This window comes from Tauraco erythrolophus, chromosome 25, assembly GCF_009769465.1.
Source record: "Tauraco erythrolophus isolate bTauEry1 chromosome 25, bTauEry1.pri, whole genome shotgun sequence".
Taxonomy (NCBI): Eukaryota; Metazoa; Chordata; class Aves; order Musophagiformes; family Musophagidae; genus Tauraco; species Tauraco erythrolophus.
In genome coordinates this window covers 6,382,689-6,436,022 of record NC_141489.1, presented here as the reverse complement: position 1 = coordinate 6,436,022, position 53,334 = coordinate 6,382,689, and the positions used below count along the sequence as shown (strand labels likewise).

General features: G+C 52.1%; 1 protein-coding gene and 5 pseudogenes across 1 annotated transcript; all 6 read left to right on the top strand.

Moving 5' to 3' along the window:
- The first annotated feature begins 5,539 nt into the window (after positions 1 to 5,539).
- LOC147527006 (feather keratin Cos2-3 pseudogene) lies at positions 5,540 to 5,845 on the top strand (annotated as a pseudogene).
- Positions 5,846 to 13,023: 7,178 nt separating this feature from the next.
- On the top strand, positions 13,024 to 13,329 carry LOC147527005 (feather keratin Cos1-1/Cos1-3/Cos2-1 pseudogene; annotated as a pseudogene).
- Positions 13,330 to 21,466: 8,137 nt separating this feature from the next.
- Positions 21,467 to 21,772, top strand: LOC147527004 (feather keratin Cos2-3 pseudogene; annotated as a pseudogene).
- An 8,664-nt stretch (positions 21,773 to 30,436) lies between these two features.
- LOC147527003 (feather keratin Cos1-1/Cos1-3/Cos2-1 pseudogene) lies at positions 30,437 to 30,742 on the top strand (annotated as a pseudogene).
- A 7,638-nt stretch (positions 30,743 to 38,380) lies between these two features.
- LOC147527002 (feather keratin Cos2-3 pseudogene) lies at positions 38,381 to 39,140 on the top strand (annotated as a pseudogene).
- Positions 39,141 to 46,740: 7,600 nt separating this feature from the next.
- LOC104383536 (olfactory receptor 6F1-like) lies at positions 46,741 to 47,705 on the top strand. The gene is given in 4 exon segments (XM_086626703.1): positions 46,741 to 47,176; positions 47,179 to 47,244; positions 47,247 to 47,292; positions 47,294 to 47,705. Coding segments are annotated over 4 exon segments (960 nt in total).
- Positions 47,706 to 53,334: the final 5,629 nt, after the last annotated feature.

The window sequence follows — 53,334 nt, the reverse complement described above, 5'->3', positions numbered from 1 at the left end:
AAGCGTATTTAAAAGAGTATTTAAAAAACTCAACCTTTTGTTTCAATAGACACGTACAGACAGCAAAGTTTAAAGATTGCACCAGTAGAAATCCCCCATGGCAATGGGAGGATTGGACTAGATGACCTTAAAGGTCCTTTCCAACCTAAACCATCCTATGATTCCTTGATGCTATGAATAGTTGAGTTTCAACAGTAAACTTTACAAGGTGTGCCACTAAGTTTTAGGGATGTCTTCCTAAGTGGTGTGTCTGATGCTTCTTGGTCATCTCAGTCACTTCTTGCAGTTCCCACAGTCCAGACATCTCAGTCTCTTCCTTGCAGAGACCACAGTTGTCGTATGATCCATGACAGAAAGCTGAACATTTGTCGCAGCCACAGCCTCCCTAAAACATTGGAGCTTTCAGGTCTTCTCTGATGGGCTACAAGTGTGAAGGACACTTTGGACTAAATGAAGCAGGATGGACCCCTTAGTGCCATCTCCTTTGTATACAAAACTTCCCTGGTTTTCCCAAGAAGAATATGCTTGTGCTGCCCTAGTTGACCTAGGAGCACTTGCATGTTCTTCCAATACCGTAGATGTGCATTTTCCGATCACTTTCCTGAACAGCAGGGCTGGAGTCCTCCAGAAGTCTCCCAGGACTGTTCCATCTCTGTCTTGTTTTTTTTCCTGGAAAAGGAGGAACTTTTGGTCAGTCGGTGAGCAGTTGCAAGTGAGCTGGCTGTGCCGCACCAGAGCAGGTGAAAGGGAGATAGACAGGATGTTCTCTGGCAGCTTGAAGAGCCCCAGACCCCAGCTTGCAGTGGAGAAGCAGGCAGTGTCTTCCCCTAGTCCTAAAGTAAGTGAAACCTCTGGCAAGGGGGAAGGGAAGGATAGAAGGAAAAGAAAGGAAAGACTATTTGAGAATCCAGTAAAAAGAGAAGAGAAGAGAAAAGAGAAAAGAGAAGAGAAGAGAAGAGAAGAGAAGAGAAGAGAAGAGAAGAGAAGAGAAGAGAAGAGAAGAGAAGAGAAGAGAAGAGAAAGAGAATAGAGAAGAGAAGAGAAGAGAGAAGAGAAGAGAAGAAGAAGAGAAAGAGAAGAGAAGAGAAAAGAGAAAGAGAAAGAGACAGAGAAGAGGAAGAGAAGAGAAGAGAAGAGAAGAGAGAGAAGAGAAGAGAAGAGAAGAGAAGAGAAAAGAGAAGAGAAAAGAGATAGATTTTAACTTTGAAGGGACTTACATAATCATTAGTCCCACAGCCTGACAACTCCAAGGCTGTCCAAAAATTAAAGTGCGTTATCGAGGGCATTGTCCATCTATCTCTTAAACACTGACAGGCCACGGGGCATCGACCGCTTCTCCGGAAAGCTTGTTCCAGTCTTTGACTATTCTCTTGCTAAAGAAATGCTTCCTAATGTTAATTTGAATCTCCCCTGATGCAGCTTTGAACCCTTCCCAAGTGTCCTGTCACTGGATGCCAGGGAGAAGAGATCAGCATCTCCCTCTCCACTTCCCCTCCTCAGCAAACTGTAGAGAGCAATGAGGTCATCCCCCGGCCTCTTCTTCTCCAAACTAGGCAAACTCAAAATCCTTAGCTGTTCCTTGTAGAGCATAACTTCCAGCCATTTCACCAGCCCTCCTCCCAGTGCATTCAGGACCTTCCCAGCCTTCTTAAATTGTGAGGCCCAGCACTGCACACAGTGCCCAAGGTGAGGCCGCGCTAGCACTAAATGCAGCGAAACAATCACCTCTTTTGACTGGCTGGTTGTATCGAGCCTGCTGCCATCCAGCACCCCCAGACCCCTTTCTGCAGGGCTGCCCTTCAGCCACTCCTCTCCTAGTTCATACTTGTGCTCAGCGTTCCCTCCACCCTGCGTGCGGAACCCACCATTTTGACTTGTTATATTCATTGTGTTAATCTTAGCCCAGTGCTCCAGTCTCTCTAGGTCCCCTTGCAGGACCTCTTGTCCCTCGAGACAGTCAACAGCACCTCCCAGTTTGATCCCATCAGCCAAATTGCTCCTGGTGCATTATAGTCCTGCATGCAGACCATTGAGAAAAGTAGTGAACGGAAGTGGCCCCAGAATTGAGCCCTGAGGAACACCACTGGCGACCAGTCGCCGCCCAGATGCAGCCCCATTCACTACAACATCTGTCAGCTTCTTCAGTGCGCTGGTATGAATGCCATCTAGCCCCACGGACTTGTGAACATTCAGATGGTACAACTGGCCCCTTCCGCTTCAGTGGCCACAAATGGGAAGTCACTCTTCCTGCACTCATGGTACACCGACTCAGAGGACTGAATAGCCCAAGGTCTTTCAGCATTCTTAAAGACTGAAGCAAAAAAGAGCCTTGAATGCCTGTCCTACTTCTTCATCCCGCTTAGCCATGTGACCATCTTTAACAAGTATCCGTCTAAAGTGTTCCTTGGATCTCCGCGTGCCATTAACATACTTTAAAAAGCCTTTCTTGTTGTCTGACACAACACTGGCCATGTGCAATTCTGACAGCGCTTTGGACGTTTGCATCTTCTCCCTGCACATGTGAACCACAGGTCTGTAGTCTCCCTGTGAAGCCTGACCTTCCTTCCAGAGATCACACAATTTCTTTTTCCTGCTGAGATCCATGAGGTCTTCTGCCACACATGCACATGCTACCTCATGACCAAATGGCATTGCCTGCTCCCGTGCTTTTAAAAGGTGGTACTTAAAAACTGACCGCCACTTGAAGGCTTCTAAAAGCAGAGACACAAGGGATAATCCCAGGGTGAAAGCTGGTGAAGTCTAATACGAAGCAGAAGGCTCCTGCACCACTTTGGGCTTGCAACTACCAAAGAGGTTCAGCACCCTCAAATTTAAAGAGGAGCCACATGTGCCTTCAAGCCTTGTTTTTTGAACAAGATAGAAAAAAAAGGGCTTAAACAGGCTCACTTTCTAGCAAGTCACCATGCTGGGCTGCCTCACTCAAGTGCCTGTACACTAATGCACTCAGTATGGGGAGTAAACACAAGGAGTTAGCGATCTGTGTGCACTTGCAGGGCTACGAGCACGTTGAGCTCACAGAGACAGAGTAGGATGACTTCTGTGACTGATATGTTGCAAGGGAGGGATAGAGGCTGTTTGAGGAGGATGGACTGGAAAGACGAGTAGGGGGACTTTCCCTTCCTGTGAGAGAGCAGCTGGAGTGCATGGAGCTCTGCCTAGAGATGGCCGATGTGCCCACTGAGATCTTGTGGGTAAGCATTAAAGAGATCCCAGGTAAGGGTGACGTTGTAGTGAGTGTCTGCGATAGGCTGCCTGGCCAGGAAGGACCAGCAGAGGAGAACTTCTACAGGCAGATAGGAGCAGCCTCACATTCACAGGTCCCAGTTCTCATGAGGAAATTCAAAAACGGTGGTATCTGGTAGAGGAACAAGACAGGAGAACATAAGCCAGCCAGGAGTTATCTGGGATGCACAGATGACAACATCACCACCTAAGTGACAGAGGATCAAAGAAAGGCAAGTGTTCTGCTGGCCCTCATACCAAGGACATACATATCAAGAAGAATGGGCTTGTTGGGGATGGGAAGATCAAAGGCAGCCTGAGCTGCAGTGACCATGAAAAGGTGGAGGTGAGGAACGCGAGGGGAGTGAGAAGGGTAAGGAGCAAGCTAACAGCCTGGGCCTTTAGGACAGCAGACTTTGGTGTCTTTAAAGATCTGCTCAGACAAGTCCTGTGGGATAAAGCCCTGAAGGCAACAGGGGCCTAAGAAATCTGGTGAATAGTCAGGGATCACCTCCTCCAAAATCAAGAGCAGTCCAAGCCAATGAGCAGAAAGTCAGGCAAGCATGCCAGGAGGCCTGCAGAGATGAACAAGGAGCTCCTGGCAAAACCAAACCACAAGAAGGAAGCGTAGAGAAGATGGAAGCAAGGACGAGTAACCTGGGAGGAACACACAGGCACTGTCCAAGCATGCAGGGGTGAAGTTCGGAAAGCCAAAGCCCAACTGGAACTGAATCTGGTCAGGCATGTCAAAGGCAAGAAGAAGGGCTTCTGTAAGGACACAGAGGACAAAAGGAATGCTAGGGGAAATGTGGTGCCACTGCTGAATGAGTGGGCCTTCTCTGATGCTGCACAGCCTGGTTACACAGGACGTGGAGAGGCTGAGGTGCTGAATGCCTTCTTTACCTCAGCCTTTACAAGCAAGATCAATCTTTAGGAATCTTACGTCCTTGAGACCAGCAGCAAGGGAGATGTATCCTTGGTGGAAGAGGGTAAGTTCAGGGAATACTTAAGCAAACTGGAGGCTTCCCTCAAAGTTTTTGCATTTCTTAGGCAATGGTAAATTAGGTTTTTTGAAGAAAAAAAATCTTCTCCTCATCAGCCGTGCGTCGTTCGGAGAAGTGATTTTTTCCCTTCAAGCATTGTGCTGTCCACCCCATAATACCCCAATAGTAGAAGAGGGCCCACATAACTTTGATTTTCAGCAGCAATGCAAAAATGGGGGAAATAACCTTTGCAGCCCTCCATACCCATAGCTTGGGGAAGGCTGCTCTGTTTCACGGGTGAAAGACTTAAAGAGTCAATGAAACCCCACAGTGCAGCCCACCTGCGCCCTGCAAGTTGCCACTGGAATGAGGTGGGACGGAGGGAAAGAGAAAGAAGACATGGCACGTCTTCACGCAAGGAAGCCAAGGATTGCAGGGCTGGGAGCAGCTGGGCCCCTTCCTGTCAGTGCAGCCACTGGCAACCCCACCAGTGTGCCCCAGGACAGCATCCCTCACCTGCGCTGCAGCCATGCGGCACTTGAGCTGAGTCTCCTGCCAGCACTGTCACATTCCTGCCCCAGAAATCCTGGAGCCTCTCAATCCCAACACTCAGAAGAAGCTTCCATGGGGAAGGGTATGGCATAAACCAGGAAATGAAAAGGCGGCATTAGGAAAACAAGCACTCAGCCCATGTCATTAGCTGGGATGTTTTCCGTTCATCATGAGCAATTTAGGCAATCGTCCCTTTTCTAGAAGCTACCTCTGGGCCTGGGGCAGGTCAGGGCCACCATAAAAGCCAGCCCAACCCCTCGTTCTCTCATCCACTTCTCTCGCTTCCACTTCGGGAACCAGGTGAGTCTGAAGCCCTTTCCCCATGTGGTTTTCTGCTCATGCAGATGTGCACTCCTCCGTCTTATGCTGGGTCATGGTTCTGCTTGCCATGAGAGAGGAAAGAGGGGTGAAGGTCTTCTTCAGAGAGTGTCCTGGACTTGGTTGAGGGAGCTTTTAAGAGACAGGCAGCAGTCTCCTTGGGCCTGCTATACTCTGCGTTTCCTTGCAAAGAGGATGTGGAACTTGGCTGAGGTTGTCCTTCTCTGAAAAGTTTGGCAGCAGCCTCTTGGGCCTGGGTGATCCTTGCAGTACTGTGTCTGGTAACTTCTTTGAATCACTGCAAAGTTTCTAACTCGTGGCTTCGTAGATGCCTCTGACATGCTTGTGGTGGCGTGACAGACTCCTGGTAGACTGCTGCTCACATGTTCCTGTGCTCTGCTTCCTCCCTGCTTCTCTCCCAGGTGCCTCTGCAGCCCAGAGACATGTCCTGCTACGACCAGTGCCTGCCATGCCGACCCTGCGGCCCAACCCCGCTGGCCAACAGCTGCAACGAGCCCTGTGTCAGGCAGTGCCAGAACTCCACCGTAGTCATTGAGCCTCCTGCTGTAGTGGTGGCCCTGCCCGGCCCCATCCTCAGCTCCTTCCCGCAGAACACTGTTGTGGGCTCCTCCACCTCTGCTGCTGTTGGCAGCATCCTCAGCTATGATGGAGTGCCCATCACCTCTGGGTCGCTTGACCTCTCTGGCATTTCCAGCCGCTACTGTAGCAGCAGGTGCCCCCCCTGCTAAAGCCACCGGTGACAGCCTGGACAAGGACCCCCCCAGGAACCTAGAAGCTGATGCTGGACTGAGGACAGAGTTCCTGGCCATCAGTTTCAGAGAAGCTTAGAATCCTCTGCTGCCCTTCCAAAGGAGGGCATCTGGGGCCCTCTGAAATCATGGCCAAAGATTAACTCCTCAGCCTTGCACTCTCTCCAATCTCTTTCTTGTGTTCTGTTCTTCTAAGGTCTAAGACCCTCAAAGCCCAAGTGGGGCATCTGCTGGCCCCTTTACCTCTGTAAGACAGGCCTGTGGAATCTCCATTGTGACCAATGGGAGCAGATCTTCAGCAGCTGCTGCTGTCCCTGCTCTGGCCTCTTTCTCTACAAGGGAACGTGTTTCCTGCCTCAGAGTCATTAAAATTTTCTGCATCACAGCCTCTGCCTCTGCAGAATCCTTTTCTTGGTGGACATTGTCTCATAGTGCCAAGGAAGACAGACATTGCCTTGGGTGGCTCTGCATAAGGTGGGGGTACAAGCGGAAGAGGAAGGAGAGGGTTAGAGGGTAGAGAAGGGGTCCCTTTCAGTTACTGTCTCACGGGGCTGAGGAAGACCTACTCAGCACCTCCCCAGACAGTGAATATCAGGCCCTGTATTCCAGCATTTCTGCTCTGATACCATCCCTTGGCTTCAGAGGATGTCCTGCAGATGGGGCGGTCATCCACTGCCTTCCCTTAGAGAGGAGACCAGTAGTGCTGGAGGTTCTAGGAGGTCAGCATCTCAGAAGCCTGTGAAGAAGAGACTTGCTCCTGCTTTGGAGAGCTGTGTGCTGGGAAAAGCAGCTCATTCGGAAGATGGCCCCAGACGATGCAGAAGTGACAATGGTGTGAGAAAAAACCTTCAAAACAGCCTGAGATCTTCTCCGCCTCATCCTCCCCCAGAATGAGGGGGCGTCACCTGTACCCGAGGGCAAGGGTAGGTCATCTGTAAGTCCCCTGCTCCCAAACAGTTCCCTGCACAGCCCAGCAGTTACACAGATGTGCAGGGCTAAGGTGACCCACAGCTTGATGTTGAAACCAGCCTGGCCAGGCCACACACCAGGGCACTCATGTCTCTCACACACCGCCACGTCCCACCAGACAGGACACTTCAAGTACAGCAGCAAGTGTCGAAGCCCCCACAGATGCTCTATGGTGCATGGCCTTTCCCAAGGCATGTAGCAGCTTTCCCCAAGGCCACCTCTTCTCCTGGTAGGGCCTGTGGCCCACCTCTACCTGGTAGTCTGCTCCCCCTTTAAGATCTCGGATAGAGCTGTACAGCCTGGTCCCAATGCTGAAGAAATGGGGCAGGGTCTGGGAAAGCCCATGAGGTATTGCATGAGAAGGGCTTCAAGGATGGGCAGAGCATGGGGAGAGCAGGTCCTCCAGATCTCAGCACACAGTCACAGAGACATTGGAGGCTCCACAAGGTGATTCTGTGTATTTTGAAAGTTGTTGTAATCGTGTTATTCCTGGAAGGAACATGTTATTTCTGTTTTCCATCTTACTTCGAACTTTGGGCTCTGTGGGGCACATCCCGGAGCAGACACTCTAAGAGACAGGCCTTCAGGAAACCCCGAAGAAGCTTTGTGCAGCAGGGAAATCCAGAAAGCAAAGAGCAGCAGCAAAGAAGAGTTGCCCAAACAGCAACAACCTCCTACATTGCCCATCAGCTCACCAGGGCCACTGGGCACAATATCCACATAACCCACGGTGAAAACAAGGGACCTCGAGTCCGCAGCTCAGCATGGATCCCACAGCACAATAATGCCAACTACCTCCCACAGGGATACCCGCAAAGGCGAGCTGTGCTCTCACCCAGGTCTCTGGTCCCCACTCTCCTGCTGCCCAAAGTCTCCAGGGAACAACCTGGAGCGTCTGGCCCTCCTGTGGTGGCTCTGGGTCACCTCCAGGGTGAGGGACAATGGCAAATCTAAGATGTTTCAACCTCCTCCCCATTCCCTGTCCATTCAGAAAGCTCCAAGGTCAGAGAAGGGAAGGGAAAATGCTTGTTCTTAGCACATCTGAAACGTCTGTGCTTGGTCTGCCCTCCTCTAGCAGTGACACATGACACTCCAGCATTGGCTCAAGCTTCAGCTAAATCCTAGGTGCAAGGCAAGAAAGGGATTTTCCCTCCTTGGGCTAATTTGGCCATCAGTGGATGCTGAAGGAAGCAGAAGATTAAGACAAACAGGTAGGATATTTCCGCTGAGTGTCCAGTCCTGTGTCCCAAGTCCCTGGGCCTGGACTTGGCTGAAAAAGTCACACGCATCGATGTCTCAACAGCTTTCCTGCCTGGCACACAGGCTGGGAAGGCAGAGACCCAGCCTAACCACAACCCTCAGCATGACGTTGCCTTCTCCTTTACAGACAGGCTTCGTCCCTCCCTTCACATGCCCACATGGAGAACTCCTGCCTGCCTGTGCTGCCCTGGAATCCAGAACACCACCACTGAGGCAAGCATGCTGCTTGGCCAGTTTGAAGCCCACCCAAAGAATGTCTGGAGGAGAGATCCTTTGCCAGTTCCAAGACAGAGACCTCTGCCATTGCAGAAATCACGTTTCCCTCTCTGCTTCTGCAGCCCCAGAACATGGACTTTGAAGAGCTGAGTGAGCTGCTAGAGCCACGCAGGCTTCCCTGGGGACCAGCTGGACAGAGAACTCTCCCATCAGTGGGCAGCTTTCAGCTTCAGCAAAGCTCTGATCTCTGACCGATCTAGGCAACATGGCAATTCTCTTTCTGACCGCCTCTGAGACATGACTTTGGCAACTCTTGAACCCCAAATGTGTCTGTGTGTGGCATGTCTCCCTGAGAAGATACGCCAGCATCTTCTGAACTTGCAGGGCTGTGAGAAGCCCAGCTGTGGTCTGAGGGCCTGTCCTGGCTTTAGCTGGGACAGAGTTAGCTCTTCTTTTTAGCAGCTAGAAGAGCTCCGTGTTTTGGTTTTACTCAGAGGCTCGCTCTGAGAAGGATGCTGATAGCAAGCTGATGTTTGTGGTTGGACGTGAGACTCCAAGGACTTTTCAGTGTGCCGGAGTGCAGAAGCACGGCGGGATAAGGGGGGAGCATAGCTGGGACAAGGGGGACACGATTCCCCTTGTGATTTGTGGTGGAACTTAAGATTGAGGCCAAACTGGCCAATCAGTATTCCATATCATGCAGCGTCATGCCCAGTATAAAAGTGAGGGGCAGCCGGACAGAAGGGCTTTTGCGCTTTGGCTCTTTCGTGCTTGCTGCGCTTTTGCTCTATTGCCTTTTTTCTCTCTCTCCCAGCACTCCCACTCTCGGAGTGCTCTCTCTCTCTCTCTGCCCCTCTCTATTTCGGGGCCTCGCGTTCGTCCGGGATTGCAGCTTCGGGACAAGACGGACTGCGGATAAGAGGGGGTGGTGAGCATCTACACTCTGTATTACATTGTTCTTATCTCAACCCACGGGTATCCCGTTTATCTTTTAATTCTCTCCCTCGTTCCTGGGGGTGGGGGAGGGGGAGTGACCGGCTGTGTGGTTTCGGTTGCTGGAGCGGCCTAACCCACGACAGTGCCCCAAGATGGGCCAGTGCTGAACAACCTCCTCTTGGTCCTTGCAGAACTGGAACACAGTAAGGGTCACAGTTTGATGTCTTTCCACTGCGGCAGAGGTGTGGAGTCCCAAGTCTGCCTGACTCAGAAGACTCTCCTCATTCCCACCCATCAGCTATTTACACACATTGCAAAGATCCGCCCCTGAGCCTTCTCTTCCCCAGGCTGAACGTTTCCAGCCCTCGGCATTTCCACTACCTCTCCTTGCTCCTCCCCAGTCCTCTTTCCCCCACCTTTTGAGCCTTTCCCTAAGCATTCCTTAATAAGTGTTGCATAATCCTACCAGACTCCTCCTCAAACAGACACAATCCTCATGTTCCTGGTGTCAATTCCTTTAACCTGCAAATCTCAGCCTCCTCAAATATTGATAATCCTCATGCTCACCTTCTTACTTCTGGTCACCTACAAAGCTCAGCCTCTCTCATTTCAAAGCTGCACGGCCAGTTCCCTAGCGGCCCATCAATTAGAGCCTGAGGAGCTCTGGTCTCCTTCTTCACTTACTGAGAAACTGTTGTCTCTGTGTGCTTCGCTTATCACTTTCCCTTATATTATTTATTGCCTTTTAAAGCAAAAGGGACTTCATCTAACAGTCTTAGTGAACCAGCTGCTCTCACATTCCAAAGGCCTTTACAGTGGCCTCTACTGAAGTTCCTCAGGTGAGCGAGTTCCTGAAGGTGCTGAAGAGTCCCTGTCCCCAGGGAAAACTTAGTAAATCTCTTTCTGCCTCACTTCTCAGTGAACTTCTCAGCAGGAACCTGGCATCCCTTGAGGCTGCGGTCAGTACGTCCACCCAATGCTTTTACCCTGTCTCCTGGCACTCAACTCCAAAGGTTCTGAATCCTGTCCAACAAGCTCGTAGTCTCAACGCTGAGCCACTGTGAGCAGCGCTTGGAGGTGCTTGTGACCTCGACATGCCCTTCTCCTGTGCGTGTGGAGCTTGAACTCCTGACTCCATGGGATGACTTTGTAACGCTAGCAGGAACGTTTTGAAATATCTCTGAAAGCCTGTAGCTGCAGGATGCAGTTTTAAATTGTATTTCTCTGAGCTCTAACCAAGTAACAAAAGATGAACCACCTTCGGGCTGTCCATGTCTAAGTCAAGTTTGGCGTTAGCACCTTCGCACGGCAGTCTCTGTGTTTACGGAGCAGAGGAAAGCACCTGCTCAGGGTTCCCTTGGCCATCCGACGGTCCGTGTGAGCAGCGGCCGGTGGCTGCGGCAGGACCGAGGGCTCCCGGCTGCCCGTGGGCAGGAGGATGTCTGCTGCCCGCCTGCCCGTGCAGAGCAGAAAGGCGCTGCTCGTCGCCGGGAGCCAGCGGGGCCGGCGGCCGCGATCGCTCCTTGCCGGGCAGCGCCGGGCACCGCCACCGCTCCGCTCCCGGCACCGGCATCGCTCCGCTCCCCGCGCCCCGGCACCGCCGCATCCCGCCGCTCCGCCGCCCGCGCCTCGCTGCCCCCCGCCAGCCCCGGCTCTCTGCTCCGGCACCGCCGCCTCCTCTCCGCCGCCTCCTCTCCTCTCCGCCGCCGCCAGCTCCGCCCCGGGGCTGAGCCCTGCGCCGGCGCCGCTCGGGGCTCGCCCGGGCTCCCGCTGCTCAGCGGCTCTGCACGGGCACCACTTGCTCGCCCGGCAAATGCCCTCGGCCCGGCCCGCAGCAAGAAGCAGCCTGCACAGCGCCAGCTGCACACGGGACAGCTGCAGGGCCTTGGCCCAGCCCTTAACACCTCCCAGGATGGAGATTGCACACTGTCCCTGGGACACCCATTCCAATTCCTATTTCTTTTAGCCTGTCGCTAATCAGATTTCTCCAAATCTCCTTGTCACTTTCCACATCTCTTATTGCTGAGAAATTCCATCTTCTCTGCCTCTTCTGATTGAGTAATTGTAGAAATCAAGAAGGTCTTCCCTGAACCATCTCTTCTCGAAGTTCGGCAGGCCCATTTCTTGCAGCTTCTCCTTAGCATGTCATGTTTGACAGTGCTCTAACGCCCTTGATTGAGTTTGTTGGAGTTGTTTCAGCACGTTCATATATTTCTTGGACTGAGGAGCCCCAACCTAGACACAACACACCAGATGTGATCTCAAATAGAACCAAGGGACATAGACACTATCCAAGCTGAACAACTCCACCTCTCTCAGCCATTCTTCATGGGAGAGGTGTTCCAACCCTCTGAACATTTGATGGCCCTCCTCTGGACCTGCTCTAACAGATTCTACAGACTTTCCCCACAGTCAGTGAAGAGGCATCAGCTCACACACAGGACTTATCCTGTCCCAAAGTAGATGTGCATGGGAAATGAGATGAATCATCTTCCTGGAGACACTGATCCTGCAATTGACCAGCCATGGCCTCTCAATTCCCCAGCAAGCGCAAGCTCACAGCAGGGCCGGCATACCTGGTCACATGTGCAGGGCTTGCTTCATCATGCCAACAGAAGTGAAGCCACAGACTGAGCCACCAGAGCCTACAAGCACCTCCACCCCGTGGCTAAACCCCATATCCATGTCCATGGTACTGAGGGACAGACAGAGAGCGTGGAAAGGGCTTTTGTGTGGGTGAATGGGTTCAAGCCAGGCACGTTACAATCATCAGCTGCACTTCCCAATCTGTCTGTGCACAGATATGTCTTCCCTCTGCCATCCTAAATCCCTGGACAATCACATGCAGACGATGACTCTGTCAAGTCCAACATCCGTGCAGTGGCCCTGGGCAAGGTAGTCAGCCTCTCTTTGGGTGTCTTGAGTCTTCTCAATTAATTCTAGATGACTAGAGGTCTAGATTTTTGTGTGTGTGTACGTGTTCGTGTGTGTTGTCTAAGCCAGCTCTTTTAGTCTGTTTTGAGTATCCTTCCCTGGACATCCTTTTCCAGCAGGTGAGATGAGTCCTCTGCCCATGCTGATGCGTTTTGCACCGGAAATGCTTGGGGCTGTCATCCTATAACACAAAACATGTCTTCACTGGGGAATGTGCCTGGCATAAAGTAGGAAAGGAAAAGGCAGCAATTCAGGAAGCCAAAACACAGCCCATGGTGTTGGCTGGGATGTTTTGCATTCAAGAGGAGCTTGTCAGAAAATCACCACCTCTCCAAGGGATGCCTCTGGCCGCCTGGGGCAGTAGAGGTCCATGATAAAAGCCAGCCCAGGTCCTCACTCTCTCATCCACTTCTCGTGCCTCCTTCTCCTTGGGAGTCAGGTGTGTCTGAAGCCTCTTCTTCTTCTCTTCTTTCTCCAAAGGGAGCTCTCACTCCAGTGGACCTCTCAGCTGACACTGGCTTTGTGCTCTGCCAGATCTTGGGGCTGCCTGTCACGGGAGAGGGAAGTGGGGAGAAGGTTTGTCATGGAGGGAAGCTGGGACTGTACTGAGGCGGCTTCTGGGTTTAAGGGCTCAGCAGCAGCCACATAGGAGCTGGTGGATATTTCTGGGTCCTGACAGAATGAGGCCAAGAAGCCCACATAAATCTCTGCACATCCTTCACCTCCAGGCCCTGCATGTTCTTTGACTCCCTCCTGGTGTGGTGACAGGCTGCTCTTCATGCATCTCCATGTTTTGCTTCCTCCTTGCACTCTCTCCCAGGTGCACCTCCAGACCCAGAGACATGTCCTGCTATGATCAGTGCCGTCCCTGCCAGCCCTGTGGCCCGACCCCCCTGGCCAACAGCTGCAATGAGCCCTGCGTCAGGCAGTGCCAGAACTCCACCGTTGTCATCCAGCCCTCTCCTGTGGTGGTGACCCTGCCCGGCCCCATCCTCAGCTCCTTCCCGCAGAACACCGTTGTGGGCTCCTCCACCTCTGCTGCTGTTGGCAGCATCCTCAGCTGTGATGGCGTGCCCATCAACTCTGGGTCGCTTGACCTCTCCTGCATCGCCAGCCGCTACTGTGGCAGCAGATGCCGACCCTGCTAAAGATGCTGACAACGGCTTTGAAGAAGGACCCTCAGGAACTCCGAACATGGTGCTGGATAAAGGATCAAACATCCTGCCAGTGTTTTAAGAGATGCTGATCATCTCTGGCTTGCCCTGCAAGGACAGACTGGAAGGGGTCAGCCTGTGCTCTCCGACAACATGGCCAATATCTGCCTTTCCTATATCCCACTCACCCTTTTTCTTGCTTTTCTTTGTGGTCTTGTTCTCCCCTCCAAGACTTCTGTGATGAGCCCAGAAACAATCCTGGAGTGACCTGCTTGCCTGTCTGCTTTTGTGGGGCAGGTTGACTGGAAAAGGAGATGTTCCTGCTTCTCCCCACGCTGGGGACCTCCACCTCATTTCCTTCTGTAAACTCATTAAAAATTTTTTGCAAGCAGGCCTGTGTCCCTGTGATAGTTTGATGGGGAGGGGTGTTCTGGTGGCAGGAGAGGGGATTTGCTCCCTGTGCCACCAGATCTGAGTCCCATCCCCCCCGGGGGGGTTGAGCCAAATTGGCGCCTCTGCGAATTGCCCTAAGTTGGGACAAAGGGGCGGGAAAGGGCTTTTTGCTCAGGAGGGAGGAGAGAGCAGGAGGGCACTGCCCTCGCTCCCCGCTTCCGGCCGGGCGGCTGCCCGGGCCCGGGCCGGTGCCATGTGCTCAAGATGGCACCGGGGGAGCCGCATGGGGTCTCGGGAAGCACCTCGCTCCCAGGGTGCCCGCTGGGCCGAGCTCCTCTAGAGGGGATTAAGATCTAAGAGAAAACAACCACAACGACTGGGTCAGTCAAGATGGAGCTCGGTGTGAAGATGGCAGGCTGCCCCCCTGCAGCCAGAGTATACTCGGCGGAGCAGAGACCCACTCGAGGCCCGTGGAGAAACCCACGTCGGGAAGAGATGCATGAGCCCAGGAGAGGTCGTGGAGCAAGAGATGCACGACGAGGTACTGTGACTAATGGTCATGGAAATGCACGACGAGGTCGTGGAGGCATCTGGAGTCTGTGGGACGCCCCACGCCGACTCGAGTGGCAGCAGCTCCCTAAGAGGCCGAGACTGGTAAAGCCCGAACTGGTACAATCCATGGGGAAGGATTGCAAAACGTTGGAAAAGTTTGGGGACATTTTTCTTCATGAATAGGGGATCCACCGAAGCAAGGGAAAAATGGTGTAAAGACTCCTCCTCCTTTAAGAAAGGAGCGGTAGTTCACAACATGGATGAACTGACCTGCACTCCCCATTCCCTCTCCCCCTGCGCTGCCGGGGGGGAGGTTGAGCCAGGAACGAAAGGAAACAGCATGGGGAGGTGTTGTTTTAAGATCTGGCCTTGTTTTCTCTTTTCTCCTCTCAAGTAACTGGTTTCGTTCCCTTCTGTCTCCTGTTAAGTAACTGTTAATAAATTGTTTTGTTTTATGAAGAAAGCCTGAGTCATGTTTTGCCCGGGACCATGGTTGGTGGGTGCTCCCTCTCGGTTCTTGTCTCGACCCTCAGTCCAAAAACCACGACAGTCCCTTAGATGGTCTTTCCATCTGCGTACTGACTGCTGATGAAGAAAGTCTTTGCTTTGGAGAGGAAATAGGTTGGGGCACAGGGGCATTCTTCATCACTCCTGGAGGCTTTGGAGGGTGGGACACAGGGCAGTGAGTCCTCTTTCAGGCACTGCCTCTTGAAGCTGAGGAGGACAACCCTAGTTACTCCACAGCCAATGGTTGTCAGTCCTTACCTTGATTCCTTTCTGCTCACAAGTTGCTCCGTGGCCATGGAGCACATCCTGTTACTAAGAATTCTGACAACTGCTGTTCTCCAGAGAGGAACCGTGGGCATGTGGGAGGCCAAAGGAGATCAGCAGTCCCACAGGTTCTTGGGGAACAGTGGTCCTATTGCTTTGGGTAGAGGTGTGCTGGGGAAAGAGGATGAGAAGATGATGTTCACAATGGATAGTATGTATGGGGAATGGGTAAACAGCTTTGGGAATGGCTCACAGTTCTTACTCCACCAGCTGATCTAGGAGCTATGGTCAGCACACCTGGGCACGGGCAGCAGGGACAACTTCCCTCTGCAGCCGTATCACCCCTCAGCACAGCATCTGGCAATGCCCACCTTTGTTCTTGTGTTTCTTGAGCATGGCCTTGGCCTGGGCCCCAGCCCCACCTCTGATCCTGGCACTGAGACCTCCTACACGTCTGTGGCCTAGATTATGGGAACAAACAACAGATGCTTCTGAGGTAGCCTTATGGGAGATGGTCTGAGGCTGCCCACTTCCTGTTATGTCTCAGCAGAGCCCTACACCAGGGAAATATTTCTCTTCCCTTACCCCAGGGACTGGCTCCCTGTGGCCCATGTTTCCCCAAGACCAGTGAGTGTGGCGGTGAATACACAGCCTCATAACCAGCCTGGAGAACACCGGCTAGTGATTTTCTTAGCACATCAGAAATACGCAGAGTGTTTTGACTCATGTGGTTAGCCTCCAAACTGTTCTCTCTTTCCTGAGAGCATCACAGCCTTTCTAAAACACAAGGCTATGGATATTGCTTTCCAGAGCAAGCAACTGCAGCACCCTCCCTCCGTGGCCTGTGGATACCGGTGCATTTTTTCCTACATCACCGTAACGAGGGATTACCTTTTGAACAGATTTTAATACTGCATTTTAACAATCCAGTACAAAACGATCACCTGGTGATGTGTTTTGTAATAGGACTCCATGACCACAGCTCCTTAAAATAGATTTCAGAAGATGCAGGCCAGCATCTCTCTTAGCAATTTTTCATAAATATAGTCTGTAAATAAAACTTGCAACTCAACTGCAAAACCAAGCGTATTTAAAAGAGTATTTAAAAAACTAAAAGAGGCTATTTAAAAAACTCAACCTTTTGTTTCAATAGACACGTACAGACAGCAAAGTTTAAAGATTGCACCAGTAGAAATCCCCCATGGCAATGGGAGGATTGGACTAGATGACCTTTAAAGGTCCTTTCCAACCTAAACCATCCTATGATTCCTTGATGCTATGAATAGTTGAGTTTCAACAGTAAACTTTACAAGGTGTGCCACTAAGTTTTAGGGATGTCTTCCTAAGTGGTGTGTCTGATGCTTCTTGGTCATCTCAGTCACTTCTTGCAGTTCCCACAGTCCAGACATCTCAGTCTCTTCCTTGCAGAGACCACAGTTGTCGTATGATCCATGACAGAAAGCTGAACATTTGTCGCAGCCACAGCCTCCCTAAAACATTGGAGCTTTCAGGTCTTCTCTGATGGGCTACAAGTGTGAAGGACACTTTGGACTAAATGAAGCAGGATGGACCCCTTAGTGCCATCTCCTTTGTATACAAAACTTCCCTGGTTTTCCCAAGAAGAAATATGCTTGTGCTGCCCTAGTTGACCTAGGAGCACTTGCATGTTCTTCCAATACCGTAGATGTGCATTTTCGATCACTTTCCTGAACAGCAGGGCTGGAGTCCTCCAGAGTCTCCCAGGACTGTTCCATCTCTGTCTTGTTTTTTCCTGGAAAAGGAGGAACTTTTGTCAGTCGGTGAGCAGTTGCAAGTGAGCTGGCTGTGCCGCACCAGAGCAGGTGAAAGGGAGATAGACAGGATTTTCTCTGGCAGCTTGAAGAGCCCCAGACCCCAGCTGCAGTGGAGAAGCAGGCAGTGTCTTCCCCTAGTCCTAAAGTAAGTGAAACCTCTGGGCAAGGGGAAGGGAAGGATAGAAGGAAAAGAAAGGAAAGACTATTTGAGAATCCAGTAAAAAGAGAAGAGAAGAGAAGAGAAGAGAAGAGAAGAGAAGAGAAGAGAAGAGAAGAGAAAAGAGAAAGATTTTAACTTTGAAGGGACTTACATAATCATTTAGTCCCACAGCCTGACAACTCCAAGGCTGTCCAAAAATTAAAGTGCGTTATCGAGGGCATTGTCCATCTATCTCTTAAACACTGACAGGCACGGGGCATCGACCGCTTCTCCGGAAAGCTTGTTCCAGTCTTTGACCATTCTCTTGCTAAAGAAATGCTTCCTAATGTTAATTTGAATCTCCCCGATGCAGCTTTGAACCCTTCCCAAGTGTCCTGTCACTGGATGCCAGGGAGAAGAGATCAGCATCTCCCTCTCCACTTCCCCTCCTCAGCAAACTGTAGAGAGCAATGAGGTCATCCCCCGGCCTCTTCTTCTCCAAACTAGGCAAACTCAAAATCCTTAGCTGTTCCTTGTAGAGCATAACTTCCAGCCATTTCACCAGCCCTCCTCCCAGTGCATTCAAGGACCTTCCCAGCCTTCTTAAATTGTGAGGCCCAGCACTGCACACAGTGCCCAAGGTGAGGCCGCGCTAGCACTAAATGCAGCGAAACAATCACCTCTTTTGACTGGCTGGTTGTATCGAGCCTGCTGCCATCCAGCACCCCCAGACCCCTTTCTGCAGGGCTGCCCTTCAGCCACTCCTCTCCTAGTTCATACTTGTGCTCAGCGTTCCTCCACCCTGCGTGTGGAACCCACCATTTTGACTTGTTATATTTCATTGTGTTAATCTTAGCCCAGTGCTCCAGTCTCTCTAGGTCCCCTTGCAGGACCTCTTGTCCCTCGAGACAGTCAACAGCACCTCCCAGTTTGACCCCATCAGCCAAATTGCTCCTGGTGCATTATAGTCCTGCATGCAGACCATTGAGAAAAGTAGTGAACGGAAGTGGCCCCAGAATTGAGCCCTGAGGAACACCACTGGCGACCAGTCGCCGCCCAGATGCAGCCCCATTCACTACAACATCTGTCAGCTTCTTCAGTGCGCTGGTATGAATGCCATCTAGCCCCACGGACTTGTGAACATTCAGATGGTACAACTGGTCCCTTCCGCTTCAGTGGCCACAAATGGGAAGTCACTCTTCCTGCACTCATGGTACACCGACTCAGAGGACTGAATAGCCCAAGGTCTTTCAGCATTCTTAAAGACTGAAGCAAAAAAGAGCCTTGAATGCCTGTCCTACTTCTTCATCCCGCTTAGCCATGTGACCATCTTTAACAAGTATCCGTCTAAAGTGTTCCTTGGATCTCCGCGTGCCATTAACATACTTTAAAAAGCCTTGTTGTCTGACACAACACTGGCCATGTGCAATTCTGACAGCGCTTTGGACTTTTGCATCTTCTCCCTGCACATGTGAACCACAGGTCTGTAGTCTCCCTGTGAAGCCTGACCTTCCTTCCAGAGATCACACAATTTCTTTTTCCTGCTGAGATCCATGAGGTCTTCTGCCACACATGCTACCTCATGACCAAATGGCATTGCCTGCTCCCGTGCTTTTAAAAGGTGGTACTTAAAAACTGACCGCCACTTGAAGGCTTCTAAAAGCAGAGACACAAGGGATAATCCCAGGGTGAAAGCTGGTGAAGTCTAATACGAAGCAGAAGGCTCCTGCACCACTTTGGGCTTGCAACTACCAAAGAGGTTCAGCACCCTCAAATTTAAAGAGGAGCCACATGTGCCTTCAAGCCGTGTTTTTTGAACAAGATAGAGAAAAAAGGGCTTAAACAGGCTCACTTTCTAGCAAGTCACCATGCTGGGCTGCCTCACTCAAGTGCCTGTACACTAATGCACTCAGTATGGGGAGTAAACACCAGGAGTTAGCGATCTGTGTGCACTTGCAGGGCTACGAGCACGTTGAGCTCACAGAGACAGAGTAGGATGACTTCTGTGACTGATATGTTGCAAGGGAGGGATAGAGGCTGTTTGAGGAGGATGGACTGGAAAGACGAGTAGGGGGACTTTCCCTTCCTGTGAGAGAGCAGCTGGAGTGCATGGAGCTCTGCCTAGAGATGGCCGATGTGCCCACTGAGATCTTGTGGGTAAGCATTAAAGAGATCCCAGGTAAGGGTGACGTTGTAGTGAGTGTCTGCGATAGGCTGCCTGGCCAGGAAGGACCAGCAGAGGAGAACTTCTACAGGCAGATAGGAGCAGCCTCACATTCACAGGTCCCAGTTCTCATGAGGAAATTCAAAAACGGTGGTATCTGGTAGAGGAACAAGACAGGAGAACATAAGCCAGCCAGGAGTTATCTGGGATGCACAGATGACAACATCACCACCTAAGTGACAGAGGATCAAAGAAAGGCAAGTGTTCTGCTGGCCCTCATACCAAGGACATACATATCAAGAAGAATGGGCTTGTTGGGGATGGGAAGATCAAAGGCAGCCTGAGCTGCAGTGACCATGAAAAGGTGGAGGTGAGGAACGCGAGGGGAGTGAGAAGGGTAAGGAGCAAGCTAACAGCCTGGGCCTTTAGGACAGCAGACTTTGGTGTCTTTAAAGATCTGCTCAGACAAGTCCTGTGGGATAAAGCCCTGAAGGCAACAGGGGCCTAAGAAATCTGGTGAATAGTCAGGGATCACCTCCTCCAAAATCAAGAGCAGTCCAAGCCAATGAGCAGAAAGTCAGGCAAGCATGCCAGGAGGCCTGCAGAGATGAACAAGGAGCTCCTGGCAAAACCAAACCACAAGAAGGAAGCGTAGAGAAGATGGAAGCAAGGACGAGTAACCTGGGAGGAACACACAGGCACTGTCCAAGCATGCAGGGGTGAAGTTCGGAAAGCCAAAGCCCAACTGGAACTGAATCTGGTCAGGCATGTCAAAGGCAAGAAGAAGGGCTTCTGTAAGGACACAGAGGACAAAAGGAATGCTAGGGGAAATGTGGTGCCACTGCTGAATGAGTGGGCCTTCTCTGATGCTGCACAGCCTGGTTACACAGGACGTGGAGAGGCTGAGGTGCTGAATGCCTTCTTTACCTCAGCCTTTACAAGCAAGATCAATCTTTAGGAATCTTACGTCCTTGAGACCAGCAGCAAGGGAGATGTATCCTTGGTGGAAGAGGGTAAGTTCAGGGAATACTTAAGCAAACTGGAGGCTTCCCTCAAAGTTTTTGCATTTCTTAGGCAATGGTAAATTAGGTTTTTTGAAGAAAAAAATCTTCTCCTCATCAGCCGTGCGTCGTTCGGAGAAGTGATTTTTTCCCTTCAAGCATTGTGCTGTCCACCCCATAATACCCCAATAGTAGAAGAGGGCCCACATAACTTTGATTTTCAGCAGCAATGCAAAAATGGGGGAAATAACCTTTGCAGCCCTCCATACCCATAGCTTGGGGAAGGCTGCTCTGTTTCACGGGTGAAAGACTTAAAGAGTCAATGAAACCCCACAGTGCAGCCCACCTGCGCCCTGCAAGTTGCCACTGGAATGAGGTGGGACGGAGGGAAAGAGAAAGAAGACATGGCACGTCTTCACGCAAGGAAGCCAAGGATTGCAGGGCTGGGAGCAGCTGGGCCCCTTCCTGTCAGTGCAGCCACTGGCAACCCCACCAGTGTGCCCCAGGACAGCATCCCTCACCTGCGCTGCAGCCATGCGGCACTTGAGCTGAGTCTCCTGCCAGCACTGTCACATTCCTGCCCCAGAAATCCTGGAGCCTCTCAATCCCAACACTCAGAAGAAGCTTCCATGGGGAAGGGTATGGCATAAACCAGGAAATGAAAAGGCGGCATTAGGAAAACAAGCACTCAGCCCATGTCATTAGCTGGGATGTTTTCCGTTCATCATGAGCAATTTAGGCAATCGTCCCTTTTCTAGAAGCTACCTCTGGGCCTGGGGCAGGTCAGGGCCACCATAAAAGCCAGCCCAACCCCTCGTTCTCTCATCCACTTCTCTCGCTTCCACTTCGGGAACCAGGTGAGTCTGAAGCCCTTTCCCCATGTGGTTTTCTGCTCATGCAGATGTGCACTCCTCCGTCTTATGCTGGGTCATGGTTCTGCTTGCCATGAGAGAGGAAAGAGGGGTGAAGGTCTTCTTCAGAGAGTGTCCTGGACTTGGTTGAGGGAGCTTTTAAGAGACAGGCAGCAGTCTCCTTGGGCCTGCTATACTCTGCGTTTCCTTGCAAAGAGGATGTGGAACTTGGCTGAGGTTGTCCTTCTCTGAAAAGTTTGGCAGCAGCCTCTTGGGCCTGGGTGATCCTTGCAGTACTGTGTCTGGTAACTTCTTTGAATCACTGCAAAGTTTCTAACTCGTGGCTTCGTAGATGCCTCTGACATGCTTGTGGTGGTGTGACAGACTCCTGGTAGACTGCTGCTCACATGTTCCTGTGCTCTGCTTCCTCCCTGCTTCTCTCCCAGGTGCCTCTGCAGCCCAGAGACATGTCCTGCTACGACCAGTGCCTGCCATGCCGACCCTGCGGCCCAACACCGCTGGCCAACAGCTGCAACGAGCCCTGTGTCAGGCAGTGCCAGAACTCCACCGTAGTCATTGAGCCTCCTGCTGTAGTGGTGGCCCTACCCGGCCCCATCCTCAGCTCCTTCCCACAGAACACTGTTGTGGGCTCCTCCACCTCTGCTGCTGTTGGCAGCATCCTCAGCTATGATGGAGTGCCCATCACCTCTGGGTCGCTTGACCTCTCTGGCATTTCCAGCTGCTACTATAGCAGAAGATGCCCCCCCTGCTAAAGCCACCAGTGACAGCCTGGACAAGGACCCCCCAGGAACCTAGAAGCTGATGCTGGACTGAGGACAGAGTTCCTGGCCATCAGTTTCAGAGAAGCTTAGAATCCTCTGCTGCCCTTCCAAAGGAGGGCATCTGGGGCCCTCTGAAATCATGGCCAAAGATTAACTCCTCAGCCTTGCACTCTCTCCAATCTCTTTCTTGTGTTCTGTTCTTCTAAGGTCTAAGACCCTCAAAGCCCAAGTGGGGCATCTGCTGGCCCCTTTACCTCTGTAAGACAGGCCTGTGGAATCTCCATTGTGACCAATGGGAGCAGATCTTCAGCAGCTGCTGCTGCTGTCCCTGCTCTGGCCTCTTTCTCTACAAGGGAACTTGTTTCCTGCCTCAGAGTCATTAAAATTTTCTGCATCACAGCCTCTGCCTCTGCAGAATCCTTTTCTTGGTGGGCATTGTCTCATAGTGCCAAGGAAGACAGACATTGCCTTGGGTGGCTCTGCATAAGGCGGGGGTACAAGCGGAAGAGGAAGGAGAGGGTTAGAGGGTAGAGAAGGGGTCCCTTTCAGTTACTGTCTCACGGGGCTGAGGAAGACCTACTCAGCACCTCCCCAGACAGTGAATATCAGGCCCTGTATTCCAGCATTTCTGCTCTGATACCATCCCTTGGCTTCAGAGGATGTCCTGCAGATGGGGCGGTCATCCACTGCCTTCCCTTAGAGAGGAGACCAGTAGTGCTGGAGGTTCTAGGAGGTCAGCATCTCAGAAGCCTGTGAAGAAGAGACTTGTTCCTGCTTTGGAGAGCTGTGTGCTGGGAAAAGCAGCTCATTCGGAAGATGGCCCCAGACGATGCAGAAGTGACAATGGTGTGAGAAAAAACCTTCAAAACAGCCTGAGATCTTCTCCGCCTCATCCTCCCCCAGAATGAGGGGGCGTCACCTGTACCCGAGGGCAAGGGTAGGTCATCTGTAAGTCCCCTGCTCCCAAACAGTTCCCTGCACAGCCCAGCAGTTACACAGATGTGCAGGGCTAAGGTGACCCACAGCTTGATGTTGAAACCAGCCTGGCCAGGCCACACACCAGGGCACTCATGTCTCTCACACACCGCCACGTCCCACCAGACAGGACACTTCAAGTACAGCAGCAAGTGTCGAAGCCCCCACAGATGCTCTATGGTGCATGGCCTTTCCCAAGGCATGTAGCAGCTTTCCCCAAGGCCACCTCTTCTCCTGGTAGGGCCTGTGGCCCACCTCTACCTGGTAGTCTGCTCCCCCTTTAAGATCTCGGATAGAGCTGTACAGCCTGGTCCCAATGCTGAAGAAATGGGGCAGGGTCTGGGAAAGCCCATGAGGTATTGCATGAGAAGGGCTTCAAGGATGGGCAGAGCATGGGGAGAGCAGGTCCTCCAGATCTCAGCACACAGTCACAGAGACATTGGAGGCTCCACAAGGTGATTCTGTGTATTTTTGAAAGTTGTTGTAATCGTGTTATTCCTGGAAGGAACATGTTATTTCTGTTTTCCATCTTACTTCGAACTTTGGGCTCTGTGGGGCACATCCCGGAGCAGACACTCTAAGAGACAGGCCTTCAGGAAACCCCGAAGAAGCTTTGTGCAGCAGGGAAATCCAGAAAGCAAAGAGCAGCAGCAAAGAAGAGTTGCCCAAACAGCAACAACCTCCTACATTGCCCATCAGCTCACCAGGGCCACTGGGCACAATATCCACATAACCCACGGTGAAAACAAGGGACCTCGAGTCCGCAGCTCAGCATGGATCCCACAGCACAATAATGCCAACTACCTCCCACAGGGATACCCGCAAAGGCGAGCTGTGCTCTCACCCAGGTCTCTGGTCCCCACTCTCCTGCTGCCCAAAGTCTCCAGGGAACAACCTGGAGCGTCTGGCCCTCCTGTGGTGGCTCTGGGTCACCTCCAGGGTGAGGGACAATGGCAAATCTAAGATGTTTCAACCTCCTCCCCATTCCCTGTCCATTCAGAAAGCTCCAAGGTCAGAGAAGGGAAGGGAAAATGCTTGTTCTTAGCACATCTGAAACGCCTGTGCTTGGTCTGCCCTCCTCTAGCAGTGACACATGACACTCCAGCATTGGCTCAAGCTTCAGCTAAATCCTAGGTGCAAGGCAAGAAAGGGATTTTCCCTCCTTGGGCTAATTTGGCCATCAGTGGATGCTGAAGGAAGCAGAAGATTAAGACAAACAGGTAGGATATTTCCGCTGAGTGTCCAGTCCTGTGTCCCAAGTCCCTGGGCCTGGACTTGGCTGAAAAAGTCACACGCATCGATGTCTCAACAGCTTTCCTGCCTGGCACACAGGCTGGGAAGGCAGAGACCCAGCCTAACCACAACCCTCAGCATGACGTTGCCTTCTCCTTTACAGACAGGCTTCGTCCCTCCCTTCACATGCCCACATGGAGAACTCCTGCCTGCCTGTGCTGCCCTGGAATCCAGAACACCACCACTGAGGCAAGCATGCTGCTTGGCCAGTTTGAAGCCCACCCAAAGAATGTCTGGAGGAGAGATCCTTTGCCAGTTCCAAGACAGAGACCTCTGCCATTGCAGAAATCACGTTTCCCTCTCTGCTTCTGCAGCCCCAGAACATGGACTTTGAAGAGCTGAGTGAGCTGCTAGAGCCACGCAGGCTTCCCTGGGGACCAGCTGGACAGAGAACTCTCCCATCAGTGGGCAGCTTTCAGCTTCAGCAAAGCTCTGATCTCTGACCGATCTAGGCAACATGGCAATTCTCTTTCTGACCGCCTCTGAGACATGACTTTGGCAACTCTTGAACCCCAAATGTGTCTGTGTGTGGCATGTCTCCCTGAGAAGATACGCCAGCATCTTCTGAACTTGCAGGGCTGTGAGAAGCCCAGCTGTGGCCTGAGGGCCTGTCCTGGCTTTAGCTGGGACAGAGTTAGCTCTTCTTTTTAGCAGCTAGAAGAGCTCCGTGTTTTGGTTTTACTCAGAGGCTCGCTCTGAGAAGGATGCTGATAGCAAGCTGATGTTTGTGGTTGGACGTGAGACTCCAAGGACTTTTCAGTGTGCCGGAGTGCAGAAGCACGGCGGGATAAGGGGGGAGCATAGCTGGGACAAGGGGGACACGATTCCCCTTGTGATTTGTGGTGGAACTTAAGATTGAGGCCAAACTGGCCAATCAGCATTCCATATCATGCAGCGTCATGCCCAGTATAAAAGTGAGGGGCAGCCGGACAGAAGGGCTTTTGCGCTTTGGCTCTTTCGTGCTTGCTGCGCTTTTGCTCTATTGCCTTTTTTCTCTCTCTCCCAGCACTCCCACTCTCGGAGTACTCTCTCTCTCTCTCTCTCTCTGCCCCTCTCTATTTCGGGGCCTTGCGTTCGTCCGGGATTGCAGCTTCGGGACAAGACGGACTGCGGATAAGAGGGGGTGGTGAGCATCTACACTCTGTATTACATTGTTCTTATCTCAACCCACGGGTATCCCGTTTATCTTTTAATTCTCTCCCTCGTTCCTGGGGGTGGGGGAGGGGGAGTGACCGGCTGTGTGGTTTCGGTTGCTGGAGCGGCCTAACCCACGACAGTGCCCCAAGATGGGCCAGTGCTGAACAACCTCCTCTTGGTCCTTGCAGAACTGGAACACAGTAAGGGTCACAGTTTGATGTCTTTCCACTGCGGCAGAGGTGTGGAGTCCCAAGTCTGCCTGACTCAGAAGACTCTCCTCATTCCCACCCATCAGCTATTTACACACATTGCAAAGATCCGCCCCTGAGCCTTCTCTTCCCCAGGCTGAACGTTTCCAGCCCTCGGCATTTCCACTACCTCTCCTTGCTCCTCCCCAGTCCTCTTTCCCCCACCTTTTGAGCCTTTCCCTAAGCATTCCTTAATAAGTGTTGCATAATCCTACCAGACTCCTCCTCAAACAGACACAATCCTCATGTTCCTGGTGTCAATTCCTTTAACCTGCAAATCTCAGCCTCCTCAAATATTGATAATCCTCATGCTCACCTTCTTACTTCTGGTCACCTACAAAGCTCAGCCTCTCTCATTTCAAAGCTGCACGGCCAGTTCCCTAGCGGCCCATCAATTAGAGCCTGAGGAGCTCTGGTCTCCTTCTTCACTTACTGAGAAACTGTCTCTGTGTGCTTCGCTTATCACTTTCCCTTATATTATTTATTGCCTTTTAAAGCAAAAGGGACTTCATCTAACAGTCTTAGTGAACCAGCTGCTCTCACATTCCAAAGGCCTTTACAGTGGCCTCTACTGAAGTTCCTCAGGTGAGCGAGTTCCTGAAGGTGCTGAAGAGTCCCTGTCCCCAGGGAAAACTTAGTAAATCTCTTTCTGCCTCACTTCTCAGTGAACTTCTCAGCAGGAACCTGGCATCCCTTGAGGCTGCGGTCAGTACGTCCACCCAATGCTTTTACCCTGTCTCCTGGCACTCAACTCCAAAGGTTCTGAATCCTGTCCAACAAGCTCGTAGTCTCAACGCTGAGCCACTGTGAGCAGCGCTTGGAGGTGCTTGTGACCTCGACATGCCCTTCTCCTGTGCGTGTGGAGCTTGAACTCCTGACTCCATGGGATGACTTTGTAACGCTAGCAGGAACGTTTTGAAATATCTCTGAAAGCCTGTAGCTGCAGGATGCAGTTTTAAATTGTATTTCTCTGAGCTCTAACCAAGTAACAAAAGATGAACCACCTTCGGGCTGTCCATGTCTAAGTCAAGTTTGGCGTTAGCACCTTCGCACGGCAGTCCCTGTGTTTACGGAGCAGAGGAAAGCACCTGCTCAGGGTTCCCTTGGCCATCCGACGGTCCGTGTGAGCAGCGGCCGGTGGCTGCGGCAGGACCGAGGGCTCCCGGCTGCCCGTGGGCAGGAGGATGTCTGCTGCCCGCCTGCCCGTGCAGAGCAGAAAGGCGCTGCTCGTCGCCGGGAGCCAGCGGGGCCGGCGGCCGCGATCGCTCCTTGCCGGGCAGCGCCGGGCACCGCCACCGCTCCGCTCGCCATTGCTCCCCCGCCGCCGCCGCCGCCGCCACCGTCGCGGGGGATTCCCGTCTGCGTGCCGGTGGGAGTGCGGGGCTGAGCGGCGGTGAGGGGCGGGAGAAGGTTCCTGCCCGGTGAAGGGCTCCGCAGCCGCCGAGGGGGGAACTCCCGGGGCTGCGGGGCCCCGTCGGTGCCGGTGCCGACGGCAGAAGCGGGGCCGGGGCCGGGCGGGGCCGGGCGGGGCGAGGCGGCCCCGGCGGGCGGAGCGGCAGCGCCCCCTGGCGGGCCCGGCCGGGGCTGCCCCCCCGCCCCCGACACAGCCGCCCGGCCCCGCCCGCCGCGGTTCGTGCCCGGCCGCAGCCCCGGCTCCTCTCCCCGTGTCTCCCAGCGCGCAGTAATACACCGCCGCGTCCCCGCGCCGGGGCCGGGCGAGCCACAGGGCGCTGGACCGGCGGTATGGCAACACCGACAGCCGCCCCGGCGGCTCCGGCACCTCCTTGGACCCTTTGTGACCGAGCGCGAGGAATGCGGGGCCTCGGCCCGGGAGCTGCCGGTACCAGTGGATGAAGTCGGTTGACTGTATGTTGGGGTGTGAGCAGTTGATGCTGATGCCGGTGCCCTCGGTGGTCTCTGCCGACGGCTCCTGCTGCACCTGGGCTCTGCCCGCAGCCACTGCCGAGAAAGGAGAAGGAAAGGCCAAAGATCACCGAACTTCTCTTCTCCCAATGAAAAGATTAGGAAGAGTGGCAGTGAGACAGAACCAGACTGGAGCAGAAGGAGACATATAGTCCAACAGGGATTGAGAGTGGTCCTGCGGTGTGTGTAGCGAGGGGAGAAGGCCGGAGAGGAATTTGGAATTGATACATGCAGAAATGGAATGAAAGTCAGATACATGGATGGCTGGCTGAAGAGGGAATAAGGTCACAGAATAATGGGTGTGTTACAGCAAAGGATGGAGGGCTGAATTCAGAACAAGAATAGATGCTGAATGCAGAGGGAATGGGAGGATGTATGGAGTAATGGAGAGGTGCAGGAAAGCCAACTTGTGTCTACAGATATGAAGGAAGCAGAGGAAGAGATGACAGAGGGTTCTGAAAGAGCAGGAAGAGGTTTTTAGAGCTGATAGGGCCCTGGAAAGATGGGAAAAAGAGAGGTGGATGGAGGAATGAAGAGATGAAGAGCAGAGAGCAAGAGTGGGTGTTACAGTGAAAGAGGGCTGAAATCAGGGCAGTAACGACGGCTGAATTCACAGAGTCAATTAACAGTGAGTGCATGGAATAACAGGAGGATACGGAAGCTACCTAGTAACGACAGAGATGGTGGGAATGGAGACTACCCAGCGGAGACTCAAGAGAGCTGGGAAAGGAGGACGGGAAAGGGCAGAGAGGAAAGGAAAGGTGACAGACACGTTGAAGAAGGAGAGGGAAGAGCTGGCGCTGGGCTCCCCCGGGGAAAACCCTGGCACGGCCCCGGCCCCCGCCAGCCCCGCGCACCCAGCAGCACCGCGGCCAGCCCCGCCAGCCCCGCGCCCCGGCACCGCCGCATCCCGCCGCTCCGCCGCCCGCGCCTCGCTGCCCCCCGCCAGCCCCGGCTCTCTGCTCCGGCACCGCCGCCTCCTCTCCGCCGCCTCCTCTCCTCTCCGCCGCCGCCAGCTCCGCCCCGGGGCTGAGCCCTGCGCCGGCGCCGCTCGGGGCTCGCCCGGGCTCCCGCTGCTCAGCGGCTCTGCACGGGCACCACTTGCTCGCCCGGCAAATGCCCTCGGCCCGGCCCGCAGCAAGAAGCAGCCTGCACAGCGCCAGCTGCACACGGGACAGCTGCAGGGCCTTGGCCCAGCCCTTAACACCTCCCAGGATGGAGATTGCACACTGTCCCTGGGACACCCATTCCAATTCCTATTTCTTTTAGCCTGTCGCTAATCAGATTTCTCCAAATCCCAGTTCCTTGTCACTTTCCACATCTCTTATTGCTGAGAAATTCCATCTTCTCTGCCTCTTCTGATTGAGTAATTGTAGAAAGCAAGAAGGTCTTCCCTGAACTATCTCTTCTCGAAGTTCGGCAGGCCCATTTCTTGCAACTTCTCCTTAGCATGTCATGTTTGACAGTGCTCTAATGCCCTTGATTGAGTTTGTTGGAGTTGTTTCAGCACGTTCATATATTTCTTGGACTGAGGAGCCAGAACCTAGATACAACACACCAGATGTGATCTCAAATAGAACCAAGGGACATAGACACTATCCAAGCTGAACAACTCCACCTCTCTCAGCCATTCTTCATGGGAGAGGCGTTCCAACCCTCTGAACATTTTCTTGGCGCTCCTCTGGACCTGCTCTAACAGATTCTACAGACTTTTCCCACAGTCAGTGAAGAGGCATCAGCTCACACACAGGACTTATCCTGTCCCAAAGTAGATGTGCATGGGAAATGAAATGAATCATCTTCCTGGAGACACTGATCCTGCAATTGACCAGCCATGGCCTCTCAATTCCCCAGCAAGCGCAAGCTCACAGCAGGGCCGGCATACCTGGTCACATGTGCAGGGCTTGCTTCATCATGCCAACAGAAGTGAAGCCACAGACTGAGCCACCAGAGCCTACAAGCACCTCCACCCCGTGGCTAAACCCCATATCCATGTCCATGGTACTGAGGGACAGACAGAGAGGGTGGAAAGGGCTTTTGTGTGGGTGAATGGGTTCAAGCCAGGCACGTTACAATCATCAGCTGCACTTCCCAATCTGTCTGTGCACAGATATGTCTTCCCTCTGCCATCCTAAATCCCTGGACAATCACATGCAGACGATGACTCTGTCAAGTCCAACATCCGTGCAGTGGCCCTGGGCAAGGTAGTCAGCCTCTCTTTGGGTGTCTTGAGTCTTCTCAATTAATTCTAGATGACTAGAGGTCTAGATTTTTGTGTGTGTACGTGTTCGTGTGTGTTGTCTAAGCCAGCTCTTTAGTCTGTTTTGAGTATCCTTCCCTGGACATCCTTTTCCAGCAGGTGAGATGAGTCCTCTGCCCATGCTGATGCGTTTTGCACCGGAAATGCTTGGGGCTGTCATCCTATAACACAAAACATGTCTTCACTGGGGAATGTGCCTGGCATAAAGTAGGAAAGGAAAAGGCAGCAATTCAGGAAGCCAAAACACAGCCCATGGTGTTGGCTGGGATGTTTTGCATTCAAGAGGAGCTTGTCAGAAAATCACCACCTCTCCAAGGGATGCCTCTGGCCGCCTGGGGCAGTAGAGGTCCATGATAAAAGCCAGCCCAGGTCCTCACTCTCTCATCCACTTCTCGTGCCTCCTTCTCCTTGGGAGTCAGGTGTGTCTGAAGCCTCTTCTTCTCTGCTTTCTCCAAAGGGAGCTCTCACTCCAGTGGACCTCTCAGCTGACACTGGCTTTGTGCTCTGCCAGATCTTGGGGCTGCCTGTCACGGGAGAGGGAAGTGGGGAGAAGGTTTGTCATGGAGGGAAGCTGGGACTGTACTGAGGCGGCTTCTGGGTTTAAGGGCTCAGCAGCAGCCACATAGGAGCTGGTGGATCTTTCTGGGTCCTGACAGAATGAGGCCAAGAAGCCCACATAAATCTCTGCACATCCTTCACCTCCAGGCCCTGCATGTTCTTTGACTCCCTCCTGGTGTGGTGACAGGCTGCTCTTCATGCATCTCCATGTTTTGCTTCCTCCCTGCCCTCTCTCCCAGGTGCACCTCCAGACCCAGAGACATGTCCTGCTATGATCAGTGCCGTCCCTGCCAGCCCTGTGGCCCGACCCCCCTGGCCAACAGCTGCAATGAGCCCTGCGTCAGGCAGTGCCAGAACTCCACCGTTGTCATCCAGCCCTCTCCTGTGGTGGTGACCCTGCCCGGCCCCATCCTCAGCTCCTTCCCGCAGAACACCGTTGTGGGCTCCTCCACCTCTGCTGCTGTTGGCAGCATCCTCAGCTGTGATGGCGTGCCCATCAACTCTGGGTCGCTTGACCTCTCCTGCATCGCCAGCCGCTACTGTGGCAGCAGATGCCGACCCTGCTAAAGATGCTGACAACGGCTTTGAAGAAGGACCCTCAGGAACTCCGAACATGGTGCTGGATAAAGGATCAAACATCCTGCCAGTGTTTTAAGAGATGCTGATCATCTCTGGCTTGCCCTGCAAGGACAGACTGGAAGGGGTCAGCCTGTGCTCTCCGACAACATGGCCAATATCTGCCTTTCCTATATCCCACTCACCCTTTTTCTTGCTTTTCTTTGTGGTCTTGTTCTCCCCTCCAAGACTTCTGTGATGAGCCCAGAAACAATCCTGGAGTGACCTGCTTGCCTGTCTGCTTTTGTGGGGCAGGTTGACTGGAAAAGGAGATGTTCCTGCTTCTCCCCACGCTGGGGACCTCCACCTCATTTCCTTCTGTAAACTCATTAAAAATTTTTTGCAAGCAGGCCTGTGTCCCTCTGATAGTTTGATGGGGGGGTGTTCTGGTGACAGGAGAGGGGATTTGTTCCCTGTGCCACCAGACCTGAGTCCCATCCCCCACGGGGGGGTTGAGCCAAATTGGCGCCTCTGCGAATGGCCCTATTTAAGTTGGGACAAAGGGGCGGGAAAGGGCTATGAGCCCTGTGTCAGGCAGTGCCAGCACTCCACCGTTGTCATTGAGCCATCTCCCGTAGTGGTGACCCTGCCCGGCCCCATCCTCAGCTCCTTCCCACAGAACACCGTTGTGGGCTCCTCCACCTCTGCTGCTGTTGGCAGTATTCTCAGCTGTGATGGAGTGCCCATCAACTCTGGCTGCTGTGACCTCTCTGGCATTTCCAGACGTTACAGTGGCAGAAGGTACCTCCTCTGATGAAGATACTGGGAAAACTTCATGGAGACACCTCGATGAACTCAGAACATGGTGCTGGGCAGAGGATTGAGATTTTAAATGTGTTTTCAGTATAGCTGAGTCGCTTTGCCTTTCATTCCTGTTTCTCTGCTCTGGTTCCCCTTTTTAAAAAAAAATCCCGCCAAGGCCAGCCTGGTGGGGAGCATCTATCTCCTCTCTCTATGGGACAGGCAGATGGACATCATGCAGGAACTTCTCCACGGCCAAGAACCACAGACTCTCTCCTGCCCCCAAGGATCCATGCACTGCTGTCCTGCACTCAGAGCGACGTTGTTTCCTTCTTTTGACTCATTAAAGCTGTGCTGCATTCAAGCCTGACCTCCACGTGTTCCTTTGCCCTGTGGACACTCCCCAAGCTACCAAAGGAGAAGGGTGTCGCTCTGGGGTAAAAGGGGTTTAGGGCACAACAAAACCCTTCTTCATTCCCAGAGGAATGGGAAGTTGGTACACTCTGCAGTGGTTCTTCTTTTGGGAACCTTCCCTTGCAGCTGGGGAAGACATCCCTGTTCGCTCTGCTATCACTGACCACCAGGCCTTTCCCTGCTGTGTCTCTGTCCACAAATGCTCAGAAAGGCAGGAGGCCCTGCGGAGTCAGCAGCTCCTGAGGAAGGGTATGGTTGGAGCTGTGGTGGGTTTTGGCTGTGGGGATCCAGAAACTGATTTGCTTTGCAGAATGGCAGGAGTCGAAGTGCAGAGAACAGCCTTTGGGATGGCCCACAGCTGCTACTCCACCTTCTTCTCCCCTCCAACACCCAGTCTAGGCGCCATGGTCAGCAGGCATTGGTGATGTGCGGAAACAGACTCCACAACTCGGAAAGTTGTAAAGTAGGTATGTTTATTGCAGCGCTGGGTGCACGGGGGATCGCTCCACCACAGACGTGCACACCCGCCGTAGCAGTTTTTCTTGTGTTTCTACAGACATACTCATAACCCCCTCCCCAAAAGGGCAGGCTCTCCCAGGAGATCATTTCCATAGCCCCCGTCTCAGGCTCCTCCTCGACATGCCTCCTGGTGGTCGTGGGCAGGGATCTTCAAGTTGAAGGCCGTAGGTCTTCCTCACTGTGTATTTTTCACTTCTTCCCTAGAATTCCCGTTTTGGCTGAGCTTGCAGAGCCAAACCGGTTCCCAGCCTGGCCCGGCCTTGAGTGGACATCTGGTTGTCTCCTACTTGTTATTGTTTGAAGACAAATGTTAGTTCTGGTTAGTCCTTATCTTTCCTCTTTGTCTTTTCTTTCTCCCTACAGATCAGGAGTTACGACCTTGCTAGCATTTATTTTGTCTCTCTTAGCAGCCTTCTTTTCGGGCAGTTAGTGTTCCAAAGCAGGGATTAGTATTGGATAACTTCTAACATTTCACAGAGCTATGTAGTTCACAGAGTCTTATGCAGTCTTATGTCTATCCATGGAAATAACAGCTAATATAGTTTTATGTGCTCTTATGCCTACTCCTATACCTATCCCCCGTCATCGGCAGCGAAAAGTCACCCATGCTGCTGAATGCGTTGAGCTTGGAAACTGGAGCTGAGCATGTGGGACCTGAGGGCAGTCAGGACAGAAATGGGGACAATGAAACGGTGTATGTCTGAAGGAGATCAGTTGCTCTGATACAGAGCTTGCAGGAGAACATGACGATCAGCAAGGACAAGGGTACCGAGTGCACCTCCCGAGAGAGTTGCAGGTGGGTGCAGAGCTCTTGACTGCTTCACTGGTCTCCCCAGAGAATTTGAGCTCAAGATTTGGCTGCCGTTCTTGGAGGGAGAGGATTTTTTTGTGTGTAAATCTCATCCCTTCTCATTGGTGGAAATGTCTCACGGCAACCACTTAGTTTCGTATTCTATTTCCTGTCATGAAAATGCCAACGTCTTGACAGAAGTGAACAGGTGGAAGAATGGAAAATCCCACATCGCTCTCCTCCACCTGGGAATTATGTCTAATGAAGCTTGTCTCAGAACGTCTGGAAGCCAACTGTTTATAAAGGCATTTCACTTCCACGTCTGAAATTTTTTGTCTGTAGTTGTGCTATTGATCTGCAGCAGCACAGCTGCACTTCCTCAGCCTGCTGCAGTAAACCTGGTAATAAGCAGAAGGTCCTTCTTAATCATAGAATCACAGAATGGTTTGGGTGGAAAGGGGCCTTCCAGATCATCTAGTTCCAAACCCCCTGCCATGGGCAGGGACACTCTCCACTAAATAAGATTGCTCAAAGCCTCATCCAACCTGGCCCTGAACACTTCAAGGGATGGGACACCCACAGCTTCTCTGGGCAACCTCTTCCAGTGCCTCACCACACTAGGAGGGAAGAATTTCTTCCTTAGATGTAATCTACATCTCCCCTCTTTCCATTTAAAGCCATTGCCCCTTGTTCTATCACTTCATGTCCTTGCAGAAAGCCCCTCTCCAGCTTTCTTGTAGGCCCCTTTAGGTACTGGAAGGCTGCTAGCAGGTATCCCCGGAGCCTTCTCTTCTCCGGACTGAACAACCCCAACCTCAGCTTATCTTCATAGGAGACATGTTCCAGCCAACGAATCATCTTTGGGGCCCTCCTCTGAACCCACTCCAACAGGTCCACGTCCTTCTTATATTGAGGACCCTAGATCCGAATGCAATAGTCCAGGTGGGGTCTCACAAGAGCCGAGTAGAAGGGGAGGAGCACATCCCTCAAGCTGAGGGCCATGCTTTAGATGCAGCCCAGGATACGGTTGGCTTTCTGGACTGCAAGCGTACATTGCCAGCTCATGTTGAGCTTTTCTCATCAACCAACAAACCCAAGTCTTTCTCCTCCGTGCGGCTTTCAATGTCATTCTCCACCCAGCCTGTATTTGTGCTTCAGATTGCCCCGACCCAGGGGCAGGATGTTGCATTTGGCCTTGTTGAACTTCATGAGGTTCACACGGGCCCACCTCTCCAGCCTGTCAAAGTCCTGCTGGATGGCATCCCTTCTCTCCAGTGTGTCGACCACAACACATAGCTTGGTATCGTCAGCAGACTTGCTGAGGGTGCACTCGATCCCAGTGTCCGTGTTCCTGACAAAGTTGTCAAACAGCACCAGCCCCAATACCAACTCCTGAGGAATGCCACTTGTCACTGGTGTCCACTTGGACATTGAGCTGTAGACCACAACTCTTTGAGTGCGACCATCCAGCCAATTCCTTATCCACTGAGTGGTCCATCCATCATTTCCATCTCTCCAATTTAGAGACAAAGAAGTTCTGTGGGACAGTGTGAAATACTTTGCACAAGGCAAGCTAGATGACGTCAGCTGCTCTTCCCTTGCCCACCAATGCTGAAACGGCATCATAGAAGGCCACCAATTTAGTCAGGCACGATTTGCCTTAGTGAAGTCGTTTCGGTTGTCACAATCACCTCTTTTTCCACGTGCCTTAGCATAGTTTCCAGGAGGATCTGCTACATGATCTTACCAGGCACAGAGGTGAGACTGACTGGCCTGTAGTTCTCTGGGTCTTCTGCTTTTCCCTTTGTAGAAACGGGGGCTATGTTTCCCCTTTTCCTATCAGTGGGAACTTCGCTGAACTCTCATGACTTCTTCAGTAGGATGGATAGGGGCTTAGCCACTTCATCAACCAGTTCTCTCAGGACCCACAGATGCTTCTCGTTAGGTCCCATGAGCTTGTGCACCTTCAGGTTCCTTAGATGGTCTCAAACCTGATCTTCTCCTACAGTGGACTATTCTTCATTCTCCCAGTCCCTGCCTTCGCCTTCAGCAACTTGGATTGTGTTGATAAAGCTCTTGCCAGTGAAGCGTGAGACAAAAATATCATTGAGTACCTCAGTCTTCTCCATATCCAGTGTGACTACGTCTCCCCATTCGTTCCAGAGAGGGTCCACAGTTTCCCTAGTCTTCTTTTTGTAGAAGTTTTTCTTGTTGCCCTTGATGTCCCTGGCCAGATCTAATTGTATCAGGGCTTTAGTTTTCCTAACCTGATTCCTGGCTGCTCGGGCAATTTCTCCCAGGCTACCTGTACTTGCTTCCAGCCTCTGTAGACTTCCTTTTCGTGTTTGAATTTGTCCAGGAGCTCCTTGTTCATCCATGCAGGCCTCCTGATGTTTTTCCTTGACTCCCTTGTGTTGGGACGCACCGCTCCTGAGCTTGGAAGAGGTGATCCTTGAATATTCACCAGCTTGCTTAGGCCGCGCTTCCCTCAAGTGCTTTATCCCATGGTACTCTACCAAGGAGATCCCCGAAGAGGCCAAAGTCTGCTCTCCCAAAGTCCAGAGTAGTAAGGATCTTGAACTCCACCGTTTCACGGTCACTTGAGCCAAGGCTACTCCTGATCTTCCCATTCCTCACAAGTACGTCCTCATTGGTGAAAACAAGGTCCAGCATTGCACCTCTCCTCATTGGTTCCCCTATCACTTGGAGAAGGAAGGTACCGCCAATGCATTCCAGGAACCTCCTGGATTGCTTCTGCCCTGCTGTGTTGTCCCTCTAACAGATAGCGGGGTGGTTGAAGTCCCCCAGGAGGACCAGGGCTCGTGAACGTGAGGCTGCTCCTGTCTGTCCCTAGAGAACCTCAGCTACTCGATCTTCCTGGTCAGGTAGCCTGTAGCACACCTCCACTGTAATTTCATCTGTTGCTGTCCTCTATTTTATCCTGACCCATACGCTTTCAGTTGGCTTCTCATCCATCCCCAGGCAGAGCTTCATGAACTCCAGCTGGTCTTTGACACAGAGAGCAACACCTCTTGCTTATCTCCCCTGCCTGTTCTTCCTAAAGAGCCTATATCCTTCCATTCCTACACTGCAGACACAGTATTCATCCCACCACCTCTCCATGATGACAATAAGATCATAGCCCTGCAGGCGCACGCAAATTTCTATGTCGTCCTGTTTATTCCTCATGCTACGTGCGTTTGCATAGAGGCATTTCAGTTGGGGCCCAAATGAGGCTGACTTCCTGGCTGGAGTGGCTGGAATTCCTTTCTGCTGCTCTTCAGGTGCTCTCAGCTTGTCTTGATCAAGCCTGATATTATCCCCCTTCCCCTTCACGTCTAGTTTAGGTTCTGTCAATGAGCCCTGCTAGCTCATGAGCAAAGACCCTCTTCCCTCCTTTCGAAAAAGGTGTATCTCATCTGGTGCCAGCAAGACTGGTGCCGTGTAGGCCAACCCCAAATTGTGGTGACACCAGGCACAGAGCCATGCATTAATAGACTGGACGCGTTTGCTTCTTCCAGTGTCGTTGCCTGTAAATGGAAGGAGTGAGGAAACAATAAACTGCTCCAGATTCCTTTACGAGTTGCCTCAAGGCCCTGAAGTCTCTTCGGGTTACCCTTGGACTATGAGTTACGGCTCCATTGCCACTACACTGCAACATGGAAGAGCAGGAATGGGCAATAGTCCAAGGGCCGTGTCAGTCTGGGAAGTTTCCTAGCGATGTCCTTAACCCTGGCCCCAGGGAGGCAGCAGTCTGCCCTAAGAGGAGGGTCTGTCTGGCTTATCAGACCCTCTGTTCCTCTTGGAAGGGAGGCGCCTACAACTATAACCCATCTATTCTTCCTTGTGGAGGTGGTCATGATGTGCGGGGGAAGGCCTTTCTAACCCAGGCAACACCTCCAGCGTAGATGGACTGTCATCCACATCATCCATAGACTGGCCTTCCGTATCCAGAGCCTCATACCTGTTGTGCAGAGGCACCTGGAAAGGCAAGGTGGGCAAGGAGGGGTTTCGCCTGCCACCCTGAGCATGGACTTGCCTTCCTTCACTCCTTTCCTTTAAGTTACTGCCTTCAGCTTGGTGCGAGGAGGATACAGGATCCCCTTCATCATGGTTTGTTTGTTTGTGGTTTTTTTTTTTTCTGGTTTCTGTCTCAGGGAAGGCAGAGCATGGTTCCACCAGTCTATCTCTTTCTCAGTGATATGAAGATCTTGAAGGGCTTGGCGACATAAAGGTCCTTGTAGGTTCAAGTCCAAAGCAGCTATCAGTTCTTTGGCTTTCCTGGAGGGGCAGGAAAAGGAGGGCTCAGGAGATACGGGCTGCATTTCAGTGCCTCTTCCCTGGACAGATCTCTAGCAGTCTGGGACTGTCCCCACTCAGCTGCACTCTGGCATCTTCCGACCCTGGGAATCGGTTGCTCTGTGGTGCTCATGGAGAGAGCAGTGGAGAGTGTCTCCGCCATGAGCAGCACACTCCCTCATGATGAGGGATACACGCACACAGACCCCATGCACCCTGGCATGGAAGTCTACACGTATTTGTCCTCCTACATTCATCCACACAAACCTGTCTGCTCACAGCTACACAAAAGGCAAGAACACACATAGGGACACCATGAACCATGAGCTCTGCTGAGGATCCCTGGGAACTGGAAAGTGTCAGGCAGGATGGGGTCAGAACCTGCGATCACAACACCTACGCCTGGGGAGGCAACAAGTGACCGTCAGGGTGAGGTGACGAGGGAGGGAAAGAGAAAGACATGGCACGTCCTTGTCAAGCAAAGGAGCCCATAGGCATCCAGCTGAGGACTGCTGGAACTTCTTCCTGAGAACGACACTTCACAGAGCCCGATCGGAGTCACCCAGGCTGGCGTCACTTTTCTGCTCTGGACCCAACCAGCATTTAAGCTGAGTCTTCTAGCTGTACTAGAATCCCTGAGGCCTTTCATCCCAACGTCCCTTGGAAGCCTTCATTGGGGAATGGGCATGGCCCAAACCTGGAAATGAAAGGGCAGCAGTGCAGGAAACCAAAGCAGAGCCCATATCATTAGCTGTGATGGTTTGTATCCAAGATGCTCTTGTCAGAAAATTGTTACCTCTGCAAAGGGTGCCTCTGGTCCTGCAGCAATGTTGGACAGGTATAAAAGCCAGCCCAAGTCCCTGCTCTCCCATCCTCTCCTCTTGCCTCCTTTTCCTTGAGAACCAGGTGAGTCCAAAGTCCCTTCTTCCAAAGTGAGATCTATCCTCAATGGACGCCTCTGCTGATACTGGTAATGTTCTGTCCTGTGGTTTGGATCATCTTGTCATGGCATAGGGAAGTGGGGAGAAGATCTGCTCAGAGAGAGGCTGAGATGTGGCTGAGGGGGCTTTTGGTTTATGCACTAGGAGAGAGTGTCCCCTGCTCTTTGTAGGGACCTGGCAGGCTGAGACAATGAAGACTGTGTGTCTCTTGGCAGTGCCTCCATCTCCCCATTCAGTAGTGCCCTTGGTTCCTTTGTGACAGGGAAATCAGGCTGCTCTTCACCAACCCTTGTGCTCTGCTTCCTCCCTGCTTCTCGCCCAGCTGCCTCTGCAGCCCAGAGACATGTCCTGCTACGACCAGTGCCTTCCATGCCGACCCTGCGGCCCGACGCCCCTGGCCAACAGCTGCAATGAGCCCTGTGTCAGGCAGTGCCAGAACTCCACCGTTGTCATTGAGCCATCTCCCGTAGTGGTGACCCTGCCCGGCCCCATCCTCAGCTCCTTCCCACAGAACACCGTTGTGGGCTCCTCCACCTCTGCTGCTGTTGGCAGTATTCTCAGCTGTGATGGAGTGCCCATCAACTCTGGCTGCTGTGACCTCTCTGGCATTTCCAGACGTTACAGTGGCAGAAGGTACCTCCTCTGATGAAGATACTGGGAAAACTTCATGGAGACACCTCGATGAACTCAGAACATGGTGCTGGGCAGAGGATTGAGATTTTAAATGTGTTTTCGGTATAGCTGAGTCGCTTTGCCTTTCATTCCTGTTTCTCTGCTCTGGTTCCCCTTTTTAAAAAAAAATCCCGCCAAGGCCAGCCTGGTGGGGAGCATCTATCTCCTCTCTCTATGGGACAGGCAGATGGACATCATGCAGGAACTTCTCCACGGCCAAGAACCACAGACTCTCTCCTGCCCCCAAGGATCCATGCACTGCTGTCCTGCACTCAGAGCGACGTTGTTTCCTTCTTTTGACTCATTAAAGCTGTGCTGCATTCAAGCCTGACCTCCACGTGTTCCTTTGCCCTGTGGACACTCCCCAAGCTACCAAAGGAGAAGGGTGTCGCTCTGGGGTAAAAGGGGTTTAGGGCACAACAAAACCCTTCTTCATTCCCAGAGGAATGGGAAGTTGGTACACTCTGCAGTGGTTCTTCTTTTGGGAACCTTCCCTTGCAGCTGGGGAAGACATCCCTGTTCGCTCTGCTATCACTGACCACCAGGCCTTTCCCTGCTGTGTCTCTGTCCACAAATGCTCAGAAAGGCAGGAGGCCCTGCGGAGTCAGCAGCTCCTGAGGAAGGGTATGGTTGGAGCTGTGGTGGGTTTTGGCTGTGGGGATCCAGAAACTGATTTGCTTTGCAGAATGGCAGGAGTCGAAGTGCAGAGAACAGCCTTTGGGATGGCCCACAGCTGCTACTCCACCTTCTTCTCCCCTCCAACACCCAGTCTAGGCGCCATGGTCAGCAGGCATTGGTGATGTGCGGAAACAGACTCCACAACTCGGAAAGTTGTAAAGTAGGTATGTTTATTGCAGCGCTGGGTGCACGGGGGATCGCTCCACCACAGACGTGCACACCCGCCGTAGCAGTTTTTCTTGTGTTTCTACAGACATACTCATAACCCCCTCCCCAAAAGGGCAGGCTCTCCCAGGAGATCATTTCCATAGCCCCCGTCTCAGGCTCCTCCTCGACATGCCTCCTGGTGGTCGTGGGCAGGGATCTTCAAGTTGAAGGCCGTAGGTCTTCCTCACTGTGTATTTTTCACTTCTTCCCTAGAATTCCCGTTATGGCTGAGCTTGCAGAGCCAAACCGGTTCCCAGCCTGGCCCGGCCTTGAGTGGACATCTGGTTGTCTCCTACTTGTTATTGTTTGAAGACAAATGTTAGTTCTGGTTAGTCCTTATCTTTCCTCTTTGTCTTTTCTTTCTCCCTACAGATCAGGAGTTACGACCTTGCTAGCATTTATTTTGTCTCTCTTAGCAGCCTTCTTTTCGGGCAGTTAGTGTTCCAAAGCAGGGATTAGTATTGGATAACTTCTAACATTTCACAGAGCTATGTAGTTCACAGAGTCTTATGCAGTCTTATGTCTATCCATGGAAATAACAGCTAATATAGTTTTATGTGCTCTTATGCCTACTCCTATACCTATCCCCCGTCATCGGCAGCGAAAAGTCACCCATGCTGCTGAATGCGTTGAGCTTGGAAACTGGAGCTGAGCATGTGGGACCTGAGGGCAGTCAGGACAGAAACTTCTCCACGGCCAAGAACCACAGACTCTCTCCTGCCCCCAAGGATCCATGCACTGCTGTCCTGCACTCAGAGCGACGTTGTTTCCTTCTTTTGACTCATTAAAGCTGTGCTGCATTCAAGCCTGACCTCCACGTGTTTCTTTGCCCTGTGAACACTCCCCAAGCTGTCAAAGGGGAAGGGTGTTGCTCTGGGATAAAAGAGATTGAGGGTACCAGGAAACCCTTCTTCATTCCCAGAGGAATGGGAGGTTGGTACACTCTGCAGTTGTTCCTCTTTTGGGAACCTTCCCTTGGAGCTGGGGAAGACATCCCTGTTTGTTTTGCTGCCATGCATTGAGACTGGAACCTGGAGCTGAGCATGTGGGAGCTGAGGGCAGTCAGTGCAGAAATGGGAACCGTGAAATGGTGTGGTTTAGAAGCAGATCAAATTGCTCTGACACAGAGCATGGAGGGGAATGTGAAGATCAGCAAGGACGAGAGTACTGAGTGCGCTTCCCAAGAGAGCTGCATTTGGGTGCAGAGCTCTTGACTGCTTCGTTGATCCCCTCATGGAATTTGTACTCAGGAATTGGCGGCCATTCTGGGGAGACAGGATTTTGCTACACGGAAATCTCATCCCTTTGGATTTTTAGAAACATCTCTTGGTAACCACTATTGTCTCATATCCTTTTTCCTGCTGTTAAGTGTATCTCAGAATGACCGAAGGCCAAAAGCTTTATAAGGGCATTTTTCTTGTGTGTCTGAAATCCTTTTCCCCTCATCATACTATTAATAAACATCATCAAATTAGCATGAGGGAGAGGGAGGAATGGCATTTCTTCTGACAGATGAGTAAGCCCTTTGGCCAAAGCACCACCAGAGCAGTGCTACTGGCTCTTGGCATGACCTCTAGTTTGGCTGCCCAGCTCAATTGCTCTTGGAAAGGCAGGAAAGAGGCACAGGATCTGTGCAGGTTTTACACTTCAGAGTAAGGGCTTTGTTGTCAGAAGTTTTTTTTTTTTTTAACGTTGATTTCAATCGTGCTGTGGCTACGCTTTGTGGAAGGCAGGCACTGAGCCGTCTCAACTGGTGCTTCCCCTTTCACTGCTGTGGCCTGTTTCTATGGCCCAGGTGCCCTCACCCACATGGGAGACCTCTCAAAAGAGTCACTAGGCAGAGGAATGGCTGTACAAATTTCATTTGTACTCCCCTGCTCAAGCCCTTGATTTACACCCTAGGAAACAAGGATGTGAAAGCTGCTCTGAGCAGGCTCAAGAGCTGGTATTTCTTCACATGAAGTCAAGAACTGCCAGGGTGTCGTCACCCTCACCCCAAGATCACCATACATCAAGGAACTGATGATCCGTGTAACCTGAGGACACCCTGTGCTCTGCTGTGCTGTGCTGCAGGCAGAGCTTGGCCATCAGGCCCGTGTTGTGCTGCACAAACCAGAGTTAAAACATGGTCCGTCGATTGTAATCAATGAGCCTGTAGGCAGCTCCTGCTCCGTGCCAGTGATTACACCACCTGGTGTCCTTGCCTGTGTCTGAAAGTGTAGTAAGAAGTTCTCACGTGAACATCCTTTCTGTTTGACAGCAGAAATGGTGAATAGAGCTGTTCGATTTTATGAAAATCCTCTAAAAGCATGACTGACCAAAACAGGGTAACCCTTGGATGGGCAGAATCTGTGTGGCGTGACGTGCCCTCATTGGAGCCACCCATAGGACAGCCCAAAGAATGTGCAGAAATGGTTTTGCCTTTAGGAACCTTGGCTGCAAGAGAAACTCAGCCAGCTCACACTGACAGAGGAGGCTGCAGGCAGCTCCCTCTCCCTGCAGGCAATTACACAACCTGCACCTGCATGCAGAACACAAGAAGAAAAAAGGCCAGCACATCAATTAAACTGGGGAAAAACTAAACAGAATGCAGGAACATTCTCAGGGTAGCCAGAACATTCCTTCCAGCTGCTCTGTAAATTAATGTTGCTGCTGCCTTTCGAAGAGAGGGCACTTACTTGACGGGGAGTCTAGAGACAGGTTCACTACTTGTGATGCATCACTGGTGATGTCCCAGCCTCAGTGTCTGTGGCCTGAGGGGAGCCTAGTTTGTCCCAGACACACCGACTTCTGCTGCCACCTGAGTGTGTCACTGTGGCATCACTCCCTTCCCAAGGGCAGGGTCTGGTCCCAGACCCTTTAAGAGAGCATTAAAGGTCAGGCAGGATCTTTTAACACTGCAGGAATTTTTTTTTTCCTTCTCATGTGGGAATTCTTGGTGTGGCTGCAACAGTGGGGATGTTCTCTAGTTCTTATATTACCCTTCACACACAGGCTTGAGATGTGGAGAGGCTCAATGCCTGGAAAGGCCATGACAGCGTTGACTCTGCTGTGGTTTCTCTCTGTCTTACAGCGAGGAAACACCTGACTGAACCACTGCCAAACCCCTGAGCTCACAAAAGCTGATGGGACTGGCCAGTGACTGATTGGTTGCCTTAACTGTAAGGTCTGAAGAACTGGCCTAGAGTCATCTAGAGGGGCTGAGAGCTGGTGTTGGGAGGCCTGGTTCTCAGCGGGGTGTGTGTATGATCGTACTGACGTACATGTTCCTCTGGCTGCACTCACGTGTCCATTCACACATACATGTGTGCACCTGTGGTAATACCCATGCAGTGGTGGATGTGCACAAATGTTGTTTGTGTGTGTGTGTTTGGGCAGTTGTGCCCATCAGTGTGTAGGTATTTTAGCACACGCACACCTTCATGCAGGAGAGCACGACTGTGCATGACTAGTCTGCACATACCTAATTGTGTGGGCACAAGTGTGTGCACTTCTGTGTAGGGCAGCACACGTATATCTGTATGCAAATGCATGTGTGCAGGAGCATGCACATGTGTAAACGTGTGTGAATATCTGTGCGTACATGTTGGTATGGGGGCGGCTGTGCATGTTGGTGTGGACATGGGCTCCTTTGGAAACATGTTTGTACACATCTCTTTATAAGTGCACACGTATGCATTGCTCTTTGGGTGTGTGTAAGCGCATGTGTGTGGTTGTGTGCGTGTGTGTGAATTTCTGTGTGCACCGAAGAGGAAATTCAGATTGTAACTGCTCAGCAGCGGTAATTTGTGACCAAGGAATGATCTTCCATGGAGGGTAAGAAGTCCCAAATACAGAAGAGGTGAGAGTGGCTGGCAGCAGGAATGCCAGACACAAAAGGCCTCCCTGCAAGGGAGTGCAGTTTCCCTTGGTGATGCAATAAGACACAGCCACAGCATTGTCTTGGAGCAATCCTGGAATGAGAATGCTCAGTGGCCACCTGTGGGCAGCAGAGCTGGTGCTGAGGGATTGACCCAATGTCAGGCTGAGGTGCCTCATGGAACTGCTCACAGGATGGGTGCTGGTGCCAGTGAACATAAGGAATTGGCTCCTGCTGCATCTTTGCAGACTCCTTGCAGAACTGCTTTTGATGGTAGGACTCTGCCCAACACATTGGGAATTTGGTGACTTTTTTCATATCTAAGCAAAAGCAGGTGTTTAATTTGCCTCATGGGTACAATAAAAATTCACCACCAGCACACGTTTGTGTGTGTGCATGTCTGTGAGTGTGCCTACTCTGTGTGCCTACAGGTGCGCGTGTGTGTGCACCCACGAGGGTATGTCAAAGTTCTGCCTAAAATCAAGGCACCCCACAGCCAGTGCCCCTCCCCTTCCCCTCAGTGCCAGTCACATCCTCAGAGAAAGCAAGGAGGTTGGTGAGGCACGATTTGCCCTCAGGAAACCCATCTGAGATACTCCCAACCCCCTTCTGGCCTTTCCTGAGTTTAGGAATGGCTGCTGAGAGGATTTGCTCCATCTTCCTTCCAGGGACTGAGACGAGACTGTCCAGTCATTTCCCATGTGATCCCATGAACTTGTGTATGGCCAAATGCTAGTAAAAATTCCTCAGTTCTTCTTTTACTTTGGGTGCTGCTAAATTCCCAGGGAGCCTGCAGGGAGGTTCAGGGGTGTGGTAGGCCTGAGGAAAAGCCATACCAGTAAAAAACGAGGAGAAATAGGCATCGGCCTTTTCCCTGTCATTGGTCAGCAGGTCCCTGTCCTTACCGAGCAATAAGCTCACAGCTACACAGCCTTCCAGGCACCTCCATCCCATGGCTAAACCCCATATATACGTCCACAGTACTCAAGGACAGATGGATTGTGGGGAGAAAGACTTTTGGTGGGTGAATGGGCTCCATCTGGCCACGTTTCTCATTAGCTGCATCTCTCCCTCACACTAAGAACAGACCAGTCTCTCCTCAACCACACTGAAGCCTTGGACATAAGACTTGCAGAAGATGACTCTGTCAAGTCCAACACCTGTGCAGCGGCCCTGGACAATGTAGACAGTCTCTTTTCAGGTGTAAGTCTTCTCAATTAACTCTAGATGTCCAGAGGTCAAGACTTGGAGTGGGGTGTGTGTTTTGTCTAAGCCAGCTGTCTAGTCTATCTGGAGCGTCAAGAGGAGAAAAATAGGTGCTTGTAAGGCATGGATGGCCTGATCTCTGTGAGATAGGGTGAACCAAGGATTGACAGTGTCTGTTTCTCTCTGCTGATTATTAATGGAGAAAAGATGAGTAGCTCACCTGGAGACACTTGCGCTGGAGGCACAGGAGACCAATTTCCTCCTCACCTCTTGTCAGGAGCTGTCATGTTTTGAGGTCAAAAGACCAGTCTATCAGCTCCCAAGACACAATTTCACCATCACTGCTGAGGCAGCGGTTGTGATTCACTTCCCTTGATGGCATTTTTATGGTTATCTTTACCAGGCGCCTCTCATCCCTGGTAACAGGGATGAGCCGTGATACCTCCGTACCACTCTACTCCCCATTTCAAGGGTATTGCGTAGGCCTTGTTCGTTGTTTCTTGTCCCCGATAACAGGGCTGAGCCATGATACCTTCGTATCACTCTACTCCCCATTTCAAGGATATTGAGGCCTTGTTTGTTCCTGGGAGCAGCAGCTGTGCTTCATCTCAGAGCTGTTCTAGTATTAGCTGAATTCTGGGGAACAATATTCTCCCATTCCCCTCCAATTTCAGTCATTTTCCCACAGGAGCACAAGCTCCTACTAGATGGATGGAAAGCAAACAATGTCAGACAGTTGTGTAGAGCTTGAAGAGAGTCAGAAAGGTGAGAGCTGCTCACTAGTCTCCTGCCTTATTCATCAGAGGCAGCTGTGCACTCCCAGAGGGCTCTTAGCCATGTATAGGAGACAAGATGAGCCATGACTCTCTCCCAAGTAAGGGCCTTTTCTCTGTCCAAAAAAGGGGGAGTAAGCTGAGGAGCTGAGAGAAGAGTATTTCATCCTACATCTTTCCACTTGGTCAGCAGAAGTCTTTCCTCTGGCTCTGAGATGGCAAAATTGCAAAGAGATGAGCCTTACCCCTAGCAGCTATGCTGAGAAGCAGATGTCAGGGGAGGAAAGGGAGGTATTTGCAAAAGCTTCCTGAGGCTTGGAAGAAAGCAAATACACAACATCATGAGTCCTTGAGTAATGACTGTGATGCTGCCCTGAGCTGCTGCCATCTCAGTTGGAAACCCCTGTGCTCAACTGACGAGGAAGAGAAAATATCTTCCAGTGCCGTGCTGTCATGACAGTTTTTCAATCCCTCAGTCTTGTCTGCTGAGATTGTAACTCAGCATTTCCTGCCCTGAAGAGTGCAGGTATGCCATCCCCTTCCTCCGCAACAGCCTTTCACGTAGCTGGAGACCCTCAGCTGCCGTCCACACTTTCCTAAATGGAAGCAATTTCATTCACGGTATTCTAAAGGAGATGCTTGAGCTTGATCTGATAAATAATTCTCCATGTTCATTTGATGGTATAGGCCTGACCTTCAGGGACGGATCCACTTGGTCAAACATGTTTCTGCAGCATAGGATTTCCCTGACAATTTCAACTAAGGGAAGATGCTGTTTCCCCATGCTCTGCGCCAACTACTTTTTCAGGGATAATGGCACTACTAATAGCATCTGAAGGATCAGCACAGACATGCAAACTCTCACAGAAGCTTTCCTGTCTTTGCAGATGGATCTCAACACTTGGGAGGACATGGCAAATGGGACAAGTGTGGAAGAATTCATCCTTCTTGGCATAACAGGCACGTGGCATTTCCGGATCTGCCTTGTGGTGGTCTTTGCACTGACATACTCCCTGACAGTAACAGGCAATGCATCCATCATCGCCCTCGTGTGGATGAACAGCAACCTCCATACCCCAATGTACTTCCTCTGTAATCTCTCCTTTCTGGAGATCTGGTACACTACGGATGTTGCTCCCAAAGCCATAGGAGTCATGCTTGAGACTGGCCAGACCATCTCCTTCAGTGTCTGCATCCTCCAGTTGTTCTTCCTTTTCTCTCTAGGCTCCACGGAGTGTTTTCTCCTGTCTGTCATGGCCTATGACTGCTACTTAGCCATATGCTACCCCCGAGACACAACTCCCTCATGAACAGTGTCCTTTCTGCTCGACTGGCGCTCAGCTCCTGGCTGGAAGGAGCCATCTCACTGCCTTTCTGACATCCAGGCTGACATTCTCTGGGCCACGTCATCAATCATTTCTTCTGCGATATAGATGCCTGCCTTGCCCTCTCCTGCAGTGACACATGGCACGTGGAGTTGGCAACCTTCCTAGTCTCCATAATTGTTGTGGTGGCCTCCTGTGTGGTCACCCTCAACTCCTACGTATACATCATCTCTTCCATCCTGAGAATCCAGTCAGCCCATGGCCAGAAAAAGGCCTTTTCCACTTGCTCTGCCCATCTCAGCATCATCACCATCAGATATGGCTCCACCATATTCCTGTATGTCAAGACATCAGCTGAGAACTCCCTGCATTGGAACAAATCTGTGATTACCTTTAACGCATTTATAACTTCTTTGTTGAACTCCTTCATTGACACACTCAGGAACAAAGAAGTAAAGCAAGCTCTGGGGCGGGTTTTGCAGAAAAACTGAAGTGGCCTTTCAAAGGGCCTCAGTGGGAGCAAAGAGATTCATCCCCTCCCTCCCATGAATTCTGATCTGCAGAAGTTCCTCACCAAAGTGTAAGTGCACCTGGTCATCCAAGGCAGTGAGAAGGCACCAGTTCCCTTGTGAGCTCATCCCATCCCCCCTACAGCCATCTTAGGCTGGGCTGAGACTTGATTTTAGAGATCTCACCTCTCTCTCTTCACTCCTGAGTAGACTCAGAATGTCTCACAGTGCTCGAAAGACCAGAGCTTGAAAAGAGTCACAAACTTTATTCAGAAACAGTTCTCCAACACAACACTGGAGGAGTGGTCCCCCCACAGGTTTGTATTCCAGTTTGCCAAGTGCTCCATTTTGTCAGGGATTTGTCTGAATCCCCCAAAGAATTCCCAGCAGCTGGCTCATTGCTTTAGGAAATGGGCATATCTTTCTCTAGTCTGACATTTTCTGAATGCATCTATGCCCCATTCCTGGGACTGTTTCATTGAATCATGCAATGGTCCAAGATAAAATTTGGCCATGTCTGGTGTCTCTACCTAGAGCCATTATCCCTAGCATAAGACAGACAACAAAATTCACTCTTCCCTTCTTTCCCTCTATCCAGTATCTGAATGTACTTTTTAGTTTTTAATTAAAATATGCAAATTTCTATGCTTCATGCTAGCTGTGTCAGGGCATTTCCACATCTAAAATCCCAAATAAGTTTGTTGTTCCAGTCATTTGGGCGTTGTTGGGGAAACACATGAATGTGATTGGCAAAGTCCCCAAACTGCAGAGCTGTGAAATGCCGGCTGGGTAGCGAGTCTCTCTTTACACTTATTGGGAGGACATTAGCACGTCCAAAGGGCACTTGCTTTTCCCCTTCTGATTTTCATTCCAGAACAGATGAATCATGTTCTCAAAGCTTTTCTTTCTGCACACTGACAGTGAAGGGAGTCCATGTGACCACTTCCTAAGGAGGAGTTGTAAAGATGGCAGATACACCTTCATGAACTGTGTGGGATTGATTTCACCAGAGTGTAGAGCTCTCCAGGTGAGATGATTGAGTCCGACTGAAAATCTAGTCCTGCCTTATGGAAGCAGTGGTGCTTTTGGAGGCAATTCTCCTCTGTCCACCTCTCCTGGGCGTTTTAGACCTGCAGCCAGGCTGATGTCCATCCTTGTCAGCTGTGCTCTCTTTCTCAGTGGTATTTGGGAAAATCCCTGGGACAGCCCACTGAGGCTGCAGAAAGAGCCTGGATCGGTCCTCAAGTAGACAGCGCTGCTTGTCATTCCTTGCTTTTGGGAGAGAATTGTGCCTTGCCGAGAGCCCTCTCTGATAAACAGGGACATGCAAAGCCTCCAACAGTGCTACCAGAGAGACCCATGTCACTTGGGAGGAGCAGGCCACCCTGGAACAGCAGCAGGGCAACAACCAGGTACCCTGGGCTTTCTCAGGTGTAGTGGATAGCGCTTTATGAGCAACAAACCTATCATAGGGTTAAATCTAGCTGGAAGGTCAGCACCCTCCAGCTGAGCTTCCACATACAGTTCTGGGGTGGGATTCCCTGAGAACAGGTCCCCAGAAACATTCCTGTTGCCCATGGCAGGGAACAAGACTACTGAGACGTGATGACCAACTGTTGGACAGAGAAACCGGCATGGACGCAGGGACATAGGGGTTCCTCCTACTGAGCACTGGTGATTTCCCTGAGAAGAAGAAGAGACAGGAAAAAAGACCGGGATCACTCTCTGGCAGTGGATAAATGCAGGAAAGTGTTTGAACAGAGATTCTTGTTCAGTATCTGGCTGGTGGGTCTTTTTCACTTGCTGACGTCCAGATACAGGAAAAAAGAAGGGCTCTTCCCTCCTTGGACTACTATGGCCACGTAGCAAAACCATAGGAACAGCTGTGCCTTGTACCACAAGCCTCATTCTCCAGCTGTGGCCATCACTGGAGGCACAGGGAAAGGGAACAAGACGACAAGCTGACAGGTTACTTGCCCTGAGCACTCACTCCAGTGTACCAGCTATTTTAAGCAGAGGGCATTTACAAGCCTGGTTTGGCTTATTGATGGTATAGCCTCCAGTGGGTCTGCCCCAAGTCAGGTGTCTTGGACTCTTTTCATCATCAAAGTCCCTGGGTCTAGAGGCAGCTGTAACAGTCACGCTGGCATGTGCTTCACAGCAGCACAGGCTGGGCAGGCAGAGGCCCAGCCTCACCACAGCGCCCAGGTGTTGCTGCTGGGCAGGCTGAGCTCAGGGCTACATGCAAGCAGTGGCAGGGAGGGAACTGCTCCTCAGAGCAGCCCCCATGTTTCTGCAGGATCTTGCCACTCCTCACCCCCAGCTCATCCTGCTTTCCAGCCACGCTCACTGGACTTTCCATACACGCATTCTCTCCATATCTGCCTTTGAGCTATGTTAACAGCTGGTCTCTCCTTCAGTAGCGGAAGACATGAGCTGTTTCTCTCCCACCTCTGACCATGCCGTCTTGTTGTAACACTTCCTCCATATGACACACCTTATCTTCTGCCGTTGCCCTGTCCTTGTATGGCATTTCAGGTCTTCCTGCATCGACTCAGCCTTCTCTGTCTGTCACTCAAGATTTATGACCATCCCTACAGAGATTGGCAGCATTGTATACAACACATCTAGGAGAGGTGCTACTATCTGCCGCATTGCTCCATTCCCTAACATCTTTCCCTCTTTCAGACTTCATCTCTATTAGCAGCACACTCAGGAATGCTCAGTACCTGCACATTTAAGGTGAGGTCTTAATCCTCCTTTGATGCCCATTACTCCTGACATCTCCCAGATTATTTGACCTACCCATCTGCAGCCGCTGCTCTCCCAGATCCCCCAGGGAGTCAGGACTCACAGCTCCTCCCTTCCACCATCAGCTGCACAAACCCTTGCCTCATTCTCCCCAGACTGAAAGTCACGTCTCACCAAAGTCTGCCAGTACCACCAGGGCTGCCAGCAGAATCAGGACCATGTCATGCTCTCTATTCACGAACTTCCCTGGGACCTGCCAGCATGAGGGACCTGATGCTTGCAACTTCACCTCTTCTGCTTCTACCAGATCAAAGAGGCCCCCAAAGCACAGCCCAGAGGGTGGAGCCAAACTCTCCCTGCTGTTCCTCACCAGCCTCACCCTCCCCCAACCTCTACCACAAGGCTCTCTAGAGAGGTGTTGAACTCGTGCTTCAAGTACTGTCCATCGGAGGGACAGGCATCCCTTGCAAACTTCTCCTGACATGGACCACCCAGTCAGCAGCACAGACCTGTACCCAGCTCTGCAGGAGACGGAGAAGGCACCCCAGTACACAGCCATGTGCACGCTGTTGCTGTCTCTGTCTGGATGGAGACAGGACCAGGCACACACTGAAGTGCCTGGCCGCAGGTGTTGCACGCTCTCTCCCTTTGCCTCTGGCTGTAGAGGAGGCACTTGAACAGAAACAGCTTTGTAAAGAGCATCTGCTGCAGAAATCAGCTGCACAGGGACAGACACACTCCCTCCTTTTGGCAGGGGGAGGACATGGCAACACAGCTCTCTGTTGTGCAGGCAGTCCCTCTGTGTCCCTTCCCCTGCCCACATTACCCACAATCTCCTGCCGCTTGTCCCACCCTGGAACCCAGAACCCCAATGCTCAGGCAAGCAAAAGGATTACTTGCTTTGAATGTCTTTGGCTGCGTGCTGCCTGGAGCAGGGCTCCTCTGCCTCTGCTCACCCAGGGCTCTTGGCTCACACACTTGGCAGGGACTGAAGGAAGCCGGTTATTAGCACAGCAGCTCCCATTCACAACCTGAGTCCTACCAGGCATTCAGGGTCCTGTTGTTCAGCCAAGGCCATGACAGCAGGACAATGGGCTGCCTTCTGCTCTCCAATGACTGAAAACCTGCCAGAAGTTCTCTTGTAATACAACTGGAGCTGCCACAACAGTCCCCAGCTGAGGCAGGGAAGGTGGCTGAGCCTTTCCTCTCTGCCTCAGAAGCTTCTGAACATGGATTGTCACAGCTGTGTCAGCTCCTACAGCCACCCAGGACTCCCTGGCGACAGGGCTTTGCTCAGCACTCCATGTTCAGAGGCCTCCTTCCACCTCTCAGCCACCTCAGAGCTTCAGACCCAGAGGGCAATTTGGCAGATCTCTCTGTCCTCACCCTGAGGTCTGAACTTGAGGCTCAGATGAGTCTTTTGGCAAGTGCACAGCAAAAGCGTCTCTCCTGGTATTCAGTTCAACACCAAATTCTCTCAATGTGAAGTTAAGGGGAATCCTGTGCAACAAGCTCTATGTCCCAAACACCAGCCACTATGTGTCTGTGACAAGGTGACTGTGACCAGCAGTATCTCCTTCTCCTGTTGGTGCCGAGGTAGAACTGCTGGCTCTACAGGATGCCTTTCCAAGGGCACCAGAAACATCTTGGAATTGGACAGGACGGCTGGAGAATCCAGTTTGCAGTCGTGTATCTGAGCCTATTTACAAAGTTACCAGCAAGGAAGAGCTTCTGGTTGTGGTTTCTAAGCAACGGCTGCTGTCAGGACTGACTCAGTTGGGTCTTTCTGTTCTAGCAGTGCCCGGCTGCGCTAGTGGGTGAAAGAGATCCCCAGCCCCTGCCCGGTGAGCAGCGGCAATGCCCGGTCCGTGCGGCAGGACCGAGCCTGGAGCCGCCGAGGTGGGAACTCCCGGGGCTGCGGGGCCCCGTCGGTGCCGATGGCAGAAGCGGGGCCGGGGTCGAGAGAGGGCAGAGAGGCAGGAAAAGGGAAAGACACGTTGAAGAAGGAGAGGGAAGAGCTGGCGCTGGGCTCCCCCGGGGAAAACCCTGGCACGGCCCCGGCCCCCGCCAGCCCCGCGCACCCAGCAGCACCGCGGCCAGTCCCGCCAGCCCCGCGCCCCGGCACCGCCGCATCCCGCCGCTCCGCCGCCCGCGCCTCGCTGCCCCCCGCCAGCCCCGGCTCTCTGCTCCGGCACCGCCGCCTCCTCTCCGCCGCCTCCTCTCCTCTCCGCCGCCGCCAGCTCCGCCCCGGGGCTGAGCCCTGCGCCGGCGCCGCTCGGGGCTCGCCCGGGCTCCCGCTGCTCAGCGGCTCTGCACGGGCACCACTTGCTCGCCCGGCAAATGCCCTCGGCCCGGCCCGCAGCAAGAAGCAGCCTGCACAGCGCCAGCTGCACACGGGACAGCTGCAGGGCCTTGGCCCAGCCCTTAACACCTCCCAGGATGGAGATTGCACACTGTCCCTGGGACACCCATTCCAATTCCTATTTCTTTTAGCCTGTCGCTAATCAGATTTCTCCAAATCCCAGTTCCTTGTCACTTTCCACATCTCTTATTGCTGAGAAATTCCATCTTCTCTGCCTCTTCTGATTGAGTAATTGTAGAAAGCAAGAAGGTCTTCCCTGAACTATCTCTTCTCGAAGTTCGGCAGGCCCATTTCTTGCAGCTTCTCCTTAGCATGTCATGTTTGACAGTGCTCTAATGCCCTTGATTGAGTTTGTTGGAGTTGTTTCAGCACGTTCATATATTTCTTGGACTGAGGAGCCAGAACCTAGATACAACACACCAGATGTGATCTCAAATAGTCATCTCAAATGTCATGGAGGACATAGACACTATCCAGGCTGAACAACTCCACCTCTCT